This window comes from Ananas comosus, linkage group 4, assembly GCF_001540865.1.
Source record: "Ananas comosus cultivar F153 linkage group 4, ASM154086v1, whole genome shotgun sequence".
Taxonomy (NCBI): domain Eukaryota; kingdom Viridiplantae; phylum Streptophyta; class Magnoliopsida; order Poales; family Bromeliaceae; genus Ananas; species Ananas comosus.
Window position 1 is genome coordinate 7,332,936 of NC_033624.1, and position 63,019 is coordinate 7,395,954.

The 63,019-nt window shown below is 37.8% G+C and overlaps 3 protein-coding genes and 1 pseudogene across 3 annotated transcripts in view; all 4 read right to left on the reverse strand.

Annotated features, from left to right (window-relative positions):
* LOC109709059 overlaps positions 1–3,441 on the reverse strand; it is a 4,949-nt gene extending 1,508 nt beyond the window's left edge. The window contains exons 1-5 of the mRNA XM_020231130.1: positions 3,325–3,441; positions 1,751–2,245; positions 1,081–1,158; positions 643–677; positions 504–559 (exon numbers count right to left, since the gene is read on the reverse strand). Of these exons, the coding sequence (XP_020086719.1) occupies positions 504–559; positions 643–677; positions 1,081–1,158; positions 1,751–2,245; positions 3,325–3,441 (781 nt within the window). The remainder of the gene's footprint in view (positions 1–503; positions 560–642; positions 678–1,080; positions 1,159–1,750; positions 2,246–3,324) is intronic.
* LOC109709463 (secretory carrier-associated membrane protein 2-like) lies at positions 21,039–38,606 on the reverse strand. Its single transcript, XM_020231718.1, has 13 exons — positions 38,349–38,606; positions 33,196–33,261; positions 32,944–33,060; positions 28,826–28,888; positions 28,536–28,569; positions 27,946–28,068; positions 27,128–27,190; positions 26,952–27,045; positions 26,807–26,852; positions 26,610–26,677; positions 22,319–22,367; positions 21,808–21,873; positions 21,039–21,492 (listed from the first exon to the last, which is right to left on the reverse strand). Exons 1-13 carry the CDS (start codon positions 38,409–38,411, stop codon positions 21,406–21,408), a joined length of 939 nt encoding a protein of 312 aa, XP_020087307.1. The 5' UTR covers positions 38,412–38,606; the 3' UTR covers positions 21,039–21,405.
* LOC109709462 (bifunctional dethiobiotin synthetase/7,8-diamino-pelargonic acid aminotransferase, mitochondrial-like) lies at positions 30,821–31,595 on the reverse strand. The gene is made up of 2 exons (XM_020231717.1): positions 31,474–31,595; positions 30,821–31,112 (listed from the first exon to the last, which is right to left on the reverse strand). Exons 1-2 carry the CDS (start codon positions 31,574–31,576, stop codon positions 30,859–30,861), a joined length of 357 nt encoding a protein of 118 aa, XP_020087306.1. The 5' UTR covers positions 31,577–31,595; the 3' UTR covers positions 30,821–30,858.
* Positions 49,583–59,877, reverse strand: LOC109709499 (annotated as a pseudogene).

Below are 63,019 nucleotides of genomic sequence, written 5' to 3' on the forward strand. Positions count from 1 at the left end.
ACACTCTTTCGAGGAATCTTTGATAACAATTAATGCTGGAATGTGTTTTAGATGAGAATGTAGAAAGTTTTGTTGTTAATTTCTTTTACTTCCATTATATGATTAAGAACGCAATGTAATATCTCCAAAGTACTAAAGAAGCCACCTGATATTACAATATCAGCTTTTAGTGAGTGAAAGCAAAACCAACAGAAGATCACAATGAAACTGAAAAAGCCACAAAGCAAGGGGAAATTCCTACAGGGAATTCCATTGGATGTCCATGATGAATCGTAACAACGCCTGTAATCATACAGGTATTTCTAGATATATATATATATACACACACCTTGTTTAATGAAGGTTCTGATAGAAAGGTTTTCCCACAGATGACCTTACTATGACACTACATTGCACGCATATTCTAGAGTTTAGTAAAATTGCAAAAGACATAAGCATGTTTAGTAAATTACTGGTAACTACAGAGAGAAATGGAAATCTCTCAACAAAAGATATTGTAATACCAGAGAAAGGTTGACTGCAAAATGGACAGAGTTGTGGACCATCATTCAGAAAGGACCTACAAAATATTAGATTGAAGTTCAATTGCTTCCGAATATTTATCAAACTGCAAAGCGGAAAACATGACTATGTTAGGCTTACTTGAGTATCTGGAAGTCATTTCCGCAGTTGGGGCACTACAGAAAAAGAGAGCAACCAGAAGATAAGAAGTGATTATTACAGGAATCAAGCGCTTCAGAATATTGCTCTATTGACAATAAAAGTATACATGTTCATTCTCTTCCTTGAAAGATAGAAATGAGAAAAAAGAAACTAGAAGGACCAATTCTAATTGGTGGTTTCTTCTTCTTCTTCTCTTTTTCTTCATTTCATAGCCTTCTTCTGGTCCCAAGATTTCTATCATTCAAACTCTCTAAGCAAAAAGTCTTTCAATTGAAGAATATAGGTAGCTGAAACATACAGAATGATGGAAAAATTTAATCATACTTTACTGAGTCATAATAGCTAATATCTTCAACTTGCAGAAATATACTTCTTTTGGGCGGAAAAACAAATTGTTTCAAGCCAGAAAATTCTTACACTGCTCTGTACAATATCTCGTCCTGCAAACCAGAAGAAAGCTCCTAGCCCTACGATAGGTAGCAGCACTGCAACGAGCTGTTCATTGCATTGTAAGAATTGTAACAAATTAACAGAAATATAATAAGTGAATTAGACTGCAAACTTTTGGCCATCGTAATGTGATATCGATTGAAAATCATAAAAATGTAACACAGAAACTTCTAGTCTATTTGTGGATGAGAGGCACAACAATAAATCAAAATATATATATATATATATATATATATATATATATATATATAACAAAAAGACTAGTAGCCCGTTTGCCAACGATTGTCCTTCTGCAAGTAAGACCTTCTACAAGCAAGATTGGACAAATATGTTTTAAAAACTCATAAATTGGATGTTGCACTCCAATTAATAATAAGATAACATATTAACCACATAAGAACACCACTAAGTTTTCAATACAAGAAAAACCAAGATCCTAAGGCAAAGAGATTCAACAGTGGAACGATAACAATGACCCCCTGAAATAGCCAATAAGTGCCCCAGTCCAGTATAGGAAGAGGAAAATACCCATCATACGATCAAAATAAATACAAAGGAGCTAAGAAAAAAAAAAAGATTTCTTCGTCAGAATTCAGATTATTAGCTAACAAAGCAAGAGATGGGGGGAGATTCTTACCCAGATGGAGACAATGGCATCTAAGAGCCAACCGAGCTGGCCAGTCATAGTAAGATAAGTCAATCCAACAGCCAAAGCAAGATTACCCAAAACCCTAGCTGTGGTGTTCTTATCCCACCCACCTCCTCCGCCGTTAAAATTATTAGCTCTCACCAACACCAACCTCCCCTTCCTCCTCCTCCCCCTCCTCCTCCTCCTCCTCCTCAGCAGGATCGCATCTTTCTCCAACCCATCTCCCCCGAAGAAGCACCATCTCTCCGGCGGAGACTGAGACGACCTAATCGCCCATCGATTTGGATCGAAGAAGCTGTTTCTTCTCCCGGGTAGTGAGGAACATTCAAAGCTGAGGCATGCGTAGTTTCCTCGCAGACGACGGCGACGAACACTAGTAGCAATCCGCTCTTGCAGGCAGGAGGAGGAGGAGGAGAAGAGAGGGGGAGCGACAGAGAAGCCATATGAGAGCAGGAGGAAGATTAGAGGCGTGTCCGTGACTCTCTACTCTGTACTCACTCACCAGAGATTTATTTTATTTTTTTAGAAAACCAGAGGGTACCACGGTTTCTTTTTTTTTTATTTCAAAAAAATTTTAAAAAAAAAATCTCTTTTCTTGCGTTTCCGTGCGTTACTACTGTTTGTATGTAGGGGTGCAATGTGGGCCGTGCCGGGCTGGCACGGCCCACATTANGGAGTCCAGCCCGACACGGCCCGGCTCCAAGGTCGGGCCGCCGTGCCGGGCCAAAATTCTTGGACCCCGGCCTGGACTGCACGGGCCGTGCCGGGCCGGGCCAGGCTTCAGGCCAGCCCGAAGCCAGAAATTTGGTTTTTTCAGCTTTTTTTTTTTTGTATTTTGCTTTTAATTAATTTTTTAATAAAAAGAACTTTTTGACTTATAATTTTTAAGTTACATAATTATATCCAACATTTTTAAAACTCTTTTAAAAATTTTATAAATTTAAAAAAATTATAACACAAACATTCAAGAGGTATAACACAAAGAAAGGCATTCAAATAGCAAGTAATCCCTTGGCAGTGACAGAAAAATGATCAAGCTCTAAAGCAAGTATCACTGAGCGGGTTATGGCCGAAAGCTCCCATCCCATCAGTCACCTTTCGAAGCTCTTTCCCAGTTAACTTTTTATTATTTAAAGGGAAATTTATATTAAAAAAAGCACAAAAAAATATGTAAAATTTGAATTAATTATATTATATAATTACATTAGAGAAAAGTACAAACATTTACAAAATCAAAAATATATTTAAAATAAAATGATATTATTTATACAACCAATTAACAAACTATAGAGAAAAAAAATCAATAAATTTTGTTCTTCATTACATCATTTTTTTACTTAAAAAAATGTACCTACTAAAAAGAGGTACAAAATAAAAAAGAAGAGGTGCAAAAACTAATAAGCAATAGTGAGGAGATTGGGGCGATTGCACTGTAGCATGCCACAAGTGTTGATATATTTTTAGCTAGTTAACTCTGTTTCATCTGAAGATGTAAACTCATGACCTCCTTTATCTTACATTCTTAATTCTACAGCTCGCCATTTTTTCAAGCAGACTAAAACCTCGACTGCATCCTTCTTAAGCCGGATTTTATAATCATCCAATATTCTTCCACCTGCACTAAAAGCAGACTCGGATGCCACTGTTGAAATCTGCACAGTTAGTAGATCATGTGCCATGGCAGAAAGCACGGGATATGTACTTTCATGTGTTTTCCACCAGGCTAAAATATCTAATTTATCTGATTCATCATCATTAAAAAGATTTGAAAAATCGGTTTGTAAGTAAAATTGAAGTTCATTAAAAGAAGGTGCGCTAAAATCCGTTTGTTTTTATTTTCTTACTAAAGATAAAATTATATTTTTACTAGTTTTACCACTACTACTGCTGCTGCTGCTTTGTAACTGTGAAGAATATGGTCGTTTACTACCCGAAGCAGTTGCATAAACACCATACATTTCACATAAAATACTATTTACTATTTGAAAAATATTTTCCCTATTTGAATAATTTGTTGAATTAATTTCTAAAAATTCATTATATTGATTAAGGGCAATTTCTACTCCATTTAATTTAATTCTAGGATCTATTATAGATGCCAAAAGAGTTACAATAGAAATTTCTTCCCAATAGTTTTTAAACTTAGATTCCATCATAAAAACAATTTGACCTAAAAGAGGAGAATTTCTATATTCAGCAAAATGGCTACTCATAAATAAAATTTGATTAAGAAAATGACATGAAGTAGAATAATACACACCTGATAAAAGTTTGGTTGACTCATAGAATGGTTGCAAAAAAGTCATAAGAATTTGTCTAATATCCCATTCTTCATTAGTTATGGGATCATGCTGCATTTTCCTATTACAAAAAATAGATAAAACATTTCTATCCTCATAACAATATTGCAACATTTTATATGTAGAATTCCATCGGTGCTGAACATCAAAAATAAATTTTTTATACTTTTGGCCCAATTGTCTACATAAACTTTTAAAATCTTGTTTTCTTAGACCGGAGCTATGAATAAACATAATACAATCTTTTAATTTTTTTATTTGTGGACTAATTATTTTTAATCCCTCGTGTACACACAAATTTATAATATGACATGCACATTTATTATGAAATAATTTTTCATTTAAGATAGGATGCAAATTATTTTTCAAAATTTGAACTGCAGTTCTATTATTGCTAGCATTATCGAAACTAATTGAAAATTTTTTTTTGGCTAATGTTATAAATTTGCAAAACATTTTTAATAGCTTGAGCAATATAAATACCAGTATATGGAAACTCAAGTTCTTGAAAACCAATAATTCGTTTTTGTAATATCCAATCAGAATCAATCCAATGTGCAGTAATACATATAAAACTACGTTTATTTCTTGAAGTCCAAATATCAGAAGTAAGTGAAATTTTTGAATTCAAATTTTCTAAAATTGAAATCAAATTTTGTCTATATTCAAGAAATGCTTTTATTGAATCTTTACGACTAGTATTTCGAAAAGTTTTTTTGTATGCGGGATTTAAAGCTGTTTTCACATAGTGTTCAAAATATGGACATTCGGCAAATATATATGGTTGTTCAGCTCCTACAATATACAATGCAAGTTCTCTTCTATTACGTTCATGAGAATATTAAAATATACTAACTCCACTAGAAGTAAAAGCAAGTTGTGATTGTTTTGTTTCTTTACCTTCTTTTACCTGATGTTTCTGAATATGCCTGTTAAGATGACCTGTTCCACCGGTACTATCACAAGAATAATGAACTCCACATATAGTACAAATAGCTCGCATGCCTTTCCCTTCAATTTCTTTGATATTGAAGTATTTCCATACTTCTCTTGTTCTTTGTTTAGACGCTTTTTGAGAACCCACGTCTAAATTTGATTTAGGTTGCGAGCTGCCGTCACCTGATGTAGAACCACCAGTTGCAGTTTCTGATTGATTATTAACATAATATTCAGGAGTATAATCAGTGCAAGAAAAATCTATATGAGAAAATTCACCCGACATTGTTGTAAAAAATAAATACAATAATATAAAAGTAATTAAATAAAATTTTTAAAAATTTAAAAATAAAAAAAATAAGAGATTAATTATTGTGCTAAAATTAAAATTTTGTATAGCAAAATTGTAGAGAGGCTTTGTAAAAAATAATGTTGAAAAAATTATTGTTGAAAAAAGTTAAAAATATTTGCAAACTAAACTTGAGAGTTGAGGAAAGAAAATTTAAATTGAAAGTGTAAAAATATAATCTGGCAAAAGTATGGGAAGCGGCATAGAACGGGAGAAGAAACGATCAGAACCATTTTTCTTCTGGCGAGGATCAATAGAAGGATCGACGATGAATCTGTCTCAATTTTCTGTTAGAAAAAGAATGCTATAATCCCCTAAAAAGTCCATCCGAACCGGCATGATTGGAAAAGGAAACGATTCATGGAAAGTTGGAAAACTGACATGTGGGCCCTATATCATAAAGAAATTTTTAAAATGGGGAGAGGAACCGGTGTAGGGAAGTTGAAAAATCAACAGATGGCCCCACGTGATGATGACAGGGAGATTCATGGAAGTGGACCCCACGTCAAAAAGAATAAAGAATCATTTATTTAAAATGAAAAGGGCATCCAATTTATAAAAAACTAAAAAACTGACAGATGGGCTCCACTTCACAAAAAAAAATATTTACAATAACTACAAATACTAATGGGTAGGCCCTACATACCCTAAAATTAAGCTATATATGCCACGTGGATAAAAGATTAAGGGGATTAATATAAGTTTATCGATGGTTTATTGAATCATCTAATATACTATAAATTTTATTTTTTTGAAAGTCGTCCCTGCTGTAGCAATGCACAGGCCCGCATGGGGCTAGCCCAACATGGGCCTTCGTGCTGCATGCACGGGCACGCATGTCGCGGGCCACGTGGGTTTCTTCCCCACGGAAGGAAACACTTTTTTTTTTTGAAAAACTTGTAAAATTCATAATTTTAAAAATAGAACTTCAAATCTTACAAAAAAAGATATCAATAGAAAACTTGTGAGGAGCTCTATGAAATTATACAAGTTTCATAATGCAACAAATAAGCCTTCCGTAAAGTTTCGATTTAGGGTTTCGTTTTTCTCATAAAATATAAAACCAAAATAAATCAAACTTTGTAAATTTAATCTACAACATAGATGCTGCAAGATGTGTAAAAATTATGCAATAATATCTATCCTAGAAAAATCCATCATTAACACCCACAAGCATGTAAGGAAAAATTCAAACAATGATAGATTTAATTCTTGCATGCAATCTTGTTAAAAAATTAATTTAGGGCATGAAATCAACCTAGTATGGCTCTGATACCAATGTAGACTGAAGCGGAAATATTCTTTCGTACCTTTTGTGGAAGTGACTCGCGCTAGAACGCGATGAGCCCGAATCGTGGAAGTTGATTCACGTGTCTCGAATCGTGTATAAAGGTCTTTCTAACGCTCCAATCCCGCGATAGATCGAACTATGAATGAGCACGATCTCTAGTCCACTGTTCAAAACCCTCTAGTGTCAATAGGTTAATGAAGAATGTGGTTTCTCTCTCTAACAAGATTGTAGCACACTGAAATTTAGCAAAATTGCAAGGTTCTAGTGTTCGAATAGTATTTTGTACTATCCTTGGTATTCTTGAGGGTCGTTGACTGTGTTCCAACCAATTACTCCCGTCTTGAGGAGCCGAGGATGAGTACTTAGCACCAAAACCTCCAAATTGCAAGTTTTGGGATGCTAGGTACCGGTACCAGAGGGAGGTACCAGAACCCCGTCGCTTAACCAAGAGGGCTGCTCTCGGGTTTGAGCTCTGCCAGGCAGAGTACCGATACTGCATCGCCCGAGTACCAGTACTGGAGCCTGGTACCAGTACTGCATCGCGCGGGTACAGGTATACTGCAATTTGTCTGCTTTGCAGAGGTTCGGGTTTAACCGGTATTCCAGCCTGCGTTCCGGTACGCAATGTAGATGCAAACTGCATGTTTTTTAGGGTTCTTTTTAGGATTGTTACATCTCTATAAATAACCCCTCACCCCTTTGAGGGGCTTTTGTGCTGGAACCAGAGAGGAGAAGGTGGTAAGCTTCTTCCTCTTCTTCTCTTTGATTTTTCCTCTTTTTTGCTTGGGATTTTGAGGTGTGATCTCACCTTTTTGCTTCTTTTTGCTTGGTGATGATTCTTCCACCTTAGAGAAGCCTTGGAGTTGGTGTTTGGAGCTTGTTTGAGGAAAGAATAGCTTGGTTTGGAGCTTAAAGAAAGGTTAGTGACTTTGATCTCTCCTTTGGATAATGCTTTATTGAATTTTTAGAGATGAAAACCTAGTTTTAGAAATTATGGTTTCTTTTGGGGTTTCTCTTGGTAGAGCCTTAGGGGCTTAATTGATGGTTCCCATGCCTCCTTTAAGTGGATTAGAAGTGTTCTAGCTCTCATTGGAATCTTGGGAGAGTTTTCAACCATTTAAGGTAATTTTCTACTTATTTATGGGTTGAATTTTGTGGATCTTGTGAGGTGTTCGTTTGAAACCCCTAACCCTCTTAGAATCTTTGTTAGAGAGCTAGGAGACTTGTGGGCATCCTCGTTCACGCAAACGAAGGGGATTCGAGGGGTATCCGGTGGGTTTGACCTCACCGAAATGGGTGAACTCCCCTATGTCGTTGCTTTTATTATAAAATGAAAAATGATGCATATTTCTGCTAGATAGAGCATAAATGAATTTTTGAATGCTTAAAATGCATATGTCATGTATCATGTTTTATAGCCTCTATGTAGTAGAGAGACAAGTATATAGTAAACTTGCATATGAATAGCACTCTTTACCTATAGTTGGAATCATATTTCATTTAGTGAAAATGACAAGTTGTACATGCTCTTGGATATAGAACTTATGTTGACATAGTAAACATTAATGTCATATAGTGACACTTGACTTAGTAAATGGTTGAATCTCTACATGATGACATAGTGATAGACCGTTGATTCATTAGTATTTATTCCATATTTTAGACATGATGACAGTAGGCTTGAGACGGATGATTACGCTTGCTTGCCATTGTGCTCATTCGCACATGCTTGTGAGGATCGCTCCCCACAAGCCGGCACTCCAGAGATAGCCAACGCGACACAAGTTCGCCCATGCGGGATTGAGTGTCGAAATGGAATGTCGTGGGGGAGGCTCATTCCTAAAGTAGGAATGTTGACTACCACGGGGCCATTTGGCACAGCGCAAGCCAAACTACACTTGTGTAGGTCCTAATTGATTGGAACAATGATAAATAAAAGTGAAATGTAGACATCATACTAGTTAGTGCATACTAGTTGTACATGCTCATTCATGTTTGAATAGTACTTATAAATGTGAAACTTCGTGCTAAGTAGAGGTATAGTAGTTAGTAAATTTTAATATTCGCTCTTTATATATGTTGCTTATTTAGTTACATCCTTATACTATGTCACGCCCCAGACCGCACCACCCGAAAACGGTACCAATTTGGTCCGATTCGAGGGCGGCGTGCGCGACCGCCGAACGGACAGAGTCTCCCCTGTCCGCCCAAGGCTAAGCAACGGATTGTGTACAACAAGTCCCCAGGAAGAACAACTTGCATTCATACACAATCAANTACCGGTACAGCACTCACAGAATGCTGTTTCTTAAGCTGCTTCGGTTTCTTTTCTCACCGAACAACGCTAAAACCATTCCAACACCTTTGGAACTCATTTTTACTCTTCCAAACATGTCGAAACACCGAATGGAACTCGTCCAATTCGTTTAATCGCTCACTTTGGTCCATTTGGCCAAAGTTAGCCAATATCGTCAAATTTCGATATCTTACATACTACTTATGCCTCCATGACCTAGTGGTGTATTTCACTGATGTCGGTGACTTACCCACTGGGAACTATTGACTAATAGTTCTCATTCCCATTGTGTTGTTGTTTTTGTTTATAGAGTCTTCCACGCCGGGAGAGGCTAGGGACCGCGGCAAGGGAGTCGCCTCTAACTAGACCGATTGGAGATTGTACTAGGTGGTCATCTCTCCTTTTGTTTAGTTGGGAGAGAAACTTTTTATACCCTATGTATAGAGACGACCATTTTTTTATCTAGTTTTATTTATGTAGATCTTGGGATGTATGTACTACTTGATGGTTTACTCTAGTTGTTCAGTTTTATTTACTTCTACTTGTCATTGAAAATTAGTTGTAATTATGCTCTGATATCAAACTAGATATTTTTTTTTTCTCGTTTTATTATACTATTGTTGTAGACGCCTTATATATTGTAAACATGTGGCGGGTCTGGGCACACATCGGGCGGGCTTCCGCTGGATCCCGGGGCGTGACAAAGATGGCTCACAAATTACTCACGAATTTATGAGTATTTTTCTCTATTTTTCTTATTTTCATTCTATAAGAGAATAACCCGTATCTTTATAAGGGATCCCAAAATTCTAATAGCTAACCAAAAGATTAGACCAAATCGGTTTATAATTGTTATCCTAATATGGGTACAATATATCTCTAATTAGCTTTCCAATTTAAAGGCGAGATTAAGTCTAGTCCAATTAGGCAACATAATAACCGTTGGATCGAGCCCGATCATGGACGCACTTGATTCGGTTTAACCGAATGCCAACATTTTCTATACTGTTGGCTTGCTTACAAAACTAAGCTTACAAAACTAAGCATTCGAATACTTGTTAAATTTACTTTTCTAGACTTTTAGAAATTATGGTATCTGCACTAAGGTCAAACAAACTCAAATGCTTTGGTTAGAAATAGAGATCATGCATGTACGTCTCATTATATCTAAACGGGCCAAAAAGAAAACTAAATGTGAGATTTTCTTGGATATTCATTGGGGGTCTAGTTTTATATGTCAACACCAATCTACTTCAATATACTTGCTAAATAATTTAGCATGTAATGCACATAACACAGAATAAAAGATGAGAAACTAATTCATATCCTACTTATAGAATTAATAGGAGATTTAAATTCTTAACTTGTTCAAAATTTTGAATTCAAAATTTTGAAATTTTATAGAATAAAACAGATTTTAATTATTGTAATCAATTTCATGAGATAAAGACCAAATAAGTACTTTGGATGATTCTGTTGCCAGATCCAAAGTTGAGGGAAATAAAAGACTATTTTGACAGCCTAAGAGCGTGTTGAAGGAGAATATCATGGGTGGGGGAGAAGAAGAAGAACCTACAAAGGAAGGGAATCTGATCTAGAGTTTTCAAGGGTTCTTGGTTGGTTGGTGGCTCCTATAGGATGGAGGGAGAGAGAGAAGAGGGCTATGTAGACATTTGTGTTATGCCTCGGTGCGGAAGCCCAATCAGATGCGGTTTGCACAAAGCGAAAAACAGTTATATGTACAGTCAGTTTACAATGAGAAATATATGTACACAAATAGGAACAATTAAGGAAAAAAAAAAAACTGTCTGCCGCCAGGAACAAACCGGCCCCGCCCCAAGCTTTTCTTCTGCGAGTGGTCATTCATGGTATAGATTAAATTTGTTTAAATTTTATTTTGAAATCAGAATTATAAATTCATAACTTCTAGTAGACTCAAGAATATCTGCTATTAATTATCCCACACTCTTAGTGTTAAGAAATCCTCGATTAATAGATCAAATATAAATACTGATAATGAAAAAAGACCGTAGTATAAAGATGAATTTGTATTAATATAATTTTTCAAGTGCATGGTTTAAGTAGAAGCATGCCCCCACTAAACATTAATGAAATGCTCAGTATAATAACTTGGTGGTCATTCAAAATTGGGTCGCTCAGTTTAATGACTTAGCAGTCATATTGAGTTTGAACTTGGTTTGTTTAGTTTAATGACTTAGCGGTCGAATCAAGTTTGAATTTAGTTTGCTCACAATTATTCAGTTTAACAACTTGATAGTCATTTGTTCAGTTTAATGACTTGTCGATCATATTTGAACTTGATTTGTTTAATTTAGCGACTTGACAGTCGATTGAAGTTGAGATGCTCAGTTTAACGATATGGCGGTCGGCTTGAAGTTGGCGTGCTCAATTTAGTGACATAGCGGTCGGTTTAAAATTGAGGCTCAATTTAACAACATGGCAATCAGTTTGAATTGTATTGCTTAGTTTAGCGACATAGCAGTCGGTTTGAAGTTGCGGTGCTCAGTTTAACGACATGGCAGACGGTTTGAGGTTGTAGTGCTCAACTTAACGACATAGCGGTCGGCTTGAAGTTGAGGTACTCAATTTAACAACATTGTAGCTTGAAGTTGAGATGCTCAGTTTAACGACATGGTGGTCAGCTTGAAGTTGAAGTGTTCAATTTAACGACATGGCAGTCAGCTTGAAGTTGAGATGCTCAGTTAAATGATATGGCTGTCAGTTTGAAGTTGAGATACTCAATTTAAAGACATGACAATCGGCTTAAAGTTGAGATGCTCAGTTGAACGACATAGCTGTCGGCTTGAAATTGAGATGCTCAGTTTAACGACATGGTGGTCGGCTTAAATGCAGGTTGCTTAGTTTAATGACTTTGTAGTCATTTGAATCCAGCTTGTGAGTCGATTAAGTTGACTCGGCCGATTAATTTGAATCAGCTCGATTTGAATCGTTAATCTGTTTCGATTCGGGTGGAGCTGGTTTCACTTAATTTGGATCACTTTGGCTGGGTTCAGATTGAATCGATTTGAACCCCTTGTATTTGATTAGAGTTGAGCCACCTTAGGCTTGTTTGGCCCTCTTTAATTTGGTTTGGGTCGGACCTCTATGCTTTTGTTTAGGACCCACTGAAATTTGATTTAGATCGAATCCTTATAACTTGGTTCGAGGCCCACCGTATTTTATTCATGTGAGTTTATGACGAACTCATTATAACGGAAGGCTATCTTTGGTTCATGAAATTGGCTCATGATGAGAAACCATTTTTGGTTCATGAAGTCAATTCATGTTGGAACTCCATTATGAAAGCTCATTTACCATTCATGAAATTAGTTCATGATATGAGCCTCCAATAAAAGTCCATTTTTAATTCTTGAAGGTAGTCCATGATAGAAGCCAATTTGGAAAGCTGATTTTGTTTGATGAGATTAGTTCACGAGAAGGCCATTATATCTCATGAAAATAAAAGTCCATTTTGTTTGGTTTAGATAAATTTGGTTTGGGTTGTTGGATGATATGGGTTTGATAGGTTTGGATTTTATGCTCTTGGGCTTTGATGGTTTTATTTATGGACTAGATTGGATTGGATTTTATTTGTGGACTTTAGGTTTTGGATTTTATTTCTGGATTTGGGTTTTAGGTTTTATTTGTGGACTTTGGGTCTAGGGTTCATTTGTAGATTTTGGATTTTAAGTTTTAGTTGTGGATTTTGGATTTTGGGTTTTATTTATGGATTTTGGGTTTTGGGTTTTATCTGTGAACTTTAGGTTTTGGATCTTATTTGTGAACTGAAATGGATTATGGGTCTTGTTTGTGAACTGAAATGGATTTAGGGTCTTATGAGCTTTGGGCCGAATTTGTATGTAGATTGTATTAGGAGATTTATTTGATGTCGTACTGCATTAGCATGTGGGCTGAATTCAGGGCCCGCATGCAGACTAGGCCTGCATTTACGTACAGAATAGATTCAGGGTCCATGAGTAAACTAGACTGCATTGCGTACAGGCTGGATTCAAAGCCCGCAAATAGACTGAGCTTGCATTTGCAAACGGGCTGGATTCAGGGCCAATATCTAGACTCGGCCTACATTGTCATATGGGCTGGATTCAGAATCTTTTGGTCTGGATTGAATTTGGCTTTATTGGTAGAATGCTAGGATTTTGTTCGTTGAACCTATAGGTAAATTGTAAATTGGGCTTCTTTAACGTAATTAACTCCAAGCCGTTCCCCTTTTTTATTGGATTCGATCTGAATTAATTTAGTCCGATCTAAGAATCAATACTAAATTCATGACTCATCAATTTTTCTCTTACACTCATAGGGCGTCGCTAAAACAACCCGTGCCAAACACGAGGTTTGATTAAGTCAAGTTACGCCTATCATAAAGATGGCAGCTTGATCAAATATGTGTTGAATTGAACCGCACCTATCACGAAGATAACATATGGGTCGAATAGTGCTTATCACGAAAATAGCGAGTTAATCAAGTCAAATCGTGCCTATCACGAAGATAGCGAATGACTCAAATAATATACCTATCACGAAGATGGCAAATCAAAATATGATCATTTTTATTTTTTATTATTATTTTTGTCCAAATGCATGGGATTGATCATGTCGGGCCTATCACGAAGATGGTCGTTCGATCAATCTTTTGATTGTGTTGAGCCATTCGTGAAGATGGCTGCTTGGTATAGGAATTATCGATACAAACGCGGTGTGATCGTGTCGATTTTATCACGAAGATGGCCACTTGATCAATCCTTTGACCATGTCGAGCTATCGCGAAGATAACCGCTCGGTATAAAGATTAGTGATGCATTTGCATGGTAAAAATAGCGATTTAATATCGAATTTGATTGGTCGAGCCTAATATGAATATGGATCATATTGATCAAATTGACCCAAAAAAAAAATCACACTTACACCACTTGTATGCATGCATCATCTTTTGTCATTGGAGAAGAAGAAAGAAGAAACCATAAGGCCTCCTTGCACGTCGTCGGAGTCGTCGCAGCCGTCGCCATCGTCATCCTGCTTCAACCCTTTTTTTTTCTTTGCTGTTTTTTTTTTACATTTTTTTTTTGTTCAGAGAGAGTGACCCAACTCCCTCCCCCCTCTCTCTCCCCCTCTCTCTCTCTCTGTACGAATCAGAGAGAGAGAGAGGGAGAGGCCGGCCCCCTCTCCTAACGCGCCTCTCTTTTCTTTTCTTTTCTTTTCTTTTTATTTTTTTATTTTTTTTGCTTTTTTTTTCTTTTTTTCTTTTCTTTTCTTTTTTTTTTTTTGAAATCTCCAAAAATCTCCTTCCTTGAATCTCATGGTCTGATTTATAGTAATTTTAAAATCTCTTTATTTTGAAAAATAATTCAAATATTTTTTTAAGAAAAGATAATAATATTTGTTTATCTCTTTTCTTGTTGACAACTAATTCTTTAAGGAAAGTAGTAACTAAATCGCAATTTAATTTTTATTTTTATGTTCTCAATTTGAATTTTTATTTTTTTTTGAATTTTTAAATTTCTTTTTATCCCAACAATAAGTATAAGCTTACTAATTCAAAATATTACAACTTTTTATCAAATTTAAATTACATTAATTTGCATCTCCCAAAAGTTGTCCTAGGTTCTAGTGACATCCTATAAAATAATCTATTAACAAACTAAGAGAAGGTTAGCTAGCTAGCTATGTAGCTCCCGGCATCGTTACCATGAAATGCAACTTCCTGCTTGCGATTGAATCTGACAAACAAAAACAGAAAAATGTGAGGAATAAGATCGAAGAATAATTTTCGATGAGCGCGATCGCTGAGAGGGTGAGCTATATATACTCGTTCTAGATGATGCATATAGTGAAAGGTTGGTTAGTAACAAAGATATATCATTAATTGAAAATTTTATTTAGAACTACTCTAAAATTCTAGCTTGTCATTTACAAATAGCCTAGGATGGTCGTTGTCATGATTATTGCCCAAGGAGCTGAATAATCGTCCTTGTTATGCTAGCTAGTTCCTAGTTCGACGTTATCAAGCGCCATGGATTGGTCAATGCTGCAAGTCGGATTTTGCTGGATGTCGCGGCCAAGCTTTTTCGCTGGCCAGAGGTCTCTCTTAATTGGTTAGATTTATTGAAGCCGAAAGCCTCCGAAAGTCAATTTCGGGCTGAAGCTGCTTGGTATAGAATTAATTTTGGTGCAAATTTAGGATTTTTGGGGCTTCCCGGGCTGTGATGTGAGCGAGCCGCTAGTTGCCACTGGTTGGGATATATGGCGTCGTCTGCACCGTCCATTAATGCCTCACACAAGTTGTTGCATTACGTCCGTTGAAAATGCGTTAGGGGCTGGATATATATATGTACATGTTGTCCCGTCAGCCGAAAATGGCGAATTCGCCACTTCAAAATCCTCCTATTGTAAATTGCTCTCCTAGCTCGCCAAAAGGGTGCATGAGCGAGAGACCTCGATGGCCGTTTGTGATGATTGTGATGCCCAGTTGCCGAAAACAGAAAAATAAAATAAAATAAAATAAAATAGTGGATTCCGGGCTGAGTCGAGCTCACCGCTAGCTAATTGTGGTTGTGCCACTGGTTGCGGTCGCGCATGTGAGCCTTAGTGCTATCCCTTTATGTCAAGAAGGTGAGTTGGGAACCCTGCTAGAGTGTAGTAAGGTTAGCTGCACGTTCCGACACTTAAGTGGCGTTGGAATGCCATTTCGGGCCGTTTTGGCCAATCCGGGCCGTGAGAAGCCCTCGGTTGTGATCGTAGCTGGCCGAGGCTTCATAGGAGGTGTGTCGCATATAAAGTCATCTCTCGGGGCTGAACGTGGGTCGTGTGCACGTTCTAACACCAAAGCGGTGCCGGAGTGCCCTTTTCGGACCATTATTGTTACACTGTTCAGTAAGGAGCTCTCGACCATGCTCGTTGCTAATTGAGGCTTCGTTGAAGTCGTAATACGTTCGGAATTGACCTCTCAGGAATGAACATGTGTGGCTTGCTATTCCAAAGCTGTATCTTGCCACAGCAAGGCACTGTTGCTGCATTTGAACTCTGAAATTTATTGGAGGTTTTTCGGAGGGTACCCGTAATAATCGTAACCATGAGCAACGGGACAATCTTAGAGGTGCTGCTAGTTCCTATTCCAAAATCGGCATAGATTGGAACCTATTACAGCATGTTTTGAGGCTGTGGCCTTTGGTTTAGCGCACGATATGCAGTGCTGTCCACATACATTTAGCAGTGCCTTTCTGGACAGTACTGGAGCTGTAGGAATGCCTAGGGGCCGATCGTTTGACCGGATTGTGGTTAAGGCTTCCGGTGTGGCTGTACTATGAGAGTTTTAACCCGAATGAGTCGTTCTACAGTCAGTCTTAACTAGGGACAGGTTTGACGCTTGTGTGATTGTTCTGAATTCGGGTGATACCCAGAGAGGCTTGCCAAGCCGAGGATTTCAATTCACTGAGTTGAGGTGAGTGCTTCGGTCCAAAGCAATATAGTGAGCTTATGTGGTTTTCTTTGTCTATACCTCGTTATATCTTGTTCCTTTCTACTTGCACCTACTATGTCTATTATTTATCCATGTTGTATAATATTGCGTGAGATTTTGAGACGTAGAGTACATTGGTTTCTTACCTATTATTGGACATACTTTGACTTATGGTTCCGCTTGGACTCGTTGATGCTCCTTGTGAGTCTCCCGGCTGATCACCGTCGTTGGACAATATAGTTTGAGCATACCACATATGACTGTTGCTGTCAGGCCCCGTGACCCGCCAATTTGGTCAGACCCAGGCACGTCGATCAGACGCCGAACGGATAGCACCTCCCCTGTGCGCCCAAGGCTCGACAACAAGATCATGCACAAGAATTTGCCGAGGAGAAATTCAAATAACATACATGATCTAACAAGAAGTACCACAAATTAAGAGCAAGAATCACAAGTAATATACAAGTGAAATAAAGAGAGATATATCTAGCTATTACATCACATTTAACCTTTACATATTGATTTATATTTTCATCTCCCAAAATGAATACATATTCTTCTCATAATACAAAATGGCTCTCCAACATAAGTAACTCCCAAATACATCACATCTCTATGTACACGAAGGTACTCTAATGCAAAAGGAAACTACTAGCTACTAGGGCGCTATGCCCTTACCACGGTCCTCTGCCGATACGCTCTCACTAGGCCCTGCAACAAAGTGGGGTGAGAACTATATAAATATAGTTCCCAGTGGGTTCGGCCGCCGATTCCGCCGATTTTTTCACTAGGTCTAAGCAGGCACAAGTAGATAGATAGATAAATATGAAATTGAAGAGCAACATAGTAAAGTAATCTGCAACAATCTACTATGCCTTCAATAATCAAGGATATAAGCTACAACATAGTATATGATCTATGCCTCAATGATCTGATGTATGAGCAACTACATAGTATGTAATCTACACATGCTACTATGCCTCAACAATAATGAAAATGATCTACTACATAGTAATGTAAACTACACATGATACTATGCCTCAACAACAATGGAAATGAGCTACTACATAGTAATGTATCCTGCAACATGCTACTATGCCCCAAATATCAGAATGCCATATCCAAGTGAAATGCATGAGCTACTACATAGTATAAACCAACAACATGATACTATGTCTCAAAACTGAATATATAAATGAGCTACTACCTAGTATATGATCTACCACATGATACTAGGCCTCAAATAATCACATGAATGAACGAGCTACTATATAGTGCATCGTGCAACTATGACTCAATAATATCCAATCTCATGGCCAACCCGAAGGTTGCTACCCCGACTCACTCTCAATCTCATAGGTGAGGAGAAGCTGTACTCGCACACCGAGACCGTCTATGGGACAACTACGTGTGCCCCTGTCGTGAAGTACTCCGGAGACCACTACTTCGGTGAAGCGACCACCAACAAGCGAAACAGACTAGTGAGTATGATCCAATCCTCACAAGAGGATACCCTATCTACTAGGGCCACAATGCCTCAACTGCACTAATGTCAAATGCATAATGTTCACAACATGACAATCAGAAAAATCTACTATCCCTAGGTTCAAATGCCATAGTGTTCCACTACACTAAATTTGATGTCACTCATTTATGTCATGATGTTGTATGTGTCTCAATACACTAAATCGACATGCCACTCGTCCATATTATAGTGTCTCTATTACACTAGTCCAAATGCCACTCAATATGTCATGAGGTTGTATGCGTCTCAATACGTACACTAAGTTGACATGCCACTCGTTCACATTATAGTATCTCTACTATACTAATTTGAATGCCACTTGTTTTCATCATCACAAGTCCAAGTTCATCATCATTCTTGTCACTATAGGATTTTTGTCACATGACCCAATCCTCATGCAACCTAAGTTTAAGTGTCAAGCCCACAATGCTACACTACCATAGGAAACATGCAAAAAAATGGAAGGTATATCTACTAATCCTATAATGCACAATATCAATATATGAATATGATCAAAATAGAACTTAAACATAAAAGGAAGCCCGGTTGCTTCGGGATGGACACCCCCCACCTTCTTATGCTACCAAAAGGCTATGTTTCCGATTTTGTGATTTTTATATGCCTCCGCGGCGTTCCAGGCGAAAACGAAGCCAAAAATGGATTTTTCGCCAATATCTCTTCGTAGGCTCGACGAATGCTCAAACGGAGTGCACGAACGCGTTCGGGGACCTAACAATTAGGTTAGAGAATGGTCAATTGAGATCAAAACCCTCCATGAACAAAAGCCTTCTTTTTGGAGCCCTAAATCACCATTGTTGCAATTAGCTTCATACAAGCTGCTATTCTTGCAATAAATGAGATTAACTACTTTTAGAGCATCAATAGATACCATTTCTAGGGTTTGCAAACAAATCCCTAGCCTTCTACTATGAGAGAGTTCAAAAAGCTTACCTCTACTAGCTTTCCTCTCCAAGCAAAGGAAGAAGAAGATGAAGAAGGTGATGGAGCTTCTCCTTCTAGCTCCAAATCTCCACCAATCCTCCCTCTTGATCCATTTCTAGAAGAGGGAGAGCTTCTAGAGAGAAAGAGAGGGTGTTTCGGGTGGTTGCAAATGAGAGAAATGAGAGGGAATGATATATCCCAACTCATGCAACAATTGCAAAATAGCCCCTCAACTTTGTGTTTTATGCACTGCCTGCGCTGGGCAATTTTTTGTATAAGGGACCGGTCCCTGGACTTGAGGGACCGGTCCCCGTAGGTTCAGAATTTCAGCATTTTAGGACTTAGCCAAATTTCAGCCTTTTTCGTTTTTTCTCCATTTTCGCTCGTTTTCGCTCGTTTGGCCTCCGATTCTTTTCAAATCGAACCGAGACTCTCAAAACATATTTTCGAGCGTATTTTCATCATCTTTCCATCCACACTAATGCCGGATTTAGTTCATGGTCCAACATAGCCTTTCAGATCCCATTTTCGCGCCGACGAGCTCCGAAAACGCCCGAATGCTTTCGAACTTCACCGGAATCATTCTAATGACTTTCCAAACCAACATACCCCGCAACATCATAATTTTAGAAGTTCGGTACTATACAGTTTCTGCTACTTTTTGCACGTTTTACGAACACCGGATGTTTGATCCACCATGTAGGCCAATGGCCATCTTTTCTTAAAAGAAGTGGTTCGATTTGACCCGTGAGCTTAAATCTATGTAGAATGTGGTTTATGCCAGCTACTTCGTGCTTGTCCCGAACTCATGTGACAGTGGGCCGCCCTAGATCTATGATAGCAAGCGTCAATTGGGTATTGATCACTTCAAGTCGGTTGATGCATATTTAGTTGACAGGTTGGCCTAGACTGTCTTTGACATAATCGACAGTGATAGATCAGTATCTTATCATGATAGACATATATGCTAAGTTATTTTAACAATAGCATAGCGTTCATTTTAGTTCAGTTAATTATGATTACCTGACCTATGCTTGTTGTTTTTGTTATTGTACTATGTTTACCGATTTTGTCGTCTTCGGAGATAGTGTACCCACCGAAAAATATTTTGCACATTTCTCACCACTTATTTTTACAGGTACTTCAGGTTGTGAGGTGAGGAATGTGATGTGAAGTCGCGGTAGATCGATCATGTCTGCCACCACGAATGACGTACCTCGCACGGTTGATCTAATTTTGATTTTTACCGTGGGGTAGTATTCATGATTCAGATTAATATTTGAATATGTATGGGAATCAGGTTTTGTGGATTCATGGCTTCCAATAAATGCAAGCGTTTATTGTTAATTACCCGTATAGAATATTAGGGCACCTTCGATTAAGAGACCTCTGAAATGCTGAAGATAAACTGGAATTGGACAAAAGAAAATTTATAATTTATTGCTCAATTACATGGCTTTAACCAAGGGCATACTCTCAGTGTACATGAATAGAGCGTAAAGAAAATGTATTTTTCAATTGTATCTTAGTTATATATTCTAAGATACCCAATANTTTTTATTGCAGAGATATAAGGGGAATCATGCTTGTTGTATTGAGAAAATATGGAGGTTTTTATGTCTGAGATTTTATAGGAGAAATCATGGTCACTGCTACGGGATAATTTAGTGTGGATCAATGATTGCCTGATTAAATTATCTCAAATACGGTACATACACGATTGACGGAACTGTGATGGGATAGTGTGTCTGTGCTTTACAGTAATAGGGCATGTACAGATTCTGTCCATGGCGAGAAAAACTTTCTATCCATTACTCTGAGTTAATAATAATAAAAATTTTCTAAAGCTTTTCCAAAAAAAATATATATATATATATATGGCGAACTGGCCCTGTGGTGTGACAAAAATAATAGAAGAAACTCAGATGATAAATTCGATTACAAAACGCCGTGTTCAGTCGGCAAAGCTGCAAATTCACTCTTTCCAGGCTGCAGAGAAAACCTCCATCAGCAGCTAGATAAGGTAAACGCTCCAATAAATTAAAATCAAAAAACAAATTATCTGCAGCTTATTGGTTGGCCTATAGAAGACTTAATATATGGCAAAGGCAAAACCAAAGAGACCAGAAGCAAACTCCCAACTGATTGCTGTATAACAGACTGTTTAACTAACCGATAAAACAACAAATTGTACATCAGACCAGCTTTCAGAAAATCTGAGTATATGCGTGTGAACGATTACAATTAAATCTATTAGAATGTCTATTCATAAACCACCGAAAAAAGGGCAAAAACAGACATAGTTCGCAAAATACAATGCTGAACATCCTATTTCAGTTAATTACGAAAAAGGAAATCTCTGTGTTTACATATGTTAAACTCCACCCAACTAAAACTATCAAACAGATGACCTGAAGAACTATAGGCGTGGAATATCTACGGTGAACCGTGGAATGTTATATCTTTTCCTCAAACAAATTATCTGTATGTCCGCAACGTGTTGGAAGGATCAAAATGCAGCCCGCATGGCACCACGTGCTGCCTCGCGCTTCATCTCTGCAGCCTTTCCACTTCCTCGGAAGTACATTAATACTTGCTGTGCATATAATGATGAGAAAATCAAAGTGATGATTACTTCATTTTAAAAAATTTGTTAACATGAAATTGAAGCTTTTTAGAGAAAAACCTTTTACCAAGCCTCATGGATAACTGAGTATCCTTTATTTACATTAGTAGACATTCAGTGTTTCCATGTTGATAATCGAGCATGGAAAAGACAAAATCTAAATTAACCAAACCAACAAGCTCCTTTATATATTAAATCCCATTGGAAGCTATCATTTAGCAAAACCATTTTACTAGTTGAAGTACTGAGAACAACCATTGAAAAGGTGTTATCTAATAGTCCAACCTGCATGACCCAGATGCTGAGGAGTGATTCAAGGCAAAATAAGCCGAATCCAATGAAGTAGAAGATCTGCAAGTAAAATAGCATGGGAATCAGAAAAAAAAAAAAAAAAAATTTGAATAGGGATTGAAGCCAACACGCAATGACCCAGCCCACAAGTACTAGCAATTTCTGGAGTCCAATCCACCGGCCCAAAATTCTAAAGCTCAAGTTAATAGTACTAGAGTCCTTGGTCCTTCTATACCTACACAGTCTCTTTCCCACACACAACATGCGACTATTAGGGCGTCACACCAAACACCAAACTCATGATTGTTACTGCTTCATGTGAGCTGCATACAGTTTGCTCTCGTGTAGCTGACTTATAATTTCATTGTGTAAGTTATAGAAATTATCTGATAAACATTATATAATTCTGAACTATTCCAGCAAATCATATCTTGTACTAAAAATAAAATCATACTCATAAAGAACAACTATCAAGGTCTAGCACATTCATGTAACCTAAACTTACCCCGACTATAACACTGTCGCCAATGACATCAATTGCTGGCAAAATTCCCCTGCAGACAGTAACAGAAAAGAATCAACAAGTGAAAAGCTCCTTCAGATGACATATAAAGGAAAAATAGAGGCTGCTTGGATAATAAATAAGTCACAAAATGGCCATTTCATTGAACTGGAACTCAAAAGTTCTTTAAGAAAATGTTAGTTGTGATTTCTCTACCAAATAAACTCTTAATTTTTTCTATTTTGTCAACAATATAAGACATAAAAGAAAGATCCTATCCTTCACTGCACTTCAGATTTCTGTGAGTCTAGCTTTTGAAAATATGTGAACAGAGTAACTAAAGCAACTCTCTCTCTGCACTCAGTCAAGCAATATGGTAAGCTCGCTTCTGGATAAAACATCTTCCATAAAATTAACCCTGCCTAAAAGAAAGGTGTTAGTATCCAACTGTCTGCAATATGTTGTTGCAACAAACTTCCGATCAATCCACAACAGAAAAGAAGCACATTTATACTATATATATATATATATATATAGAGAGAGAGAGAGAGAGAGAGAGAGAGAGAGAGAGAGAGATTGAGTGGGCTAGTGATTGGTAGTAAACGGCTCGGTTTACTACCGATTTGTTTTTGATGATAGGGCTTCCAAATCAACGATCGGCACCGTTGAACATCATCTAGACCATTTAAACTATTTAGAAATCAAATTTTATGATTTTTTGACATCACTAACTGAACGATCAAAGTAACACAAAATCTGTAATTTTAATGGCCAATATGATGCGTTTGCTCGTTTAACGGTACAAAAGAGTTCAAATCAACTAAATTTTTGTCAGAAATTTTTTAAAACTATTTAAAACAAGATCTAGACTGTAGATCTTAAATACAGAAATTGTATCATCACTTTTTGAAAGATATTCATTCTCAGCCATTCTTTTTTTTTTTCACTTGATGGACGAGAACAATATCGAAAATGCGTGAAATTTGATTTTCAGATAGTTTAAAAGGTTTAGATCATATTTAACATTGCCGATCGTCGATTTAGAAGCCCTATCATCGAAAACAAATCGGTAGTAAACCGAGCCATTTACTACCGATAGTATTCTAGCAAAACTCTCTCTCTCTCTCTCTCTATATCTCTCTCTCTCTCTCTCTCTCTCTCTCTATATATATATATATAGAGAGAGAGAGAGAGAGAGAGATATATATATATAGAGAGAGAGAGAGAGAGAGAGAGAGAGAGAGAGTTGAGCTGGAATACTATTAATAGTATTTGAGTTTTTTTGCTATCGATTTTTTAGCCGTTAGATCTATATTTTAATCAATTCCACCCTTTAGATCATACTATTCAATCAACCACTAATTCAACCCTAGGGGGACCACCACTAAACTCTAGGGGACCACTATCATCCTAACCCTATAATTTTTTATCCAAGGATTAATAACTCGAGAGAGAGAGAGAGAGAGAGTAGAGCTCCTGTGCTGTATGTGCTTTTAAAAGCACAGAAGCTCTGTTATCATTGGATCGTCTCTCGCCTCGAGATCCGTATGCCACTAGTGAGGGAGGCTAATGGAGAGTCTGTTAATCTCTCTCCTGCATGTGAATGCTCTGTCTCTCTCTTTCTCTCTCTGGCAGACCCCATCTCTCTCTTTCTTTCTCTCTCGCAGACCCTCTCTCTCCCCCCTTTCCCTTTTCCTCTCTCTTCCTCTCTCTACTAGCGCTCACCTTCCCGATCGAACGCTCCAACAACGCCATCATATACACATTTCATTCATTTCCAATATTCAACACCATCATATACACATTCCATTTTCTTCACTACATAAAGTTTGAACTAAAGTGTCCCGACTAATTAACGTTTGCTACTACACCAAAATTTCCAGTTTTACCCTAATAATTTTCAAAAAGATCAATATATATATATATATATATATATATATATATAGAGAGAGAGAGAGAGAGAGAGAGAGAGAGAGAGAGAGAGAGAGAGAGAGTCTAGCTGGGGTGCTTCTAATAGCACCAACCACTTGGTGCTACCAAGTTTTATATATAGAGAGAGAGTTCGACTGGGTGCTTCTAATAGCACTAAGCACTTGGTGCTACCAAGTTTTACACCGTTAGATTTACCTATTTGACTCTTACCATCCGTTAGATCATACTATTCAACCAATCACCCACTCAATCATAAGAAACCACTATCATCCTAATGGCACATTCTTTCATCCAAGAGCCGAAAACGTAATAGCACCAATGACTTGGTGCTATTAGAAGTATTCCAACCCAACTCTATATATATATAGGGGGTCTCTCTTGGAACCCCTGTGCTGCGATACTCAAAGGCAGCGTTTGGTTAGGGGATAGGGATAGGAATAGGCTTTTATCCCTCCCTCTATGCCCAAACGCTAATTTTTTACCCGAGAATAGTAGTTCTCGGTTATCCCCACCAACACCTCCATTTTTCATATAAAACTATCTAAAATTGTTCTTATCCCCAGGAACAACCCAATTTTCATCCAAACACTATTTTTTTTATCCCCATACTTGTACCTATCCCTGTAATAGCTAGTTCTTACTTATACCCGAACCAAACGGTACCAAAGGGTATAGCGCGAGACAGATACCCAACGGGTATCGCGGCAATGCCACTGTTTGCCTATAAGGGCACGCAACATTTTAAGTTTTAAACCCCTTTTTTTTCTTTTTTTTTTTAATTTTGTTTGGGTCTACTTTTAGAATTTTTTTTTTTGCTCCACACACATCCCACTCTTTCGTTCTCTTCTACCTTTTTTTCTCCGCAACTCGTTCATTCAATCTATGCTTTTCTTCTCGCTATCTCTTCCTCTCTTTTTTTTCCTTTCTATTTTTTCCTCCCTTTTCTTATTATAATTTTTTCTCTAATTTCTTTTTTCAATTCCTTCTATTTCTACTTTGTTTCTACTTAGATCATTTCGATCTTACGAGAAAAGATAAAAAAAATAGCAAATCAAAGATGTACTAATTACGTAAGTAAAAAAAATACAATTTTAAATTATTTTTCATACATTTTGAATATTTCTAACTTGTAACATTTCTGTTTTAACGAGATTTGAAATTATGCAAATTTTTTTATAGCTTACAAAAATTTAAAAATACATCTGCTTGATTAAGTCATTATGTAGTCCGATTTTTAATTATTTTAGATAAATATAGCATTGGATATGAGATTTACAACAATTTTTTTTGAACTTTGCAAATTCTATTTTGGATTTAGAAGATGAAAATTACTAATAAAATAAAAAACTAAATTGAAGCAATTGATATTTAAATTTGCTTAATTATTTTTCATATGATTTATTGTTAAACTTTTATGGATAGATCTCAGAATTTTTCTTAGAAATTTTAATAAAAACTAATTTTTTCTTCAAATATTTAATAAATATTTTTAAAAGATTCAAAATTAAAAGAAATTATTGGAGCAATTGTAATGCTATTCTAGTTAATCTAATCATCATGTAGCCTCTCGTCAAATCAATATGGATGAATCTTACAAATTCCATAAAAACTTTTAGAAAATTTCTTTTTCTATAATTTTGTATTTTATAAGTTTTTTAAGTTCTGGAAAAAAAAAGTTAAAATCAAAAAAAATTTCAAAGTTAATCTATTTTTAGTTTTTATTCTCTATAAGCTATAGTTATACTTTACATTATAAAAAACTTACCACTATATTAATTGTTGAGTGTAGTAAGCTATACATTATAAAAAATCGTGCCAAAACGTGCAACTAGGAGGTCATGCATATCCATCGGCACGCAAGCCTGCCACGTGTCGGCATGGATGCATGCCTATGCCGTACCGTGTCAGGCGATAACCGGCACGCTTCCATGCCATGACATTTTAATCCTTGTATATATATATATATATATATATATATATATATAAAGTCCGGCTATGGTGCTTGTAAAAGCACCCAGCACTTGGTGCTTATAAGCTTTCTGCTGTTAGATTTACCCCTTTGACCATTTCCACCTATTCAAGGACCGAAAACACACAAGGACCAATGACTTGGTACTTTTAAAAGCATAGGAGCTCAATTCTATATATATATTCATTTTCAGGAATAAGGCATTGTACAACCCAAAAATGATTTTTTTTTTTATTTTGAACGCTACATGGTATAGGCCCGCCCAGAAAATATTCCCCAATAAGAAAGTTCACCTTAAAATAAAACAGTTTCTCCTCATCTTGCTGACAAAGTAATACACGTTAAAGAAGAATAAACAGCAAAAACAAAAAGAAAAACGAAACAAAATCTTACGTCAATGATTTTCCTTTGAAAGGGATTGGAGGAGCAACAGCTGAATAGATACAGAAACCAATATGAACCTATTTAAGAAATAATTCGTGAGGCATGAACTAATTTATTTAAACTAAAAAAAGCATCAGAGAAATCTAGAAATTGTCTCAGTATAAAAAAGAATGCAACAGTCTATATTGAACATTGATAGAACTTGCCAAGTAAAACAGAAAGAACCATCCAAACTTCAAAGCACTTTCGGACCTGTAAGATTTGTCATAAAAAGAATGCAAATGTTAAGTTTAGGCATTCCAAAGAATTAGGCAAAAACTGTACAAATTGATATTAGCCATAGTGGAGCACCTCATGGCACGGTAAAGAGGTCGATACCATAACAAATAACCGCCTGGGCAACCTGCGATGAAATATATGATAGCTAGGAACCAGATCGTTACACCTGGACATACAAGGACGATATATTCATGACAATACAGAAGCTAACATTTCACAGTATAGGCATGAAAAACCTTCAATCATACCTTCCCCCTTTATCCAAGCTGCTGTAACTGCTATTACATTCCAAACAAGGCATCCAACCAATCCTTCACGATATACAAAAAGCAAATAGTTACATACTGCTGTTGTGAAACCCAAGTAAAATTGTGGCAATTTACTCGACCATTCCTGCATGACCTCCAAAATTTGATATTTGGTACTCCTAACCATGAAGATATCTATTATCATGTTTATAAACAAAGAGAAGACCACTATATCCATGATATGTTCTTGTGTTTACACAAAAAGAGAAGACTATTATGCAGAAAACAGAAACATCTTCTCATCAACTTAACTGGGAGACCAAGTTTTGTTTGTCATGATACAAATTAGGTTGGAGAAGTAAATACAGCCCCCAAAACATCCATTCATTAAATGATATGAGCCGAATTAAAGTGAATTGGTAGCAACTACAAGTCATCAAGAAAGTTTCAAGAATGATGACTCTAATACACAGATTTTCAGCAATTTTGTATGAGGTGCCTGCAGCACTGAAGGTTCAAACCATCAACAGTGTGTCCAAGCCTGAAGCATCTAAATATAGTATCGAATTATTACAGTACGGATGTGGTATACCAAAATGGACCACTACAAATGGGGAAAAAGAAAAAAAAAAAAGAAAAAAAAGAAAAAAAAGTTCAAAAACATATCAAACTGAGACACAAGGTCATCCCTGATCATCCTTGTTTATATTTTAAGTTTGACAAAGTAAAATTTTCAAAAGGGTTTATCAAGGTAACAACGAAAAAAAAGAAGTTGAACTAGAAAGGATGAAGCTAAACCAACAAAAGGTAAGATGTACCTAACAATGATGCAAAGGCAAAGTATTGCATCCTTTGCGCATAGATGGGTATCTCATTTGCAATATCATGATGAATAATGGGGAAAAATGGTGGCCAATTCTTCTCCTCTATAACAATCCCAGCTGTGAAGAAAGAAAGCAGGATGATTTGAGATTACATGGAAGTTAAATAACTTTCACTTCCAAAGAGTTAAAGCTCTAGATTTTCACTAATTACCAAGAAATCAAGCACACAATTACGAGCAAGCAGAAGGAACACTTACAAAACCTCACTCACAGGCCTTTTGCCATATCTAGGTTAATATTGTTTATCAATCTAGAAAAATTATGCCTTATTCTCACTACTCTCGATTTAATTTCCTCTTTTATTCGTGCACCAAATTACTCTTTTAGAGATATGACATGTTGACCATCTTTAACAAAGAGCATTTCAGAATTTTTTTCCTTCAGTAGCACCTCTCACCCATGACAACATCCTTGTAAAACTTCACTATAATTTTTTTGCCATCCTTGCCAACACTCAGACTTCCGAAACACCAGCTCCAGGATAATGCTAGAGTGTAACAGATATCTAAATGATGAAAACATACCTCGGGCTGCAGCCTCTTCCCTCCTTTTAAGTTCCTAACATACAGATAAAATCATTAGTAATCATTGTATAGGACAGATTTAGAAAAATACTTGTATAACACAGAGAGTCAATATAAGTAAACTCTTCCGTAAGATGACAGAAAGTCATGTAAGTTAATATTGACTTATTCATAGCTAATGTAAAGCACAAAGAGCTACAACAAGGAAAATTTCTGATGTTATCTAACATTAATGTATTAACAAGATCATGCGAAGACTTGCATTTATTAACATAAAAACTACAACGTACCCTTTCTCTCTTCTTTAGCTCAGCCTCCTTAGCTTGAAGTTCCTTCTCCTTTTTCTTCACATCCTATGATTGATATATGAAAAGAAGGAATTATAAAATACAGTACTAATTACCTGCACATAAAATTGTCTATGGGTAAATTCTTCATAAAAGTGTGCTGCCATAGGGACCAAAAAAAGGATTCAAAAATAGCAAATAGTGATGGCTTAGGCCATACACTATGAAACCAACAGATGAAATCCATTGATGCAGCAAAAAGAGGCGTTTCATGTATACTCTTGCAAAATAATATATATAAATGTATACCCTTACATTTATACCCTTACATATATCCATTGATGTAGCAAAATAGAGGCATTTCATATATACTCTTGCGAAATAATCTATATAAATCTATACCCTTGCAAACCTTCAATTTTTCTATAAAACTGCACTTAGGGCCTGTTTGGTTCCTTGAAAAATAGTAAAAAACTATTTTTCCGAAGAAAAATAATTTTTGTGGAAAAGAAATTTTCTAGTTTCTATTATTTGGTTCGATAGAAAAGAAAATTAGTTTTTCATGTATGCACGTTTGGTTGGTAAGAAAAAAAATGAAAAACAATATTTCTTTTCTATTTCACTTGTTTGGTTAGTTGGAAATTTTGATATATAAACACCTTCTACAAAAAGAGGGTGAGATTACCAACCTTTTGAAATTTATTAACATAATACTCACAAACTCTTTACAATATAAATAATAAATATTTAAATAAAAATAAATTTTAACTATATTTTGGTATAGATAATATAATTTGACAAAAGAGATGGATATGATGGAGATGACAGATATGAGATGCAGATTATTCTTCCGTGTGTGTGTATATATATTAAAAAAATTTAGGGCTATATATATATATATAGAATTGAGCTCCTATGCTTTTAAAAGTACCAAGTTATTGGTGCTTGTAAATTTTTAGCCATTGGATTAAGAGATATGCGGTTAGGATGATGTGGGCCCCCTAGGGTTGAGTGGATGGTTGGTTGAATAGTATAATCTAATGGTTGAAAATGATCCGAGGAGTAGATCTAACGGTAAAAAACTTACAAGCACTAAGTGCTTGGTGCTTTTACAAGCACCATAGCTGGACTCTCTCTCTCTCTCTCTCTCTCTCTCTCTATATATATATATATATATATATAGAACTAGGCTGGTATACTATCGGTAGCACGGAGGCCTCCGTGCTACCAAGTTGTTTTCAATGATGTGGCTTCCAAATCGACGATCGGCTCCATTAGACTTGATCTACACTATTGAAAATATTTGAAAACAATTTTATAATTTTCCGATATCATTTGGCTAGTGATCAAAAGATTTCAAAATTGAGAATTTTAATGGTCGATGTGATGCGTTTGTGAATTTAACGGTGTAAAACAATCCAAATCTGATGAAATTTTTATAAAAAATTCTTTTCACTATTTAGAGTAATATCAGTACCTTTGATCTTAATTCAAGTCTTTTATCATCATTTTTATGAGATTTTTATTTTCAGCCATTCACTTTTAGACTGCTCGTTTGATAGATAAATGATGTCGAAAAATTATGAAATTTAGTTTCCAAATACTTTAAATAGTGTAAATCAAGTCTAACGGAGCCGATCGTTGATTTGGAAGCCGCATCATTGAAAATAACTTGGTAGCACGGAGGCCTCCGTGCTACCGATAGTATACCAGCCTAGCTCACATATTTACCCTGCATATTCTGTTTACACATTCCCATCTTCAATGAATAATTTTAAGAATGAAGATTGACTTCTTGGGTGGAGGTTGACTTGAGGAAATCTTAGCATGTTACTATGTTAGATGCACAAATGAAGTGATTAACTCAATGTACATTGAAAGGCGGTAAAAAGACCATAATAATACAATATAGACCTGAACCTGTATATTACAAAAATGAACTATCAACTGAGAATCCCTTACTACTGAGAAAATATAACCAGTTACCCAGCAATCATTAAAAAGCATTTCGAGCATCAAGTTATACAACAAATATATCATGGATTGAATGTTGCTGCAACAAAGATTTGATCCACCCACATAATTCTTCGCAGATATTTCACTTGTAGAAAGTTGATAGAGCAGCACAAAGTAGAACTCACCTTTAGCTGAATACATCTTTCACTTAGGATCCCCTTTTCATAATCCAAAAGGATTCCATGATCAAGTAAATATTTACGGAATGCCATCTTCAGTGCAATTTCAATTGCGGTGGATCCATTGTCAGAATAGAAAGTTCGAGAAGCCCAGCCTGTCCAATATGACCCACAAAAAAGAGAAAAAAAAAGGGAACACTAATTAAAGTCAAGACATAACAGGATTGGTTCAGATGGTTTGGACATCTCTAACAGGTCACCAATATTCAGGTAGAAGCACAAAAAGCTGGCAGAAAAGAAAAAGACTTAACGAGAAATGGTGAAAACACAAAAGATTGAAAAAAATAAAATGAATATAGAGCATTGTCTGAGATAGAGCAGAAAGGGATCATGTAGCAGACCCGATTTAGTACGATATAAAGCTTTCTCAACTTCATCATTTTACAAGTCCTATTGGAGGCAGACATTCTGCCCTGAAAATACTTTTGCATGCACAAAAACAAGTAAATTATTAACCTTTTCCAACTCCTCCAAGCAGCACTTCAGCACAATGCAGTGCAGGCTCATATACGTTTTCAGGAAACATTACATGGCCATACCTCGCAGCAGAATAACCCATATCTCTGGCAAGCTCAGTCTGAAACCNTGTATATATATGTATACATACATATGTATATATACATATGTATATATACATATATATATACATATATATACATACATATGTATATATGCATATGTATATATACATATATACATATATATACATATATATACATATATATGTATATATATATACATATATATGTATATATACATATATACATATATATATATATATGTATATATATATGTATATATATATATATATATATATAAGTTTGGAGATATAGAGATGACGGTGGGAGATGGTGGAAATAACGGATTGGGTGGTAAACGTACACCAATATATTAGAAAAAAAAAAATTGAAAAATTATTTTCCATATTTCACGAAAAACACCCTTTTTGTTTTCCAAATTTTATTTAGGAAAACGAAAACTTTTTTCTCACGAACATTTCTCATGAAAAAAATTATTTTTCTTGCGAACCAAACACACGCGAAAAAAATTTTCCAACCTAAAAAAAATTTTCGGAGGTATTTTCCAAAGAACCAAACAGTCCCTTACTGTAAGTTGGGGGATTATCCAATTTGTGGGGGCAAATTGGTTTTATACTTCAATGAGTTTTTCAAAGAGGGTTATTTTGTATACATACATATATACATATATTGGTATATACATATATACATATATCTGTACATGCATATATAGAACTAGGCTCCTATGCTTTCGAAAGTACAGAGGCCTCCGTGCTCATAAGTTGTTTTCGATGATAGGACATCCGATTCAGTGATCAGTTCTGTTAGACATGATCTACACTATTGGAACTCTTTAGAAACCAAATTTCATAAATTTTTGACTTTATTTATCTAGTGAACGAGTCCTCAAAATAAACGGCTGAAAATAAAAATCTCATAAAAAACAGTGATAAAAGACAAATTTCAAATCAGAAGTATTGATTTGCTATTGATGTTAAGTAGAATTTTCAATTAAAGATTCATGTAATTAAGATTGTTCTACGCCATTGAACTTAAAAACATGCCACATCAACCGTTAAAAGTTATTTTTGAGACATTTTGATCACTTGGTAAATGATATCGAAAAATTATGAAATTTGCTTTCTAGATAGTTCCAATAGCGTAGATTATGTCTAACGGAGCCGATCATCGAATCGGATGTCCTATCATCAAAAGCAACTTACAAGTACAGAGGCCTCCATACTTTTGAAAGCATAGGAGACGTACTCTCTCTCTCTCTCTCTCTCTCTCTCTCTCTATATATATATATATATATATATATATATATATAAATATATATATACACATACATATATATATATGGATATGAATATAAGAAATCAACATTTTTCAGTGCATCTCTACCAACCATTGAAGTATCAAGAGGGATGTCAATCGTTGGACCATAGTCGTTGTAGAAGTCAACCGGTTCGGGTGGAAGAGGTGAGAGCCGAGAATTTGAAGTAGGAGGCAGAGTAAATGTAGGCTACCCATCAACCAAAAGAAGGTAATAAAAAAACCAATAACAAAATTTGAACATGAAAGCAGCCCTTATTTGCATTTAAACGAAAAGTCACATAGTGGAAATGTAGTTAATTCTAAAACAGTCAGAAGGACTTACTGTTTGAAAGAATGGACCTCCACCATAACTAGATTGTCCATTTGCCTTTCCACCAACAGCTGGCTCCTGGTTGGCGCACACAAAGTAAAAAAAAAATTAAAAAAGAAAGGAAGAACCAAAATATTTATCCACCATTTTAATTAACTATTAGATGCAAGCTATATATGCAATATTGTAAAAGGTTCCATGCCTAATAGCCTATCAATGGACCTTACAGGTTCCGAGTCTGAGGAACATGACACAACCTGACCAGACAGCATATTGACTTCTATCGCTTTTTTTCCTCTATTATTTTCACATCTTTCTCCTTTTATCCATATTTTTCCCTCTTCTTATCTTGTTTCACATTGACTTTCTGCTTGCGAAATGCCGATCACGCAAAATTAGGCTTACCTAAATTCTTTGGATGCTAAATCTGGACCAAACAGTGTAACCTTATCTCATCCATGAGACTCCAGGGAAATTCAAGTTTCGTAAAGACATGCATCCAAAAATTTGAAATTGTACCCCAAGAACAAGCAAAGTAGAAAAGATCTTCCCATGAAGAAGATTATAACCAGAAAAGTCGAAAACAAAAATCCTAACTTCTTTTCCTCTCTCATTTTTAAGCCACCATTTGTTTGAAGTATAAGGGTAAAAAAGGCTTGATATAAAACTTTACTCCTACAAAACAAAATAACAAACTAACAGTACATAATAGAGGTGAATTGCGAAGCAAGCTAATATTGTGTTAAGTTTTACTTTATAGTCCACTAGCTTTTATCTTGTGAATGTGCAATTTCACTCTTCAAACTTACTACCAACCCAGCCAAATTTATCCACATCGGAAAAAACAAAGAGGTATGGTATTATAATGATACGATAACACTTCCTTGTCAGTCTTCTTAAAAGAAAAGGCGTACAGGAATGGTCAACTTGGAGTCAGAGTATACACGACAGAGCATAGACAGGAACCTTTTTGTAGTTTTTATTGTAAAGACAGTCTCCAAAATATTCAATAAAAACACCCTAGCAGCCCCCTTTGAATCATTGGAATAAGAGGAGTTCAACAGAAATAAGGATATATCAATTAGAACTAAACTTGTGTCATATTAAACACTTGAAATTCTTGCACTAATCCGATTTATCTATCCTACAGCAAAATCACAACATGTGAACAGTGAGCCACCAGGAACTGTAATGGTTTTAGGTACGACATGGCATGGATTCAACAATACAACAAACGATAATTTTTGTAGGATATGATATATAGGGGATACAATACTGGAAAATTATTCCAAATATATATATACGATTAGTGACAAAATATATAATAGTACTTTCAATAATTAGAGAACATAAAGAAATAAACTTTCTATGTTATCAAAAAGTATAAAAATGTAATCGAGTTTTGTCCACAAACTAAGAAAATTAATCACATGAGCATTAATTAATCACATGAGCATTAATCCCGAGTTTCATCAACCCAGGATACAAGATCATCCAAATGCGTAAGTGTTAAGACTATTTTGGGTTGTCTCCTATGACATCGATTATTTTGGAAATACGGTATCAAAGCACGTCCTAAGCCCCCTCCACACTATTATATGTCGCACAATCTCCACTATCCACGCGAGCAGGAGTGTCAAGACTATTTCTGTGTCATTTCCTATAAGATTAACCCTTGGGGATCTGGGCCACTTACTAACAATTTCAACATTAATCAAACCCAAAAGGCAGAACACTGTGTCCCACATATATCCCGCAGTTATTCTTTTGAGTATCAAGGTATTCACTTTTAGGTCCTATTTGGTATGGAACTAGATAAATAAGGTTTTTATTCCTCTTGTCCTCCAAAAGAGTATCAAAAACTCTAGTTTCAAGAGTTAGGATGGAACTAGTGTTGTCACCTCTTAACATTTGGATGATTGAATGTCATTTTAGAATAAATATCTGGGTTTTTTTTTTTCAATGGTCGCCGACTAAAGTGTAATATATGTAAAAGTTTGAGAACTAAAGTGTTTAAGCTAAAAGTAAAGTTGTCATATGAGGATAGTATGGAACCCTCCGTACATTATACCCTTCTTATCCATAAGAACACCCAATTCTCAATGAAACTTGAAATTCCTCTACTTCCTTATTCCAAAATTGTAAAATTGTAATTGATAATGTATAAGGAAGATGTGCTTATTCCTCAACTAAATAATACATTAAAATATGGATACTCCTATTTAGCATCTTACACATGTCAGGTGAGTATAGGTATTTGATAGCAATCCAACATGTACACAACTACTACTGTAAAGTATATGTGCACAATAGACTAAGTACATAACAAGGTTGTAAATAGCAAATAACGAGTGCATAGCAGTTGGGTAGTTTCATAGCAGATAGCAGATAGTAGGTGCTATAGAAGCCACTATAGGCCCACAACGGGAGTCTACGAGAAAATACTAAAATGTTTACATTTCTATTTATATTTGCATCTAATATAATATAAATAAAAGACCTTCTTTAAATATAAAAGCAATGCAATTGCAAATTTCTCTACATTGAATTACCTAATTGCGTTTGAATCAACATAGTGACTACCAGTAAATTCTCATGGTCGTTAGTGAGCCACGACTATTCGCTTGTCAAGCCACACAAAGAAAAATGCTAGTTTCCTCATTCGATCCAGATAAAAAATATGTTTGAATGTTTCGTTTTGTGCCAATAAGTCCTACTTTGGGTAGGTCTTTAGTTGTCATGGAACAAAACTGGCCTCTGGAAACTTTTATCAATTTGATACTAAGACACCCAATGTGAACCCGCTATAATAGCGCCCGTCATGATCCCAATTTACTAAAAAGCCTTTCTTGTTGCATATCGTAGCGTTTACCCTTTGATATTACTATTTAAAACAATAGTGTGTGTGTGGCGTTTACCCTTTGATATTACTATTTAAAACAAGTGTGTATATATATACTACTTATAAAAGAGGGAGTTTTAAAATTTTTCCTTTCTCAAAATGTTACTCCCTATTAATATAATTTCAATTACATACTAATAATATCATTCATTAAACTTTTATGAGAATTAATCACAGCTGTACAACTTTTATTTTATTTTCAAATTATCATAAAATGTATTAATTCTTAGTTATTGGATCTAATCCAATGGCCAACGAATTAAGTATCTGTCGTTAGCATTAATTTTATAACAGTGAATTAAAACTTCAAATTAGCCCATGGGCTTCTTGGGCAGCCCAAGGGAGCCTGTGCTTAGGTTTCCACATTTGAGGTTTAGTCCCACATTGAAAATCAAAGGTTTATTGTGGCTCTTTATATACTCTCTCACTCTCAACTTAGGTGCTTGGGAGAACATGAGAGTAGAGCTCTCGACTAAACACATGCACACACAGGCACAAGCACGAGCCGGGCCAAGCCGCGCCGTGGCGCGCGTGAACCCGGTTCATTTACACCTTTTATTTTATTTTATTTTTATTGGATTTTAATATTATTTAAACCTAATGATGGCCTTACCTTGGGAAAGACCCAAACAAGATATTGACCGGATTTGATGCAACCTCGGTAAGGGTCCATATCTTGAGCAAATCTTGCCATTGGACCCTACCATTGGACCTTACCTATATAAGAGAGGAGAGGGTGTAGTGGTCTGTGTGAAGGACTTGGACTGGGCTTCATGCTTCATCTTCTTCCTCCTCTACTTGTACACTAAGCTTCAATCTTTTCTATACTGAATTTCACCTCTTTCTATACTGGACTTTTTACACCAAGCTTTATACATTTCGTTGGATCTTCTAAAGCCTACTGGGTTCGTATTGCGCTACCCTAAAGACGTACCAACGGAGTGGACAGTGGTCGTTGTATCGCTAGGAGTGATTGCCGGAGCCTCACACGTGGAGGGACAATCTCGCTTCTAGGACAGTGCTTTCGCACGCCTCGACTCACAGACCCCATCTAATCTCTTAATCTCTATAGTATTAACTATTTAATTTTTGCTTTCGGTTTTCAAAACTAAAGTTAAATTATTTTCATTCAAAAATTGTTTAAAAGGATATTTTACTAAAGATTTAGAAAGATAGTTTTCCAACATCCGTCACTTTTTTTACCTAAATTGCCCTCTGAGTACCAATATTCATATTCCATCTTATCTAATAACTTATCTAATAATAATTCTCTTTACACTTCATACTTATCTATACTATATATAAAACATATAAAAATTCTTATAATATCAGGCAGAACTTAAAAAGAAATAAAAGAATATTTCTTACCAACGGTTATGATTAATTTGTTAAAAAATATCTCAAATAAAAACGAATGGTTATGATCGATCTATTAAAAAATAGAGTTCTTATTTATCAATATATCAAATCCTACGAATGGTTATAATTAATTTATTAAAAAATATTTCAAATAAAAACAAATGGTTATGATCAATTTGTTAAAAAATAGCATTCCTATCCATAGATTTTACATTAAAATTAAAATTTGAGTTTTAATCATGAATTTAATTTAATTTTGAAAATCAAACTTGAATTAACAATTAAAAAATTTTAATTACAGTGGATCAAAATTGAATTTTAACAAATTTAAATTTATAAATTTTGATTATTAAATTTGAATTAACAATTAAAATATTTAATTATGGTGAATTAAAATTAAATTTTAAATTTCAAAGTAAATGTGAATTAAATTTTGACGCTTTTATTTTAAACAATATACTTAAATTTCAAATTTATCAGAATTCAAAAGATATATAAAAATATTCAATGTATATATTGAAAAAATAATATAGGATATTATAGATATTTTTTGAATAAAAAATAACATATATAAATTTATAAAACATAATTTTTATTGTAAATTTTTATATAAATATAATATATAAATTTATATTGATTTGAAATGAATTAAAATAAATTTTACGTGTATTTGCACGTACACTCAACTAGTATATAATAAATACATCAGACTCAGCTCTCAAAGATAAAAACGAATGAATCAAAAACTGGTGTTGAAATTCTAGGGTGTTCAAATTAATGATGCGCAGGATCAACAAACCAACCGAGACAAAGAATCCGCCCGGATACGTAATAATCCGACAACCGCGAGAGTAAGTAGAAAACCTAAACGACCGAATTTTGATCAAAAGGAGAAACGACTCACCGAGAAGGGATTAACCGTCTCCTCCTCCTCGTCGAACGGGTTGGGGTCGTAACGTCGCGCCATGAGATGTTAAAATCGCGCTCGGAGAAGGAAATCGTGAGGGTTTGGAGGCTCTATCGATCGATCTCCTGCCCTTCTCTCGGACGGTTTTTGGTGGGTTTTCGCCTTTCGGCGAAGCAGACAACGCGGTATGCAGTCAGTTTTGTGGACTTTCTTTTTGTTTTGTTGGCCTTTTCTATTCGCCGTGCAGACGGAAGCTTCTACGGCGACCTCACCACACACGCGCGCACAAATTATTTCCTGAACCTGCTGTATGTATCTGTACAAGTACCCATTTGTGTAATATTTTTTTATGGGCTTTTTTTTGCAATTGGACCCCTAAAAAAAATTATTTTTAAAAAAATCCCAGCAAATTTATATTTACAAAAATGGTTCAGTCCCTGCCACGCAAGCACCACGTCAGCGCAACACGAGCTGGGTTGGGGGCGGTAGTGAAGTTAAATACGGTGAACCATTCACCGTGTCACCGTGTTTAGAGCTAGTACGTATCTTTTGCAATATAAATATTAAAAAGAGGAATAGGAAGTAGGAATGTCAATGGGTATGGATATCCGAAATATTATTCGAACCCAAACCCGAATAAATTATATATATATATAATTTATTTTTATTTATTTATATAATATATAAAATATTTAATAATTTTTATTCCTTAGATCTTCATCCAACGGTATAGATTTTTAAAACCCGCTGGGTTTAGGTTTGGGTTTCAAGTTTTTAGTCGGATATGTATATGGGTGTGAATTTTTAAAATCCGTTGGGTTTGGGTTTTAATTTGATTTTTGGGTTCGAGTTCGGATTTTTGAAAAAGAGAAAAAAAAGGAATACAAATATAAAACACGGCGAACCATTCACCGTGTTTGAACACGGTGAATGGTTCATCGTGTTCAACTTAACACACTGGCTCCCGCCCTACCCGCGTGGCGCTGATATGGCGCATGCGTGGCAGGCCCAGGGCCATTTTTGTAAATTAAATTTTGATAGGGCTATTTTTAAAATAAAAATTTGTCAGGGGGCTAAATGCAAAAAAAGCCCTAACTAAAGCTAAGCTATTCAATAATAACTTATTTTATATAATTTTTTTAAAATATTATTGCATCCGAATCATACCACAAAGTTAAAATTTTAATGGACTAGATATATTGAAAAAATAAAACTATACCAAAAATTCAGTTTTAAAATTTATTACGTATTCGATATGATATCATTCATAAAAATAAACTATCAAAAATGAAAAAAATTTTATTTCTAATATTTTTTTAAATTCCAAGCAATATATCTTATCGAATAAATTGTTATATATAGAGAGAGGAGAGAGAGAACTAAGCTCGCGTGCTTTTAAAAGAATAGAAGTTCAGCAGGACTATAATTTTTTAGTCGTTGGACCGTCTCAAGATTCGTACAATATTAATAAAAAATTATCTAATAAAATATTACCTTTACTAGTAATGCACGGATATTGAGGAGATCCAATGACTAAAAAGTCATAATCACAAATATTCATGTGCTTCCAAATAAATAGCAGCTCAACTCAATATATAAAGGTATACATATACATATACATATATATGGATGATTTTATGATAAGTTTTGGTGCACAGTATAAGAAAGGCATGTATACACCAGGTGAAGGGAATTCCTTCGTTACAGCTGCAGAGAAAACAGTTCGCGGGCGAAGGCGTTTCAACGGGGAGAACCAATACCATCATGGTACACGCCGTGTTGGGCTAGAATTCCTCCTTCTCTCGCAAGGGTAAAATAAAAAAAAATAAAAAAATAATTCATGCATTCAGTATGGTCGTTGATTAGCCTTGCAGATAATTTTAGACCTTCACAGATTTAGGAATAAATTATAACAGTATAATATTTTTAATTTTTTATATTTTTAATTTTGTCATCATTAATATGTTCCTTCAAAAATCATAACAGTATAATGTAATTGGGATAAAAATGTCAAAATACATCATAGAAAAATTTAGGATAAATCCTAAACCCACTCAATTTTAAATTTTAAATATTTAATTTTAAATATTTTTGAAAAAGCAAGTTGTCACGTCCTTGGTTGAAATGATTCTATAATTTTTTTAAAAATCTAATCTTTCAAAATTTTATTTTGATTATCCAATTTTTCGATATATTAGATTTGAGTCGGTCGATGGTATTTTGATTTTAAAAATCTAAGAGCATAGCTTTTCAATGTATTAGATTTGAGTCGGTTGATGACACTTTGACTTTAAAAATTTGAATGCATCGCTAAACTCTACAGATTTATATAGCATATTTTATATGATTTTTGTAACTAAATTTTATAAAATATAAAATTAACTGAAACGCCATCGATTTTTTTATTTTTTAATGTACAATCTATATCTAAATACTCAACGGTATAAAATTAAAATTTATATTTAATAATCAAAAAAAAAAATTATATTTAATACAAACAGTCTAAACTATTTTAAAATTATTTATATATTTTAATTTTTATAATAATAAATAAAAATTAATTGGACTTAAAAATGTAATATGTCGAAACCCGGCTACATTGCTAATCTTGATAAAAATGACCAAGATGATGCAAAAAAATGAAAATTAAATGTTTTCAAATTAAATTGGTAGTTTGGGCATAGAGTTTAGCATGTTTTGGAAGTGTTGGGATGAAATCGGAGCGAGCCGGGCTGCCAGAGCTGTTGCTGCTGCCAGTAGAGACTGAATTGCGAAACTGTAAGGACTGAAATGTAAATCTGCAGGTTGCAATGCACTTTTGCAATTTTCAGGGGCTAAGTTGCAGTTTTTTGGTCTTATCTCTTTAAATCTGATGTTTATCACTTAACCCCAGCCTACCTGAGGTGGTCCACGTAGCAGGGCACCTTTCCACATCTTTCTTTTTCATCTCTTCTCTTTCTTTCTCCCTCAGCCACGAAGCAAATCGGTGGAATTGCTGAAATTGAAGTCTATGCTGTTGGAGCAGGGAATTAATTGGAGAACCTCGAAATTAAGGTAAATCTCTGGTTTAATTAGGTAATTTTATCAGCCCTAAACAGAATTATAAGCCATAAAAGTACTGTTTTATGTGTAGGAACCGTGAGGAAAAGAGGTAATAAGAAGAAAATGGGAATTCGGGCTTTGAGCTGAAAAGAAAGCTTCGAAGAGGAGTTTTGGTTATTGGAGTTGTCACGCCCCGGGGTCCCTTTTCAGTTTAAAACAAAGCGGAAAGCGACTGAAATTTTTTTTATTTGAAAACCTGACCCCAGGGTATGCCAGATCCGCCACAAATACAGGGAATCCACTGTTCACACGGACAGAGTCTCCCCTATATTTGCACGGCGTCGATCAAATACACAGTACAACCAGGATACAACCACAACCAGATGAATATAAGGATAACTATACATTCATACATACATCATTCACATCACAGTTTTACATTCAGTGTTTAAATAGAAAATCACGAAAATTCTTTTGAAAACTGTTCCCTACACGGAAACCTTTATTCTTTAAGAAACGCTACCACGAGGGGTAGAAAACTTTTTATTTCAAGAAATCACAATTCCTTTATTACATTCCAAAACCAACTGAAAACTCAGATATTCAATTAATAAAACAAAACTGAACCATGTAGACCGACTAAGCTATAAATATCCACAGAAATAAAAAGGGTAATAGCTAAATCGAAATAACCTGGGTCGGAAGCTCTATCGACCGCTACACACGTACCTCACGTCTCGTCCCACTACTCAACGCCCGCGATACCTGAAAAATGGTGGGGGAGGTGAGAACATGTAAACATGTCTCCCCTCCCAGTGGGTACCGCAAGCCGAAGAAGGCGAGGAGTACTCACCGGATCAGGAAGAGATAACCAACAGTATGGGTAAGTAAAATACAGTAGCAACGATAATGAACGAACGAGATATATATATATGGAAACACAACTACCGCTACTGTAATGTACAACTACAAGCATACCAGGGTATCAAAACTATAGTAGCAAGACAACTGTAAAGAAAGAACTAGAAGTACATATGCAACAACCGCTACTATAGCTATATGCGTCAACCGGACGAGAAGTCCAAAAGTACCCAATCTAAACCGCCGTGTCGGTCTAAGGACCTCAGGCAAAAGCCACTATCTGCTCACACCTGGCATGTAACCCTAGCACAAAGAGAACACCGCTGGGCTCACGGGTCGGATGTACGACCACTTTTCCGGAAAAGAACACCCTCCTGCGGGGGATCAACCCGCTGGTGTACGTGAAATGCACTCGAGCTGTGGCGATCAATGCGGATATGATCAATAGCCAACCGTCGGCAATCAGCCGACAATCACTGCCCCTCTGGGCATACCGACCGTGTAGGTCATCAAGTAACAACGTGAACCGACCGAGATAGGTCAATGTACGGAAAGTAACGAACGACCAAACAGGTCACCGATGCAAATAGGAGAACCGACCAACCAGGTCACAAGTATAGTATATACGAATGCCATCTACTCTACCCCTATACAGGATACTACACATAGAACAACCAGGCAGAGTAAATAAAGATAGTATGTAGATACTGCTCGATGTCAACTAAAAGTACGAACGCAAGAACCGACCGATAGGTCACAGGAGTGTATTCGATATAGTCCAGAACTACCGTCAGCACCAGCCGACAATCCTACCCCTCAGGGTACACCGACCTCAAAGGTCATCGAACAACAGAAGTCAACAAATAGACCAACCCAATACATAATGCAACAACCGACCAACCAGGTCAACAGATATAAGATAAAAGCACCGATCAACTAGGTCACTGAAATGAAGTACGAGAACCGACCAATCAGGTCACCGAGACAAAGTACGAGAACCGACCAATCAGGTCACCGAAACGAAGTACGAGAACTGACCAATCAGGTCACCGGTATCACATAAGGATAAACTACTCTACTCCTACACATGATACTAAGCATAGAAACATATGAGTAGAGTATGAGAGAAACAACGGGGGTGCAAGCTCAATATATAATACGAAAATAGCAATAGAAGAACAGGGATAGAAGAAATATCACCGAGCGTGCACCACTGTACCGACTTCGGATCGAAGTACCCACCTGTCACTGTCGCGTCGGAACACTGGGTACGCACAAGTCGACCGGACCTACGAAGATCCCACGGGTCAGTAACCAACCCACTCACCTGAAGTACACTGTCTCACAAACCCCACACAGAACCCCGTATCGGTTTCCCAAAATCGATCATCGTAACTCACCGAAAGTCCCGAAAACCACACCGGGACGCCGTCGGGACCCACTAAGTGTCCCGAACTCACCGACTCGTGCCACGAGTCACCTGCTGCCCCAAAACACTCCAATTTGGATGTTTTGGTAGTAAACACAAGATAACACCCCTACACAATTATCGCCGGATAATTGTGCGAATTCGGGTTCCCGGAAGTGTCTATTTCGACACTGGAACCCACCGTCGCTCACCCATCATCACCGAACCCACAATGTGATGATGGTGACCTGCCAACAAGGCTCAGCGACTACACAATAGCTCACAAAGCATCGTCGGAATAATTCCGAACCGAACCCGCGTTCCGTCGGCGGATTTCGCCGAAAAACGCACCGGAAATGCATTTCCGATCTTCGCAAGGGTCTGGGGCCTTGGACAATCAGTCCAGAGGTTGTCCCCAGCCCTGACCTGCCGCCAACAACAGCTACAACAAAGCGAACGGCATACAAGTTCCTAACGACACATGAAATCACATCATTTTATGTGATTTCATGGCTCCGACTAGTCGTACAAGCAAACCAGGGATCAACGAAGGGTGACATCACACCTGCTGCTAGATTTCAGCATGCCTGAGGCCGTGCTCACCTTTCGGAGCACTGCCGGCCGCAACAGCGCGCGCACGAGCGGCGCGACGTTCAGCGAACAAGCGCGCACAGCATGAAAATCGACCTAAACCCGCTAACCGGGGCATCCCTAACCCAAATGGAGGTGAGCATCGTGTTCAGAACGAGCCCACGATCACCGTGCTCACCTCCCGAGGCACGGAACAGCTCAGGTCGCAGAACAGGTGATCTAAAAAGGAACTTAGTGCGAGACAGGCTGAAAAACGCTTACCGGACTGGGTGGAGTAGGCACGGCGCGGCTGTCGGCACGGCGTGCGCTCGGCAGGGAAGGGTGCGGCTGTCCAACGGGTCGCGGAACCTGCTGGCCGGCGGGCGGGAGGCGCCGTGGCGCGGCGGAGGAGATCAATTCGCGCAACAGTCCTCTTCGGTTCAAGGCTTCCGGCGGCGCGCGCGGCGGCGAGGAGGTCGGGGCGACGTCGATCCGCGCGGAGGCCGAGGGGTCATGGTGCACCCTCCGTGGGGCGGCGTCGTGCGCGTGGCCGAGGTGGCTCGGCTCGCCCGCGCAAGGCTCTGGCGCCGCAGGGTGGCACGAGCGGCGACACGCGGCGCGCAGGACGACGGGGAGGCACGCCGGAGGTCGCCGAGGTTCCAGGATGGCGGCGGCAGCGGGGAGCGGTGGCGGCGCGCGGATGCAAAGATCACCCAGACTCCGGCCTGGGTGAAAGCGGTGACCGCAGAGCTGGGGCGCTCCGGCGGCGTGCGCAGACGGTGGGGCCGGCGGCGAGGTCGCGCGGGCTCCGGGAAGGGCGTCTCGGCCGTCCCAAGTGGCGGCTGCAAAGCTACAGGGAGCTAAAGCTCCTGGGCCAGATCTCCTAGATCTGCCGTAGCCTGCCTAGGCGGCGGCGCAATGCGCAGGGACGACCGGGTCCGGCGCCGGGCTTCGTCGGAGGTCCGGGCATGGCAGGGGATGGGGGCCGAAGGTGATGATCTCCCAGGTGGTCCTCGGCAGAGAAGGAGAGGTGGATTCGGTTGAGAGAGAAAGATGGAGGGGGTGGCCGGTTCAAGTTTTCCGGCGGCCGGGCACCTGCCAGCGTCGGGGTGAGAGCATGGCAAGGCAGGGCTACTGCTGAGGTCGGCTAGGGCACAGATGGGGAGCCTGGGTCGAGTAGATCTAGGTTCCGTGCAAGAAACCACAATGCACATTATACAGCAAGGTATAATTGCACCAAAATCCACCGAAACTACAAATTTCAAACCTAGTCCCTCACAGCACAAGTAAAACGCGCGAATACCCCTCTACGTGCGATTTCACGCGAAACGGTACATAAAATGTCGCGACTTTTGCGAAATTACCGTTTTGCCAACACCGACCTCTCCTCGATCAACGCGCGATCTCCGCAGATCCGTCCGTCAGATTTGCGAACGGATTGCACCAGTGCGATCAGCACCTCAGAGACAACAAAGCTACACCTTCGATTCATCTCGATCGACCACGGATTCACAACAAAATCCAACCTTTTTCCAATAGAAGGAAACACACACACAAATACATATAAAACATGTATTTTTGGATTTTCTCGAAATCCGTGCATCAAACTCAAAATCCGTCAGCGCCAGTAGTTCCAGAATAGCTGAATCCTTCGAAATGAGCTATTGGACTGATATGAACGGAGTCCGATACGCACCAGAAGCCAACTCTACTCCGTGGCTTCTCCGGAAAACCGGAGTTACTATTCACTTAAGTGAAAACTAATAATCGCGTAACTTCTCCGTTTAAGCTCATTTTCTCCTGAAACTTGACGAGTGCTTATGTAATTAAATTACACACATAAACATCGTCAACAGAGAGTTTAGTTGCACTGTCAAAAATCTCAGTCCTTACAGGAGTAGTGGAGAGTAATCTGATAGAACTTTAAATTAAGGTAAGCTAAGTCCATATTTGATTACTATGGAGCTAGTTACCTTAGAGAAGAGTTGTTCTCTGTTGATATGAAGGCTACCAAGGAAGATAGTGAAGCAGAATTTAAGTGGTGGGTGCTGCCGAGTTGGGGCTGCAGCTGAGGAAGACTTGAAGCAGAATTTGTTTGGGTTGTTGAAGCTGAGAACAACCTGAAAGAATACCTAATTAAGGTAAGTTTGATTAATATTTGCTTCTAGTCAAATTAGTTGCTCTAGAAGTGACTTACGTAAGTGTTTCTTGGCTGTTGGAGCTGGCAGACTAGATATTTTTGGTCTGATTGAGTGGCCGAGCAAGAATCCCAGCTGTGGAAGCTTAGAAACTGATGTAAGTGACTTGCTTCTCAAGCTAGGATTAATATAATTGCATAAGAGAAGCTTCTAAGTGGTCCATTTGATATAGGTATACAGGAAATTAAGGAGGGATTTAGGGAATTAGCAGCTTGCTAGTTGCTTGAGCTGGGAGAAGTATCCGAGCTAGAACCTAAACTGCTGAATCATTGAAGTTCAAGGTAAGAAATAGATTTTCAGTCAGGGATTTATTTAACTACTCTATGAGAGATTTTTTTTAAGGATTAGAAGCTTATAGTAAAATGTAAAAATCCTAGAATCCTGTTAAAAGCAATATATACATGTATATAGCTAAGTGTATGTAAAGTTTATCAAGAATGAAATCTGAGATAATTTTAGATTGAATCTTAATTGAAATTCAGTTAATTGTAATAGAAAGCTGTTGATTAGGAGTTCTATGAGTGTTTGAGCCAATAGAAATGCAAAACTGCATTGATGGAACTCCTAATTGGAATTCTATAAAACTAACTTCCATTATATATATACAAGAAAACCCCATTTTGAGGGGCATTCAGTTGTGTAGTCTCACAAATTCTACTATTTTTCATAAACCATGTAATTTGCATGAGTCCGGTTACTGTACTCTTATAAGTATAAATCTTTTCGTAGTCATAAATTATTTTTATATAAAACTTTCCAAAATATCCGATATACCATTTTCGATCCGGACTCTACCCGGACCCTATTCGGACCCAATAAAACATAGATAGTATACAGGTAAAAAAAAATAGCTATTAAAGTTTCGGATATAGATCTGGATATTTTATACTCATATTTGATTTGGACCGGACCCGAATGCAACTTTTCAATGGATAGGATTCGAACTAGTTTTCAAATCCCGACACGGACCTGGACCTAATGAAATATCCGAGATAGTAAATAAAAAAGATTTGAACTTTTGAAGTTGAGGGATCAAGTTTAATAAAACTTACAGATGAGTAGTCTCTAAGTATTTTCATCCTAATGAAACAATGAAACCGTAGCCGCTCTTTTACTTCTTTCTTTTTTTTTCTAATTTTTTTACTATTTGTTTTTCTTTATCTTTATTTTTTGGGAAAACTTCAAATACCATCCTTGTAGTTTCGCACTTTTTCATTTTAATACTCTGTATTTTAAAGTGTATCAATTTAGTATCCAGTGATTTCGCACTTTCTCACTTTAGTACCCTGTGATTTAAAGTATATCAATTTAGTACCCTGTGGTTTCATTTTTCTCTTTTCGTTGGCCCCTCTGTTAATATTTCGTTAAATTATATACAAAAGACTTCAGATACCACAGCGAGACCAACATCGACCTAATGATCCATATTCTTAATTTATGCTTTATCTACACAGTTCAAAATGTGGTTTTACTTAAGTATTAATTAATCATGCAAAATATATACTCTTATTATAATTTTATTGAAAAATGTTGGCATACTTGGATGAGTTTTTCATTGCATGACCAGGGTATTATTTCTGAAGTTTCTTTGTGGTTAAATCTTTTGATGATTGGAAAAATGATATAAAGTCTAAAACGATCATCAATTAGTTGCATTTTAATTACTACACATATGTAAACTTTCAATTTAGGAATTATATAAATTCCTATCTTAAAATCTTAGTAGAATTATTTATTTGTCTCTTTTATGTGAATTTTTTTACAAAACTTTTCGTGTTGCATGTCTTTATATTAATTTGGACAGTGACTATACGAGTATTATAATATAATCCCTGCAATATTTAATATTTGATAGTGCTCTGGTCAAGGATTTAAGTGGCGTGGTACGGGATCATGTTGAAGACTTGTCGGTACGGTACGGCACGATGCGTGCCGAGCCGTACCGATGCGTGCCGGTCAAAAAAATTCTTGTATTCCGACGCATAATAGTATGAAATATTTATTTTCTTTAGTAACAAAATATTCTAACTATTTATTATGTTGTTTTATAATATCTTTTGAACTTTATTGAGAAAAGTACTTACTAATTAAAGAATAGAGGGTTTTGAGTTGTGTCATCGCCACGGGGTCTGTATCGTATGGTTAGTTAATTCGCGAATTATTCGCGAATTATTTGCGACTTTTTGGAAATCCGAATTAAACGGCCATTTTCGAATTTTTGGAAAAAATTCGGAAAAAAGGGAATTTTTTGACAAAAAATACGTGTTCGCGTATTATACGGCAGGCCGAATTATTCGGCCCAAAAAAACGGACCAAGCCCGCAGCCCGCAACCCGCGCGCCTGCCCGCGCCGTCCGCGCCTGCCCGGGCTCCCGCATGGCTCTTGGGCCGGTTGGCCCAAAACAGTAAAATACAAAGAAAATAAATAAAAATCTTTCCAAATACATCGCCTAGATCAAAAAAAAAAATTTCTTTTCGAATTTTTACTTAATTAGCTTAATTTTATAGCTATTTATTCTTATATTTTTAAAAGATATGAATATTTATGCTAATAGCATAAATCTTGAGAGAAAAAAATTTAATTTAATAGCCGGATTTTTTATCCCGAATTTTTAATTAGTAAACGTATAATATCCGTATAAATCACGTATCCGAATAATTGATAAATCCGTTTTTTAGCCGTATTTTTCAACGAATTTAAAAATTCGAAGACGAATTTTATCCGAATTTTACCGGTACCGAATTTTTGCCGAATCCGAATTAACTAACTATGCTATATCGTGCCGGCATTTTGTTGGCACTGTACGACACGGTAGATATGGCCCGCGCCGACGGACACTTAAAACCTTGGCTCTGGTGATAGAGCATTCGTATCGACAATAGACACAATTGAACTTGATATAAGCTCTTTTGAACTCTCTAGGGTCCGAATTTCACGCGTGTTAATTACATGATCTCAAAATTCACCACTTAACACTACTTGATCACTAATGATTCAAATTATGTAATCATATTTAATGGTGCTAATCATCAATTCAGAAACTCTTTTGTTGAAAACCTTTCGTTGAAAACACTGTGGATGTATAATTGTGCAAGGTGAGGCAACTTAATTAGTTCAAGTATATTAAGAAACCATAAGATCATGAGCTCACAATATTTATCTAATTCCCTCATTACATACTTTTCTTTTCTGAGCACAGAAATTCATGGCCCAATGGGCCTTCTCTTAATTGGCAGGCCCTTAGGAAAGCCCAAGAAAGGAAAAGAGACTGGGAAGTCATGTTCAGCCAGCTCCCAGTGAAATCTCTGGACAAGGTGGTGGAGGAAGACTGCCATCTCTAGTTTCCCAAACTCCGCCCCCGGGCAAAGCCGGGGCCGCAGCCGAACGACATCAGACTGTTACCGCTCTTCACGGGCAGCGTCTGCAGCAAAAATATAGTACAGTTGGAGATGCGTGAGGTTGAAGATATATACATAAATTTTGATCGGTTGGATGTAGTAGAAAATGCTGTAACTATAAATAATCTATTTTTTTGCATGCAGTCGAGAAGTGTACTCAAATTTTGCACTTTGTGTATGTGACGATTAAATAATTACCTTCATTATAGAAAAAAAAATATTTTCTATTTAAAAAGTGATTAGGAATTGTGGCCAATTTCGGCATAGTTTCAATTGCTGTAGTAACACTATAGTTAGATTCGAATTTATCATACCAAATACCAGATTTGGATCTATATATAGTTACAAGTGTATTGCATTTGCAGCTATATGCTAAAGTATCTGTAAATTCTTAGTGAGCTGCAAAGAGAAAAAGAAAATAATTTTTGTTAGTTTTTTATTTCGAAATCTAATTAATTATTTGGTAAATTTGGGGTCCCAATTTCTCATTGTTGCAATGCATGAGATTTAAGTAGAGATTAATTGCTACTGACCTGCCATCTCCATGGATTGTAACTTTGTGGATCATCATATATTGAAGGATCCAAGTGTTCTGCTGAAATTATTGGCACCAATTCCCACCCACATGGAATATCATATCCTTTGATACAAAAGAAAATTAAGGACAGGAAAAAAAGAGAATCTTTAATTATTTTGAACTTTGCTACAAAATATATAGATGATAGAGATTTAAAATATCTTCAATATATATGCATTATTTGACTGTAATTACCATCACAAAACGAATACAGGATTTAAAAAGAATAGCAATGTCAAATGTAAGGATATTTTGAAAAAGAAAACATGTGTTAAGAAATATACATGTGTCGTGTGCCAATTTTTCATTAGCCTGCGACTGACAAAATTAAATTCGTCTGTAACTCCACTTAAAAAAGAATGCCGTAATTGACTTTCTCGTCAGTAGTGCTTAAGTTAATTACGAGAGAGAAAGAGATAGAAATAAATATTAAAAATTAATTGCTATAACTCTTTTTCATCATCTTATGTAATAGAGTAAATTTGTTTGAAAAAATAAAAAAATAAAATAGTTGCAATTTCAAAATCATTGACTTTTTATTAAATAAACAACATTGGGAAAAAAAATTTCACATGAACTTTAGCTTAATAAAAAATCATTTTCATTCTAAAAATCACTTGCGGGCAGAGAAACAGGCTCTGCGGATATCACAAAAGATTTTCTAGAAAAAAGAGGCATCAATATTTATACCTTTGTATTGCACATTTTTGATAGCCCTCCTACGCAAGAACTTCACAATGTTGCCCAATCTAAGTGTCTCAGCAATCACCTGGAATTATATATATATATACATATTTCTAATTTTAGCCTCATCAACTCTATTTCATAAAAAACTTAATAAAATTTTTCTAATATATACCAAAGAGAATCTTACACAATGTGTGAACTCCATCTGTTTATAGTCATCCCAGTTTAGTTGCTTGTCTCCCCTCTCCTCCTTTGTCACGCCCCGGGGTCCCTTTTTAGTTTAAAACAAAGCGGAAAAGCGTCTGAATTTTTTTTTTTGAAAACCTGACCCCAGAGTATGCCAGATCCGCCACAAATACAGGAAATCCACTGTTCACACGGACAGAGTCTCCCCTGTATTTGCACGGCGTCGATCAAATACACAGTACAACCAGGATACAACCACAACCAGATGAATATAAAAATAACTATACATTCATACATTCACCATTCACATCACAGTTTTACATTCAAGGTTTAAACAGAAATCCAAGAAAATCTTTTGAAAACTGTTTCCTACACAGAAACCTTTATTCTATTAAAAACGCTACCACGAGGGGTAGAAAACCTTTTATTTTACAAAATCCAGAAATCCACATTTTCAAATGTAAATAAATACTGAACCACATAAACCAACTAAACTATATATCAACAGAAATACCAAGGATAATAACTAAATCGAAATAACCTGGGTCGGAAGCTCTATCGACCGCTACACACGTACCTCACGTCTCGTCCCACTACTCATCGCCCGCGATACCTGAAAAATGGTGGGGGAGGTGAGAACATGTAAACATGTCTCCCCTCCCAGTGGGTACCGCAAGCCGAAGAAGGCGAGGAGTACTCACCGGATCAGGAAGAGAGCTATACAACAACACGGAGAACTAGATAGACATAAGTGCTGGTAAGTAAAGATGCTGATAAGTAAGGAGCTGACAAGTATAGATGCAGGTAAATAAAACAGTAGCTACAATAAACAGATAAGGATGTACTGAAAATAAACACTACAGCTACTGTATGCATGCGTCAACTGACGATAAGCTCAAAAGTACCCAATCTCGCTGCCCTATTGGTCCGAAGACCTCAGGCCCATGCCACACTGCTCAACCTGTACCTGACCCTCGCAATGAAGCCCCTGGGTCAGAAGCACAGTACCTGACCCTCGCAATGAAGCCCCTGGGTCAGAAGCATATACCCTCGCAATAAAGCCCCTGGGCTCACGGGTTGGCAATCCAACCACTTTTCCGGAAAAGAACACCCTCTTGCGGTGGATCAGACCGCTGGTGTTCGTGAAATGCGTACCTGCAGTGGCGATCAATGTAGTATGCTCAAAGATCATCCATCGGCAACTAGCCGACAATCCAGCCCCTCAGGGCACACCGACCGTATAGGCCATCAGCAACTAATCGGCTACGTATGTCAAGATAGAACTGTAGCAACTCGACCGAATAGGTCATAGATATCAAAATAAGGGAACCGCCCAACCAAATCACAGATATAGTGAACCGATAAGTCAACTCTACTCCTAAGCATGATATCAATATGGAACTAACTGAGTAGAGGAATGCAGAACAGACCAACTAGGTCAACAGATACGGATGCTCAACAGACCAACTAGGTCAACCGATACGGATGCGGATAGAACTACTCTACTCCTACTCAGGATACTAAGCATGCAAACAACGAGTAGAGTATAATCAAACAACGTGGGTGTAATGTAAACAACAGAGGTGCAAAGCTCAATATATAACGTATGCATGGATAATAACAAAGGAGCAAGGGTAAGAAACCATCACCGAACGTGCACCACTGTACCGACGTCGGATCGAAGTACCCACCTGTACAAATGCTGCGCCTGTCTCCTGACTGAAAAAGGACGTCGACCGGACCTAAGGAAGGTCCACCGGGTTAGTGTCTAACCCACAGCTAATAACCACTAAATCCACAACCTACAAGCAAATCCATGGAGATCGGTTTCCCAAACCGATCGCCGTAATACGCCGGAAGTCCCGTAATCGCACGGGGACTCCGCCGGGAGCCACGAACTGTCCCGGAACATACCGACTCGAGCTACGAGTCACCTGCTGCCACTAAACATAAATAATCATGCATCATGGCAGCGAACACAACTCCTCGTGTCGAAACAATTATCTCCGGATAATCGTTTCGATTCGGGTTCCCAGAAGTGTCTAATTCGACACCGGAACTCACCGTCGCTCACCCGTCATTTCCGAACTCTCGAAATGACGCAAGTGACCAGCCAACAAGGCTCAGCGACTACACAAAAGCTCACGAAGCACCGTCGGAATAATTCCGAACCGAACCCGCGTTCCGTCGGCGGATTTCGCCGAAAAACGCACCGGAAATGCATTTCCGATCTTCGCAAGGGTCTGGGGCCTTGGACAATCAGTCCAGAGGTTATCCTCAACCAACACTTGCTGCCAACAGCAGCTACGACGAACCAAAATGCATAAAAGCCCTCCTGAATACCTGAAATCGCATTATTTCATGCGATTTCGGCGCTTTTACGGTCCAACTACGCAAACCAGAGGTCAAACTGCCGAGCCAAGATACCCACTGATAGGTTTCGATGTGCCGGAGGCCGTGCTCACCTTTCGGAGCACTGCCAACCCTTGTGGCAAACGCACACCCGACGCGAACCTCAGCGAAACAGCGCGCACAGCGCTTACATTGCGTCAAATTCGCAAACCAGGGCATCGTTGACCCCAACGGAGGTGAGCACGACGTTCGGCATGAAACGAGGATGATCGTGCTCACTTCCACATTCACCGGGGTGCCTTCGGATCGCCTGAAGGGTGACCGGAACCCTAAAACTGAGTGCTGTAACTAAAGTTTCAGCTTACCAGATCCGAGAGAGCTAGGGTTGGCCGGCAGCTGCCGGAAGGTGGGCGCTCCGGCCGGGGACGAGCGTGGAAGGTCGGAGGGGTCCCGGGCAGGCGCTGCCCGGCGGCGGAAGGCGGCCGGTGGCGCGGCGGCACAGATCAACCCGAGACTTGCTCTCGGGTTCATGGGTTCCGCGGCGGTCCGGCGGCGGCCGGAGGAGCTCCGGGAGGCGACGGTCTGTCGGCGGAGGTCGAGGAGGAGGAGGTGCTCCCGACGGTGGGCGGCGGCGGCCCTCGAAGGCCGTACTGGTCCAAGCAGGGCCCGCACGCGCTCGGGACGGCCGCAGAGAGCTCGGGTGGCGGCCGGCGGCGTGCGGGGACGGCGGGGAGGCGCGCGCGAGGTCGCCGGAGGTCGCCAGAGGGCGGCGCGGCCGATAGGGAGCGGTGGCGGCGCGCGGATGCAAAGATGACCCAAGCTCGGCCTGGGTGCATGCAGGTGGCCGCAGAGAGCTGGGGCGGCTCCGGCGGCGTGCGCTGACGGTGGGGCCGGCGGCGGAGGTCGCCGGGGCTCCGAGGAAGGGTGTCTCGGCCGTCCCAAGGTGGCGGCGGCAGTGCTAGCAGGGAGCTAAAGCTCCTGGGCCAGATCTGCCAAGATCTGGCCGCAGCCTGTCTGGGCGGCGGCGGCGGTGCGCAGGGACGACGGCGGCGACGAGGGGAGTCGCCGAAGGCTGGGCCACGGCCAGGGGACAAAGGTGCTCGAGCTAGGTGGCTACCAGGGTCCGCAAACCACAATGCGGTGAAGGGGTTGGCCAAAAGGGAGAGAAAGAGAGGTGATGCAGGGATTTCCGGCGGCCGGAGGAGCTCGCCGGCGGCCGGAGCATGCGCACGGGGAGGGCAGGAGATGGCTGAGGCGGCTGGTGGACTAGGGCTAGCAGGAACGACCTAGGGTTAGGGTTTCCAAGCAAAAAAATCTAACATCAACTTATAAATGTAAGTGTAAATTTGCCGAAAAGTCCTCCAAGACTCAACCATTTAATCTTAGTCCCTCACCGCACGAATAAAACGTGCATAAACCCCTCCACGTGCGATTTCACGCGAAACGGTACATAAAATGTCGCAACTTTTGCGAAATTACCGTTTTGCCATCACCGACCTCTCCTCGATCAACGCGCGATCTCCGCAGATCCGTCCGTCAGATTTGCGAACGGATTGCACCAGTGCAATCAGCACCTCGGAGACAACAAAGCTACACCTCGTTTCGTCTCGATCGACCACGGATTCACGACAAAATCCAACCTTTTTCCAATAGAAGGAATAACACACACAAATACATATAAAACATGTATTTTTAGATTTTCTCGAAATCCGTGCGTCAAACTCAAAATCCGTCAGCGCCACTAGTTCCAGAACAGCTGAACCGGTCGAAACGAGCTATTGGACTAATATGAACGGAGTCCGATACGCACCAGAAGCCAACGCTACTCCGTGGCTTCTCCGAAAAACCGGAGTTACTATTCACTTAAGTGAAAACTAAAAGTCGCGTATCTTCTCCATTTTAGCTCATTTTCGCCTGAAACTTGACGAGTACATATATAATTAAATTACACACATAAACATCATCAACAAAAAGTTTAGTAGCACTGTCAAAAATCTCAGTCCTTACATCCTTAATTTTGCAATTCTTGTGTGCTCCTCCTGCAGTTTATTAAGTTTTTAATTACTTACAATATTAAGTACTTGGAAGTTAAAAAGAAAGAAAGAAAATTTATATAGAGGTCTCCACACATCATATAATATTACTAATTTTTCAATTTCTAGAGAATTTCCTTTTTTTTAAAAAAATTCCCTATCTTTTCATCCTTTTGTATATATGTATATATCTGAGTTATTACTTTAAGATTAATGTTTTGTTTTCGCATTTTTTTTCTTTCCACACATCATATGGACATCCCTTTATTAAAATTTAAATATAAAAATAAATAATTTTAAAGAGATAAAATGTAAGAGTACTAATAAACATTTCTCAATCCTGAAAGGTGCTCGATCAGCATGGACTTCGTTAAATTAAAACTTATAATTTGAGGATATGTATAAAAAGATTAAAAAAAAAAAAATTTAAGAAATTATCTTAAAAGCCAGAGCACTACATAAAGATTTCTCAATATATATATATATATATATATATAGAGAGAGAGAGAGAGAGAGAGAGAGAGAGAGAGAGAGAGAGAGAGAATTATGCATACTATCGATAGTATTAAGCGGTTAGTGCTATTGAATTTTCGGCCATTGGATGAAAGAATGTGCGGTTAGGAGGATAGTAATTTCCTAGGATTGAGTAGATGGTTGGTTGATTAATAGTACAATCTAACAGGTGGAAATGATCAAAGGTTAGATCTAACGGCAGAAAACTCGATAGTATTAAGAGCTTAATACTATTGATAGTATAGTAGCTCTACTAAGCAGTTACTGCTATTGAATTTTCGGCCATTGGATGAAAGAATATGAGGTTAGGAGGATAGTGATTTCCTAGGGTTGAGTGGATGGTTGGTTGAATAGTATAATCTGACGGATGGAAATGATCAAAAGTTAGATCTAACGGCTAAAAATTCGATAGTATCAAGAACTTAATATATATCTATATCTCTCTCTCTCTCTCTCTCTATATCTATAGAATAAATTGATCAGAGAGCTTCATCCTTAGCCTACATGCGGTTTTTCCGCGCTTTTGCGAGAAGAGAGGAAAGATGAGAAAAGAGGAGGTAAAAAAGAGAAGATGAAGGGGGCGAGCCGACGGGGCCTGCCCGGTTTGGGGGGGCCGGTCGCCGAGAGAGAGAGAGAGAAGAGACTGAGACATGATGAAGGAAGAGCAGAGAGAGAGAGCAGACATCCCTCGCGATTTGGGAGGGGTCCCGGTCGCGCGAGAGAGAGAGGGGAGAGGAAGAGAGAGACGAGAGTAGGTGGGCACTGTCGGCAGAGATCTTGACATTTCACGTGATCTGATTAGGACATTCTGCCATGCTTATTTGAAAGACAGAGAGAGAGCGAGAGAAGATAGAGAGAGAGGGGATCCCCACACCTCCTCCGGCTCTTTCTTTACCCCATGTGCGCGGGACCCCGCCAGGTGGGTGCGCACCGCCCAGTCTACTGCCTAAGCGGACCCAGCGCCGCGGCCGCTCTACATGCGCGGGCCCCCTCTCTTTCACTCTTTTTCTCCCTCTCCCCCCCTCGGTTCTCTCCCTTCCTCCCTCCCACTCTCCCCGCCTACCCATCTCCCGTCTTTTCCTCCCCCGGCTCTTCTCTCTCTCCTCCCCTCTCTCCTTTACCTGACCGCTGAGCCGCCGGCGCCAGTTGGCGAGCTCGCCACTAACTTACGGCCGGGCAAAGGCCTCCTTGCGGGGCGCGGGGGGCGGACGCCGCGCACGAGGCGTGCAACAGGGCGGGCGGTGCCGGGTCCGCGAAGTGGGCGGGCCGGGCGCAGGAGCAGGTAGGCCAGCGTCTTGGCTTCGGTGCGGCGTGCGGTGGATGCGAGCGGCGCAGCGTGCGGGGCAGGGCGTGGCCGGGGTGTGTGGAGAGGGGCGTTCTCGGAGTGCGCGCGAGGGGGGCGCGGCGCGGCATCGGGCGTGCCGGCACGACGCAGAGCACTGGTGAGGGGAGTGAAAGAGGGACTGAGGTGGAGAGAGGGGAGAGAGAGAGGAAGATAGGCGCTGGGAAGAGAGAGAAAGGAGAGAAAGAGGAGAGAGAGCCAAAAGAGAAGAGAAAGAGAGAACAGGGAAGAGAGAGAGAGATTTTAAAATTTTAATTTTTGAATTTTATATTTTTATATTTAAATTTTAAATTTAACTGTTAGCATTTAATTAATTAAATTTATTAATAATGTTATATAATATATAATTAATTAATTTATTAATAATACATATGATAAATTGTGTTTTAAGTTTCAAATTTTTTTATCCTTCCATGTTTAAATAATTTTTTTTAATTTTTCTTTCTCTTTAACTTTTGAATTTTGAAATTTAAAATTAAATTTAGAAATTATAAAATTTAAAAAATTTGTTCAAAATATTTTAAAATTTGCATAAATATTCCGCTGCGAAGCGCGGGCCTTCACTCGTATATACATAGAGAGAGAGCGCTAGAGAGAGAGAGAGAGAGAGAGAGAGAGAGTGAGTGGTGTGCTTTTAGAATCAAGTGACCTCCACGTTATCAAATCATTTTTGACGCTGAAACTTTTGAGTTGATGATCACCTTTACTAAATTTAGAGCATTCGAAGTATCAAGAAAATAAATTTTATAATTTTTCAATATCATATACCTAGTGATCGAAGTAGCTTAAAATCAACAATTTTAATAATCGTGATGAGTTGTTTGCAAGTACATAACGATATAGAAATATCTAAATTACGTAAAATTTTGGTAGAAAATTTTTTGTACTATATAAAACAAGAACAATATTTTTCATTTAAAATTTTAGTGTCATATCATTATTTTTTTATAATATTTTTATTTTCACTCGTTGGTTTTGAGTTATTGCGATCACTAGGTAAATGATACTAAAAAATCACGAAATTTATTTTTTAGATATTTTCAATACTTTAAATCAAATCTAACGACGTCAATCATCGATCAGAAACGACTTGATAGTACAAAATCTACCGTACTTGTAAAAGCGCATAAGCCAGATTATATATATAAGGTTGACGTAGTTACGTACTCTCAGTTGTTGCACTGCTTTGGGGGAAGACTGAAGGAAGTAGATGGCGAGGGCGATGGCGGCGGACGACGTTTCGTGGCCGGCGAAGAGCATGCTCAGTACTAGGTCAAGGATTTGCTCTCTGGTTAGATTTTGATGTTTCAAAACCAAATCAAGAAGATATCCTCCCCCTTCTTCTTCTTCTTCTTCTGCTTCTGCTTTGTCTGCTTTTTCTGCTTCTTTCAGAAGCTTCTTTTCATGCAGCTTCTGCTTGATCCTCTCATCCAGCTTTTGCCCTATCAGGCTTAGGATCTTGGCCCTTGACTGTAAAATCAAATTTATCCAACTTAATTATTAATGTAAAATTGTAATAAATCATTAAGATTTTGTTTGGTATTGTCGCTACTTTTGTTGTTTTTTAAGTAATGATATATACATCGAAGCACAAAAATTCACTTGCCAATATATTTAACCATATTATATAACTTTTTAGGGTTTAACTCGTTTTTTATTTTTCTATTTTGCGGTTTAAAAAGTTTAAAAAGTGTCCATGATATGTATACCCGTCACCGCATAAGTATATAAGCGAAAAATGAGAAAACATCGAAAAGCGCATTAGATAGCATAGTAGCTCTACAATACATATATAAGAGTTAATTTCATACAAGTCCTGCAAACATAATGAATGTCAAATATATTCCTATAAAGTTCAAATTTTATATGTTGTCCCTACAAAAATCCTGATATTTTCAAATATGTCCATGCCGTTAGAATTCGTTAGAAAAATTTAGTTAATCATAGGTTAAATACTTAATCCTGGTTAGTTTTTGACATTTTTAGCCCTTTATATTATACTGTTATGACTTTTGAAGGAATACATTTGTAATGACAAATTGAAAGTATAAACAGTTCTCTAATGATTCTCTAACAGTAACAAATCAGATAGGCATATTTAAAATATCAAGAGACTACTTTTGTAGAGATAATATATGAAAGTTAAACTTTATAGAGATATATTTGTCATTCATTATATTTGCAGGGATCAGTATGAAGTTAACCCGATATATAAACTAACCTTGCGAGCTTTCCTATGAGCCGTTCCCGGGAGATTCAACGGCAGTGATGCCATTCCCCGCATGAAGGTGGCGTACTCCGTGCTCTGCTGCTTCGCCTCGACCGTTTCCTCCTCCATGCTTATCAAATGCTTCACCATTACACTAAGGGCCCGTTTGTTTTGGTGTAAGTGGAGTGATGGAACTCAAGTTCCATCACTTCCGTTATTTGTTTTGATGTAAGTGAAAAATATAATGTAACTCAAGTTACGTTAGAGCTCCACTTCACCTACTCTCGACTTCCTCCTCTAAAGTGCCGAACTCGACTTTCACTACACTCAACCTCCTCTAAAAAATTTATTAAACAGTAAAACCTAAACTCTACTTCCTTTATAATGGGTTAGAATTACCTTATTTATAATAAATTAGAATTATCTTTAAATAATAATAAAAAAATTAATTATATAATAGATTAAATTTTATAGTGGTAAATTTACTACTATATTTAGGAGATAATGAGATCCACTTACTTACATCAAAATAAATAACGGAACTCAAAAAACTAATTTTACCAACACCAAGTTACATCAAAACAAACAACAGAAGTGATTGAATTTAACTTTCAGGCGGTACGAGTTACGTCAAAACAAACAACAAAAAAATAATCACACTTCAGGAAAACTCAAACACCACTACACTTGACTTACGTTGAATCTACAAATACGTCAATCCAAACGCCCCCTAAACGTAAACTGCATGGACATATACACACACGTGCGAACAAAATTAATACACATGCATGCACGCATGCATGTATCTGAGCCATGGAGAAGTTCACGTGATTGGGCTTATTAGCTTGTTCAATAATAATAATAAATAAATAAATTTCAGTTTACTTTATTATCGATTAGTGCATTTTTATTTTACTAATTAACGTATGGTTCAAAAGATTATACTTATCTATTTTGTGATTAAGCGCAATTTACACTTAATAATTCTATAGTATGTTATTTTTGTTTCATTGTAAAGATCTATTGTTAAAGAGGATATATAATATCATTTTGTAGATTTTAAAAAATTTGGCTCTGCTATTCTATTTGACAACTGACAACAAGCTTTTTTTTTTTCAATAAAATAAATTTTTTTAATCACAGGATGATAAAATAAAAATATACTAAATAGAAATGGTCAAAGAAAAAAAAAAAGTTGTACGTTCTTTGCTTCCTTGTGGGCAGAGAAGGAGGCGGCGGCACCGACGGAGCCATGGCAGACTCTATCATTCCACGAGTCGAGGACCTTCGCCGCCTGCCGCTCGACGGTAGCGAAAAACCGTGACCTCCTTCGCAGGCCGCCACTGGTTCCGCCACCGAGGAAGGCGACGGCGATGGAGCGCATCTCGCGGTGGGCATCGCCGACGAGGGCAAGCATCGACTGCCGGCCCATGATCTCCGCGATGCTCGTCAGGCAGCTGCCAGCGAAGAGGCCCCGCCCCTCGGCCTGCAGCACCCACTAGTTGAACTCCGCATCAGCTGACACCACCGTCACCTTCCCCAGCAGGCTCGTCCGAAATATCTTTCGATACCTGCATTTATATCGTCAAGAACACATAACACAGTACACAGTATACAGTACACGACTCGAATACAGTGACTCGATAATTTAAAAAAAATCAAAATACAAACAAAATATGAAACCTACTAAGTAAATATAATATTATATCTATATTTATTATACATAAGATTATGTTTTTATTAAAACATTATTATATTTTTTATATGAAATTGTATATGTACATATTGTAGTGCTTAAAGTTAAATTCTTTTATTAGAGACATAGCTCAGGGAAAAAGCCGATCGAATTTTTATTTATTATGTACCTTTCTAAGTAACGAACATCACATCATGACAATGACTGAGGATCACTTTTATATTAGAAAACCTAATATAAAATGAGTGAGAAAGATAGTGCTCAGAATTTTTTTTTTTAATTTAGTAAAGGTTTATGCCAACTTTTGGTCACACTCCCGAAGCATCAACAGTAATAAAAGAGTATGCTCATACTGTGTATCGTTTCACGCACTATTAGGTTGTAATTGTACGGCATTTTCATTGAAGGATAGCTTTAAATTATATATACTAGTGAAGGCCCGCGCTTCGCGGCAAAAAATTTACGTAATTTTTGAAATATTTTGAACAATATTTTTAAATTTTTTTATTTTAAGATCTAAGTTAAAATTTTAAACATAAAAAAAATTAAATATGAAATTATATATAATAAATAAATATATATTTATAAATAAAATTAGATATATATATAAGTTAAAATCAAATTTTAAGATTAAAAATTTAAAATTTATATATAAAATTTAAAATATAAAATTATAAAATTCTCTCTCTCTCTCTCTCCCCCCTGGTGCTCGGCGGGCGCACATGGTAGGCCCCTCCCGGCTCTCTCTCTTTCTTCCTCTCTCTCCCTTTCTCTCTCTCTCTTTCTCTCTCCTTCCACTCTGCTCTCTCTCTCCCTCTTCCTCTATTCTCTCTCTTTCCCCCTCTGTCTGTATGCTCTCTCTCTCTCCTCCCTCTGTTCTCTCTCTCTCTCCCTCTCTCTCTCTCGCGCGAGGCCCCCGCAAAACGCGGGGAGCTCGCCGTACAAACTCACGATTGTATATATATATATAGATAGTATGTATGTAGTGATACATATATACATGAGCTAAAGTTAGAATGTAATATTAAGTATCAGAATTAATATTTATCACCTAAAGAGAGATAATGGTAAATAATTGTGGCTACTGGAATCCTATACTACCATAAGGAATTAATAGCAGGATATATGTATAGGTGTATAGGTGTATGTTAACACTATATGTCACGCCCCGAGACCGCTACCAATTTGGTTCGGCCCCGGGCGCGTCGAACAGACGCCGAACGGACAGGACCTCCCCTGTCCGTCCAAGGCTAACCAACAGATCATGTATAAGAATTTACCCAAGAATCAATTCATAAATACACGATCAAGAAGCACCACCAGTGCAACAATCAAGAGCAAGGTACAAGTATAGAAACGAATACAAGTACATAAGAGAGAAGGGGCTATCCATTACATTTATTTGATTTACTACATTTAAGTACGTCTTTTACATTCTTCCAAAAATATAAGTACAAGCACTCAAACCTCACCCTATACAATATCTACTCTCAAATACAAAAAGGGTGACAGCTAATGCAAAAGGGAGGTAGCTAATGCGACTAGAGCGCCGGACCCTTACCACGATCCTCACGCTCATCGGGGACGCCCGAACTC

Bases quoted from the DNA above. Each gene is read 5' to 3' on its own strand.
- LOC109709462 (XM_020231717.1), bottom strand. From the start codon at position 31,576: ATGGGTTATTCTGCTGCGAGGTATGGCCATGTAATGTTTCCTGAAAAC. The intron at 31,113-31,473 runs GTTAATAATTTA...CATATTGGACAG, and splicing joins GCTTGGAGGAGTTGGAAAAG to GCTGGGCTTCTCGAACTTTC.
- LOC109709463 (XM_020231718.1), bottom strand. From the start codon at position 38,411: ATGGCGCGACGTTACGACCCCAACCCGTTCGACGAGGAGGAGGAGACG. The intron at 26,853-26,951 runs GTGCTCCACTAT...CAAATCTTACAG, and splicing joins CCTCTTTACCGTGCCATGAG to GTCCGAAAGTGCTTTGAAGT. The intron at 26,678-26,806 runs GCAAGTTCTATC...TTTCTTAAATAG, and splicing joins GGTTCTTTCTGTTTTACTTG to GTTCATATTGGTTTCTGTAT.